The 72,089-nt window shown below is 44.0% G+C and overlaps 4 protein-coding genes across 4 annotated transcripts; all 4 read left to right on the forward strand.

Moving 5' to 3' along the window:
• The first annotated feature begins 23,718 nt into the window (after nucleotides 1-23,718).
• Nucleotides 23,719-24,420, forward strand: LOC148784447 (uncharacterized protein At4g02000-like). The gene has a single exon (XM_088876836.1). It carries the CDS (start codon nucleotides 23,719-23,721, stop codon nucleotides 24,418-24,420), a length of 702 nt encoding a protein of 233 aa, XP_088732962.1.
• Nucleotides 24,421-24,896: 476 nt separating this feature from the next.
• On the forward strand, nucleotides 24,897-30,956 carry LOC148784448 (uncharacterized). Its single transcript, XM_088876837.1, has 3 exons — nucleotides 24,897-25,867; nucleotides 26,035-26,815; nucleotides 30,423-30,956. Exons 1-3 carry the CDS (start codon nucleotides 24,897-24,899, stop codon nucleotides 30,954-30,956), a joined length of 2,286 nt encoding a protein of 761 aa, XP_088732963.1.
• Nucleotides 30,957-51,625: 20,669 nt separating this feature from the next.
• On the forward strand, nucleotides 51,626-52,327 carry LOC148784449 (uncharacterized protein At4g02000-like). The gene has a single exon (XM_088876838.1). It carries the CDS (start codon nucleotides 51,626-51,628, stop codon nucleotides 52,325-52,327), a length of 702 nt encoding a protein of 233 aa, XP_088732964.1.
• Nucleotides 52,328-52,803: 476 nt separating this feature from the next.
• Nucleotides 52,804-58,725, forward strand: LOC148784450 (uncharacterized). Its single transcript, XM_088876839.1, has 3 exons — nucleotides 52,804-53,774; nucleotides 53,942-54,722; nucleotides 58,192-58,725. Exons 1-3 carry the CDS (start codon nucleotides 52,804-52,806, stop codon nucleotides 58,723-58,725), a joined length of 2,286 nt encoding a protein of 761 aa, XP_088732965.1.
• The last annotated feature ends 13,364 nt before the right edge of the window (nucleotides 58,726-72,089 follow it).

Raw genomic sequence — 72,089 nt, forward strand, 5'->3', positions numbered from 1 at the left:
AATTCATGGAGGGGAGGACCGAATTATTTGGAGATTTGATCAGGGTAAACCTACAACCCAGGCTCTATATAGGCTTTTTGATACCCCAGGACCGAAAGTAGGCTGGGCTTCACTACTTTCGGGATCACTGAAGATTCCACGTCATTTGTTCATCCTGTGGCTTGCTATTCTAGGCAAATTGGCTACAACGGACAAATCATGGTTAGCGCACCTTGGCCCATGTATTCTATGTAATGAGGGAGCGACAGGGACACATGGCCACTTATTCTTTCAGTGCAGATTTAGTCGACAGTGTCTCACAGCTATCCGGAGAATGGTACGATATTCTTGGCCCAATAGAGACTGGAAAACGGATATTGAATGGGCTTCCCAAAAATGGAGAGGTAAACACATTGTTAACATATCTTATCGAGCACTATTAGCATCATGTGTTTACCACATTTGGAGGGAGAGAAACTTGAGAAGATTCGAGCACACCGAGAGGACACCTAGCACCATGGCTTTATTGATAGTTGAGGATATCAAGCAGCGGATCCTTAGTATCTCTCTACCTAGATCAGTCAGTACAAGAGCTTTATATAGACTGTGGCGTATCCCTTGGCCTGTCGAGGGACCAACTGATAACCACACTGTTGTACTGTACTACTATTTCATTTTACTTAATGATACTTACATTTACCAAAAAAAATTTTGGTACAAAATTAGCACCCATTCCTTTGTTTATTGGGAACATTCCGCTACACGCTAACTCTAATGTGATTAATAATGATAAAATTGCTGATGCGTTCAACAATTCGTCCCGTAAAATGCTATCTTTCATTGCCCCAACGACACAAAATGGGGAGGTTGTAGTTCGCCCTACAATTGATACGGTGCGTGAAGGATCCAAAAGATGGAAGGCTACGGCCGTGGGTTACTTTATGGGAAAACGGCCATATTATCACCATGTGAAGGAGTTTGCACATTCGGTTTGGCCGGCAATTCGAGAGGTCACAGCAACTACTAATGGTTTCTTTTTTTTCCAATTTAAAACGGAAATTGATATGGAGGACGTCATTGAAGGGGGTCCATGGCTATTTCAGGGACAACCAATTGTATTGCAAAAGTGGAAATCGGGCATGGCTATGAGAAAGTTAACGCATACACAAGTGCCTGTCTGGATAAAATTGCGACACCTTCCAATGGAATTCTGGACGACAGAAATATTGTTGCAAGCGGTGTGGGTAAGCCTCTATACCCTGATGCGATAACGAGGGCATGCACGAGACTGGATTTCGCTCGTGTATGCGTGATGATTGACGTTACTCATAAATTACAAAAGCATATTATTATAATGACACCAGATGAAGATGGCAAGGAAACCCCATGCAAGATTGATATCGAGTATGAATGGCTTCCCCCTAAATGCACAGGATGCATGACATTGGGTCACTCGGTGAAGGAGTGTACGTCGACTAAACCTTAGAAACAAACAAAGCCCCGGTAAAAGTGTATGTACCAGACTACAAGTAACCCAAAAATGGAGGCAAAAAATTCTCTCTCTAATTTTTCACTTTCAAATGCTTCATCTTCCTCACTTCCGGCCGGCGACGGGGAGACCGACGGCGAAGCTCCGGTGGATAGTGACGGTGACGGAACAGTGGCCGGCTGTCGAAAGAACAACCATGGACGAAGGTTTGGAAACCAAGCTGTGTGTGTAGAAGACGACTGGTCGAGTTTTCCGCCGCCGGCTGAAACAGCCGCTTTTCCGCCGGCTGAGGGAAGCCCAAGGGTTCCTCTGGGCGTAGATGGACTGACAACTCCCCGCGACCATGACTGTGCGAGCTCCTGACGGCGACTGGCGGAAATGGAGATCTTTCCGGCCAACCTTGGTGGTCGGAAAGTTGCAGGGAACGAGTCCGCAGCTGCGAGACCCCCAAGCGCGTTTTTCCGGCGATTTGGTGAGCGGACGGAACCTTCTCCGACGACCAGTGACGTGTGCTGGAAATCCGACGTGGAGGCCGAGGTGGACACGCCTGGAGCTGATGTGGCGGCGGAAGTGGGTGACAAGGATGGTGAGGTGGAACATGAGAGGGTGGCTGACATCAGCCCTACTAGGGCTGATGTCATCCATGATGCATCAAGGGCTGATGTCATCCATGATGCTAGGGCTGAGGTCATCCATGACTCTAGGGCTGATGTCATCCATGATGCTAGGGCTGATGTCATCCATCCTAGGGCTGACATCACCAATTCTATGGGGGAAAAAAACAGCAACCTGGGGAAAAAATCGACGCCAGTTCCCTTGTTTATTGGGAACATCCCGCTTCACACTGGTTCTAATGGGATTGCTAATGATAAAATTGCAGATGCATTCAACAATTCGTCCCGAAAAATGCTATCTTTCATCGCCCCAACGAAGCAAAATGGGGAGGTTGTAGTTCGTCCTTCACTTGATACTGTGCGTGACGAAGCCAAACGATGGAAATCTACGGCAGTGGGATATTTTATGGGTAAGCGGCCGTTCTATCACCATTTAAAGGAGTTTGCCCATTCGATTTGGCCGGCGCTACGAGAAGTCACAGCAACTACTAATGGATTCTTTTTCTTCCGATTCAAAACGGAAATCGATATGGAGGAGGTCATAGAAGGGGGGCCATGGCTATTTCAGGGACAACCAATTGTGTTGCAAAAGTGGGAACCGGGTATGGCTATGAGAAAGTTGAAGCATACACAAGTGCTGGTCTGGATAAAAATGCGACACCTTCCGTTGGAATTCTGGACGACGGAAGGATTGAGTACTGTGGCTAGCGGTGTGGGTAAGCCTCTATACCCTGATGCGATAACGAGGGCATGCACGAGACTGGACTTCGCTCGTGTATGCGTGATGATTGATGTTACTCAGAAATTGGAAAAACATATTATTATAATGACGCCAGATGAAGATGGTGGGGAAACCCCATGCAAAGTTGATATCGAGTATGAATGGCTTCCCCCTAAATGCACAGGATGCATGATGTTGGGTCACTCGGTGAAGGAGTGTTCGTTAACCAACCCTCAGAAACAGTCAAAGCCTCCGGTGAAATTGTATGTACCAAAAGCCAACGTCCCCCCCCACCAGTTACCGAGGAGAGAGTAAAGAAACATAAGACCGTGGTTGTGGTGGAGGATAAAGTGAAAGGAGATGAAGGTACAAAACAGAATAAATGCTACAACTCATCGCAGAAAGAGAAGGGTAAGGAAGTCGCTACCTTTAATCCTTTTGATGCTCTGACTTCACTGGACGACGCAGAAGAGAATACTAGGGGTCCTATCACATGCAGCCCCTCTAGTAGTGATCCATGTTGAACCTCGCGGTGTGGACTGTCTGGGGGCTGAATAAAAGAGACCATCAGCTCGCATTAAAGGACCTTATCTCGGAATACAGGTTAGATTTTATGGGCATCTTAGAAACTCGTGTGCGTATTAACAATGTCATGCATATTCAGTCTGTCTTGCTTCCGCATTGAAAATGGTTTGTTGATTATGCAACTGTGGGTAACCGTATTTGGATTGCGTGGGATGATAATGTTGTGGACGTTCATATTCTTGATTTGGGGAACCAATTTATGCACTGTCGTGTCACTCATAGGACAGATAGTGAATCCCTCATAATCACTATTGTCTATGGTGCCTCTGAGATGATTGATCGCAGAAGTTTATGGAATACCTTGGAATTATTAGCTCGAGAGCACTCGGATGAGCCTTGGCTGGTGGGGGGGGACTTCAACGCGGTCCGAGATATGAATGAGGTGTGTGGAGCTTCTGGGGATATAAGGATGACCATGGAAGAATTCAATGTTGGTGTTCAGGAGGCCGGGCTAATACCCTTGCCTATGCAGGGGGAATGGTATACTTGGCACAACTGCAGCACGAACTCGCGGAGTCTATGGAAGAGATTGGATCAAATCCTTATTAATGATAGATGACTTGCGAGGTTCCCTTCCTCATACTATCATTGCCTTCTACCGCGGCCTTCTGACCACTCGCCGCTTCTACTGCATGGGGACAGGCAAAATCAAACAGGAGGTATGTTTCGATTTGACAACTACCTAACACTCTCACCTGAATTTATCCCCAGTGTGCAGAATATCTGGCAGAATACAATGGTTGGGGTGCCTATGTTTGCGGTAACACGTAAACTCAAAGCATTGAAGCCGGTCTTCAGAGAGCAAAGGAGGAAGAAGGGGGATCTGACTCTTAACGTGCAATTAGCTAAAGGCTTTCTAGATGAGGCACAACAACTGGTGAGTTCAGATAGACAGAATGAGGCCTTTCTACTATTAGAACACTGTTGCCGCCTGGTTTATGCAAAAGCAGCAAAACTGGAACAAATCATGCTGCACCAACGAGCCAAGATGCAATGGATGAAGGGGGGTGACCAATGCTCCCGAATTTTCTTTCGTAAAATTGCCAAGAGAAGGGTGGCAAGGAGGATACTGCAGATTAATGATGACAACGGGACCATCCACACTGAACCAGAAGAGATTATCAATGAATTTGCCTGTTACTATCAAAATCTCTTGGGCGATAACAGACGTCAGATAACGCTAGATATTGGCTTTCTCAGACCGTGGGCAAGACATATTGTTTCTAATGAAGAGCTGGCCATCTTATATTGGCGTTTACACCAGATGATGTGAAGCAAGCAGTATTTGACATTGCAGATGACAAGGCCCCGGGACCTGATGGCTACTCATCAGGATTCTTTAAAAAGCAGCCTGGCTAGTGGTGGGGCAGGAAGTTACAAAAGCGGTACTGGAATTCTTTAGTACTGGTAAACTACTCAAGCAAGTCAACTCCACACTTTTGGCACTAATCCCAAAGGTACACACTCCTATGACTGTTGGTGATTTTAGGCCAATTTCATGCTGTAATGTGTTACTTGTCCAGCGGTTGAGTGTGGTTCTGGACAAGATTATTAGTCCCTGTCAGGGAGCATTTATCCCAGGGCGTAGCATTGGGGACAACATTTTGTTGGCACAGGAACTGCTCACGGGATACAACCAGGTGAGGCTTCCACCTCGTTGTACCCTAAAAGTCGATATCAGGAAGGCATATGATACTGTAGAGTGGGATTTCCTACTTGCGGTCTTGCAACTATTTGGATTCCCCCAAACGTTCACCAGGTGGATTGAGGAGTGTGTAACGAACGGCGGCATTTTCGATTGGTCTTAATGGAAACCCTCACGGTTTTGCAGGAGCACGTGGATTAAGATAGGGAGACCCTCTATCGCCCTATCTCTTTGTTCTCGTTATGAAAGTCTTGCATTTGGGATTATTGCAACTTATTGAGCAGGATTTGCAATTCTCTTATCACTGGAAATGTGAGCCGGCCAAAGTCTTCCAGTTGGGATTCCCAAACGATCTCCTGCTTTTCTGTAGAGCTGACTTGAATTCACTCGGGACCCTCAAGAGGGGGTTGGACCGATTTGCAGAATGGTCGGGACTTCGACTGAATGTACAAAAAAGTCATGTCATTATCTCTCGATCAGCACAAGCTTGGAAGGATCAGATTTTAACAATTATGGGTTTCCAAGAGGGCCAACTACCAATGAGGTACTTGGGTCTCCCTCTACTGTCTTCTAGATTGTCTATATCCGATTGTCAACCACTTCTATTGAAAATTGATGCTCGCATTAATGGCTGGGAAGGAATTTCATTATCATATGCTGGACGTATACAAATCATTAAATCTGTACTTTCAGTAATGAGCATCTATTGGGCGTCTGCATTCATCTTACCAAAGGCTATTATTAAACAAATTGAGAAACGGCTCAGAACTTTTCTTTGGAAAGGCACTTCTATGTCGGGATACGCCAAGGTAGCGTGGAAGGATGTGTGTAAACCAATTAATGAAGGAGGCCAAGGAATTAAGGATATTGGTATCCTTAACCGCTCATTAATGGCAAACAAGTTATGTGATGTTATTAGATGTGACCGAACATCTATATGGGTTGAATGGTTGAAGCAGACACGATTGCACAACACTTCAATTTGGACAATTAATGAGAAGGGAGGATCATGGGGATGGCGAAAACTACTCCGACTTCGCAGCTCTATACTACCTATGACAGAGTTTCTTATTGGAAAGGGGAGGTCATTCTACTTGTGGAAGGACCCGTGGCACCACTTGGGCCCACTTATTACTAGATTCCCAAGGGGACCGAGCCTCTTAGGACTTGATGAATCCGCCAAACTACAAGTAGTCATTAATGAGGGGCAATGGCAGTGGCCCTTCATTACCGATTTGGAATGTATGGAGATTATTTACATATTACCCCAGATTCATGGAGGGGATGACAGGATCAACTGGCGGTTCTCAGAGGGACGACCCACCACACAATCCCTATATAAACATTTTTGTCCACTTGGACCGAAAGTAGGTTGGTCTTCACTACTTTCGGGTTCTTTGAAGATTCCCCGCCATAACTTCATTTTTTGGTTAGCAATCCAGGAGAAGCTACCGACAACTGATAAACCATGGATGACACATCTAGGGGGATGTATTCTCTGTGACGAGGGTGAAGCGGAGACACACAATCACATGTACTTCAGATGTCGATATAGCAGAGGATGCCTTGCAGCTATACGACATCATATCCGATTTGCTTGGCCCAATCGTGAGTGGACAAGAGACGTGGAATGGGCATCGAGGAAGTGGAGGGGGAAGCATATTGTTAATGTTGCTTATCGAGCACTACTTGGTGCATGCATTTACCATATATGGCGAGAGAGGAATTTGAGACGATTTGAGCACACCCATCGGCCGGAAGCTGTGTTAGCTGCTTGCATCATTGAAGACGTTAGACAGAGGATAATTAGTATTAATCTTTCCAGTTCTATTAGCACATGTGCACTCTATAGACTTTGGTGAATCCCTTGGTCTGTTGGGGGTACCACCATTTGATTGTCGTACTCTGTACTTTGTACTCTGTACTCTTTACCTATTTTTTTAATGAAACTTATACTTACCCAAAAAAAAAGTGTATGTACCAAAAACCAACGTCCTCCACCCACCAGCCCCCAAGGAAAGACAAAAGAAACGCGAGACTATGGTTCAGGTGAATGATATCACTAGAGGAGGTGATGGTGCTGAACACGATGAACGTGAAACATCATATCACAAGGAGAAGGGTAAGGAAGTGATTATTTATAATCCATTTGATGCTTTGAATTTGATTGACGATGCAGAAGAGACTACTAGGGGTCCTAACACATGCAACCCCTCTAGTAGTAATCCATGTTGAACCTCGCGGCATGGAACATCTGGGGGCTGAATAAGAGAGACCATCAGCTCGCAGTAAAGGACCTTGTCTCGGAATACAGGTTACATTTTATGGGCATCTTAGAAACTCGTGTTCGTTTTAACAATGTTATGCATATTCAGTCGTTTTTGCTCCCTCATTGGAAATGGTTTGTTGATTATGCATCTGTGGGTAACCGTATTTGGGTAGCGTGGGATTAAAATGTTGTTGATGTTCATATTCTTGAATTGGGGAATCAGTTTTTGCATTGTCGCGTCACTAATAGGGCTGATAGTGAATCCCTCATTATCACCGTTGTTTATGGAGCCTCTGAGATGATTGATCGTAGGAGTTTATGGACTACTTTGGAAACATTGGCTCGGGAGCAAACCGGTGATCCCTGGCTGGTGGGGGGGGGATTTCAATGCAGTCCGAGAAATGAATGAGGTGTGTGGAGTATCTGGAGATATAAGGATGGCCATGGAAGAATTCAATGCTGCTATTCAGGAGGTCGGATTAATACCATTGCCCATGCAGGGTGAATGGTATACCTAGCATAATTGCAGTACAAGCTCCCGGAGTCTATGGAAGAGATTGGATCGGATCCTCATTAATGATAGATGGCTTGCGAGATTTCCTTCCTCGTATTATCATAGCCTATTGCCGCGGACTTCTAACCATTCGCCACTTATCCTACATGGGGACAGGCAACATCAACATCAAACAGGCGGAGGTATGTTTCGATTTGACAACTACCTAACACACTCACCGGAATTTATCCCCAGTGTGCAGAATATTTGGCAGCATACAATCATTGGGGTTCCTATGTTTGCGGTAACACGTAAACTTAAAGCAGTGAAGCCGGTCTTTAGGGCAAATGAGAAAGAAGGGGGATTTGACACTCAATGTTCAATTAGCCAAAGGATTTCCTGATGAGGCGCAACAGTTGGTGAGCACTGATAGACAGAATGAGGCACTTTTACAACTAGAACACTGCTGCCGACTAGTGTATGCAAAAGCGGTAAAACTGGAACAAATCATGCTACAATAGAGAGCCAAAATGCAGTGGATGAAGGGAGGTGACCAATGCTCCCGAATTTCTTTCGTAAAATTGCCCAGGGAAGAGTGGCGAGGAGGATATTGCAGATCAATGATGATTATGGGACAAGCCACACAGAACCAGGAGAGATTATCAATGAGTTTGTCGGTTACTACCAAAACCTCTTGGGTGATAACAGACGACAAATAATGATGGATATTGGTTTTCTTAGACTGTGGGCTAGACATATTCTTTCCAATGAGGAGGCTAGCCATCTTATTTCGGCTTTTACTCCGGATGATGTGAAGCAAGCAGTTTTTGACATTGCAGAGGACAAGGCTCCGGGACCTGATGGGTACTCATCTGGCTTCTTTAAAGCAGCCTGGCCAGTGGTGGGACAGGAAGTTACAAAGGCGGTACTAGACTTCTTTAGTACCGGTAAATTACTCAAGCACGTCAACTCCACACTTTTGGCTCTAATCCCAAAGGTACACACTCCTATAACTGTTGGAGATTTTAGACCAATTTCGTGCTGTAATGTGTTATACAAAATTATTGCAAAATTACTTGTCCAACGGTTAAGTGTGGTTCTGGACAAGATAATTAGTCCCTGTCAGGGAGCATTTATTCCAGGGTGAAGCATTGGGGACAATATTTTGTTGGCACAGGAATTATTCACGGGCTATAATCAGGTGAGGCTACCACCTCGTTGTGCTCTGAAAGTTGATATTAGGAAAGCCTACGCTACGGTGGAGTAGGACTTCCTACTTGCAGTCTTGGAATTGTTTGGTTTCCTACAAACATTCACAAGGTGGATCTAGGAGTGTGTAACGACGGCCTCATTCTCGATTGGGCTTAATGGAAACCCTCACGGTTTCTTTACAGGAGCACGTGGATTAAGACAGGGAGACCCTCTATCCCCCTATCTTTTTGTTCTCGTTATGGAAGTAATGCATTTGGAATTTTTGCAACTCATCGAGCAGGATATGCAATTCTCCTACCATTGGAAATGTGAGCCGGCCAAAGTATTCCAGCTGGGATTCGCAGATGACCTCCTGCTTTTCTGTAGAGCTGACCTAGTTTCTCTCAGGGTCCTCAAGATGGGATTGGATCGATTTGCAGAATGGTCTGGACTTCGGCTGAACGTACAAAAAAGCCATATCATATCTCCCGCGCAAGGACGGAAGGATCAGATCTTAACAGCTATGGGCTTCCAGGAGGGCCAACTACCAATGAGGTACGTGAGAATCCCTCTTCTATCTTCTAGATTGTCTATATTCGATTGTCAGCCACTTTTATTGAAAATTGATGCTAGTATTAAAGGTTGGGAGGGAATTTCATTATCATATGCGGGACGCATACAAATCATTAAATCCGTACTATCAACAATGAGCATATACTAGGCATCTGCATTAATATTACTGAAGGCTATTATTAAACAAATTGAGAAACGACTCAGAACTTTTCTGTGGAAAGGTACTTCTACATCGGGATACGCCAAGGTAGCGTGGAAGGATGTGTGTAAACCGATTATGGAAGGAGGCCAAGGAATTAAGGATATCGGTATCCTTAACCGTGCCTTAATTGCAAAGAAGCTTTGTGATGTTATCAGATGTGACCGAACATCTATATGGGTTGAGTGGTTGAAGCATGGACGACTGCGCGAAAATTCAATTTGGACAATTAACGAGAAGGGAGGATCATGGGGATGGCGAAAACTACTCCGACTTCGAAGTTCCATCCTTCCTGTGACGGAGTTTCTTATTGGAGATGGGAGGTCATTCTTCTTGTGGAAGGACCCGTGGCACCACTTGGGCCCTCTTATTGCTAGATTCCCACAAGGACCAAGTCTTTTGGGACTTGATGAATCCGCCAAACTTCAAGTAGTTATTGATGAGGGGCAATGGTAGTGGCCTTTTATTACTGATTTGGAATGTATGGAGATCATTTACACATTACCTCAGGTTCATGGAGGGGACGACAGGATCAACTGGAGATTCTCTGAGGGACAACCCACCACACAATCACTATACAGACTTTTTCTGCCCACCTGGACCAAAAGTAGGATGGTCTTCACTACTTTCAGGTTCATTGAAGATTCTCCGACATAATTTCATCCTTTGGTTAGCAATTCAGGAGAAGCTACCGACTACCGATAAAGCTTGGATGACCCACCTTGGTGGATGTATCCTTTGTGACGAGGGTACAGCAGAGACACACTCTCACATGTTCTTCCAATGTCGATATAGTAGAAGATGCCTTGCAGCTGTACGACAACATGTTCGATCTTCTTGGCCCAATCGCGAGTGGACAAGAGATGTGGAATGGGCATCGAGGAAGTGGAGGGGAAAACATATCGTTAATATCGCTTATCGAGCCTTACTTAGTTCATGCATATACCACATTTGGCGAGAGAGGAACCTGAGACGACTTGAACACACCCAACGGTCGGAACGTGTATTAGCTACTTGCATAGTAGATGACGTTAGACAGAGGATACGTAATATTAATCTACCATGTTCTATTAGCACATGTGCGCTCTATAGACTTTGGCGTATCCCTTGGTCTGTTGAGGGAGACACCAATTGATTGTTGTACTATACTCCTTTCTTTAATGAAACTTACCTTTACCCAAAAAAAAAAACAGTTAAATTTTGACCGTTCTCAGAATTCGACGAAACTTGACCCAAACGTTGGTCAAAGGGAAACGAACTTGCTTTGATAAAACTGTACAAAACAACTAAATTTTGAACGCTGTCATAATTCGACGAAACTTGACCAGAATGTTGGTCTAAACCCAAGAATTTGTATGGTAAATTTGCTAAGCATAATAATAACTACAAGATTGTATAAAAGGGAAATGAACTTGCTTTTATAAAACCGTGCAAAACAACTAAATTTTGAACGATCTAAGAATTCGACGAAACTTGACCCAAACGTTGGTCTAGACACAAGAATTTGCGTGGCAAATTTGGTGAGCGTAATAATAACTACAAGTTTGTATGAAAGGGAAACGAACTGGGTTTAATAAAACAGTGCAAAACAGCTAAATTTGGAACGTTCTCAAAATTCGACGAAACTTGACCAGACGTTGGTCTAAACCCAAGAATTTGTGTGGTAAATTTGCTAAGCTAATAATAACTACAAGTTTGTATAAAATGGAAACGAACTTGCTTTAATAAAATAGTGCCAAACAGCGAAATTTTTAACGTTCTTAGAATCTGACGAAACTTGACCCAAATGTTGGTCTAGGCCCAAGAATTTGTGTGCCAAATTTGCTAAGTGTAATAATAACTACAAGTTTGTATAAAAGGGAATCAAACTTGCTTTAATAAAACCGTGCAAAAAAGCTAAATTTTGAACGTTTTCAGAATTCGACGAAACTTGACCCAAACGTTGGTCTAGACCCAAGAATTTGTGTGGTAGAATTTGGTAAATGTAAAAATAACTACAAGTTTGTATAAAAGAGAAACAATCTTTGCTTTAATACAACCGTGCAAAACAGCTAAATTTTGAATATGTTTAGAATTCGACGAAACTTGACCTAAATGTTGATCTAAACTCAAGAATTTGTGTGATAAATTTGATAAGCGTAATAATAACTCCAAGTTTGTATAAAAGGGAAACAAACTTTGCTTTAATAAAACCGTGCAAATCAACTAAATTTTGAACGTTCTCAGAATCCGACGAAACTTGATCCAAACGTTGGTCTAGGCCCAAGAATTTCTGTGCCAAATTTTCTAAGGGTAATAATAACTACAAGTTTGTGTAAAATGCAATCAAACTTGATTTAACAAAACCGTAGAAAACATCTAAATTTTAAACGTTCACAGAATTCGACGAAACTTGATCCAAACGTTAGTCTAGACCCAAGAATTTGTGTGGTAGAATTTGCTAAATGTAAAAATAACTACAAGTTTGTATAAAAGAGAAACAAACATTGCTTTAATAAAACTGTGCAAAACAGCTAAATTTTGAATGTTCTCAGAATTCAACGAAACTTGATCCAAACTTTGGTCTAGACCCAAGAATTTGTGTGGTAAATTTGATAAGTGTAATAATAACTCCAGGTTTGTATAAAAGAGAAACAAACTTTGCTCTAATAAAATCGTGCAAAACAGCTAAATTTGAAATGTTCTCAAAATTCGACAAAACCTGAACAAAACGTTGGTCTAGACCCAAGAATTTTTGTCCCAAATTTGCCAAGCATAATAATAACTACAAGTTTATATAAAAGAAAAACAAACATGCTTTAACAAAACCGTGCAAAACAGTTAAATTTTGAACGTTCTAAGAATTCGACGAAACTTAACCCAAACGTTGGTCAAAGGGAAAGCGAACTTACTTTGCGAAAACAGTGCAAAACAGCTAAATTTTGAACGTTGTCAGAATTCGGCAAAACTTGACCAAAATGTTGGTCTAGACCCAAGAATTTGTGTGGTAAATTTGCTAAGCGTAATAATAACAACAAGTTTGTATAAAAGGGAAACGAACTTGCTTTAATAAAATAATGCCAGACAGCGAAATTTTTAACGTTGTTAAAATCCGACGAAACTTGACCCAAACGTTGGTCTACGCCCAAGAATTTGTGTCCCAAATTTGCAAAGTTTAATAATAACTACAAGTTTGTATAAAAGGGATTCAAACTTGCTTTAACAAAACCGTGCAAAATAGCTAAATTTGAACGTTCTCAGAATTCGACGGAACTTGACCCAAACGTTGGTCTAGACCCCAGAATTTGTGTGGTAGAATTTGCTAAATGTGAAAATAACTACAAGTTTGTATAAAAGAGAAACAAACTTTGCTTTAATAAAATCGTGCAAAATAGCTAAATTTTGTATGTTTTCAGAATTCGACGAAACATGACCCAAATGTTGGTCTAGACCCAAGAATTTATGTGGTAAATTTGAAAAGCGTAATAATAAATTCAAGTTTGTATAAAAGGGAAACAAACTTTGCTTTAATAAAATTGTGCAAAACAGCTAAATTTCGAATGTTTTCAGAATTCGACGAAACTTGACCCAAATATTGGTCTAGACCCAAGAATTTGTGTGGTAAATTCGAAAAGCGTAATAATAACTCCAAGTTTGTATAAAAGGAAAACAAACTTTGCTTTAATAAAACCATGCGAATCAGCTAAATTTTGAATGTTCTCAGAATTCGACGAAACTTGACCCAAACGTTGGTCTAGACCCAAGAATTTGTGCGGTAGAATTTGCTAAACGTAAAAATAACTACAAGTTTGTATAAAAGAGAAACAAACTTTGCTTTGATAAAACTGTGCAAAATAGCAAAATTTGGAACATTCTCAAAATTCGACAAAACCTGACCCAAACGTTGGTCTAGACCCACGAATTTTTGTGCTAAATTTGCCAAGCATAATAATAACTACAAGTTTTTATAAAAGAAAAACAAAGATGCTTTAACAAACGTTGGTCTAGACCCAAGAATTTGTGTGGTAAATTTGAAAAGCGTAATAATAACTCCAAGTTTGTATAAAAGGGAAACAAACTTTGCTTTAATAAATCCGTGCAAATCAGCTAAATTTTGAACGTTCTAAGAATCCAATGAAACTTGACCCAAACGTTGGTCTAGGCCCAAGAATTTGTGTGCCAAATTTTCTAAGTGTAATAATAACTACAAGTTTGTATAAAATGGAATCAAACTTGATTTAACAAAACCGTGCAAAACAGCTAAATTTTGAACGTTCTCAGAATTCGACGAAACTTGACCCAAACGTTGGTCTAGACCCCAGAATTTGTGTGGTAGAATTTGCTAAATGTGAAAATAACTACAAGTTTGTATAAAAGAGAAACAAACTTTGCTTTAATAAAATCGTGCAAAATAGCTAAATTTTGTATGTTTTCAGATTTCGACGAAACATGACCCAAATGTTGGTCTAGACCCAAGAATTTATGTGGTAAATTTGAAAAGCGTAATAATAACTCCAAGTTTGTATAAAAGGGAAACAAACTTTGCTTTAATAAATCCGTGCAAATTAGCTAAATTTTGAACGTTCTAAGAATCCAATGAAACTTGACCCAAACGTTGGTCTAGGCCCAAGAATTTGTGTGCCAAATTTTCTAAGTGTAATAATAACTACAAGTTTGTGTAAAATGCAATCAAACTTGATTTAACAAAACCGTGCAAAACAGCTAAATTTTGAACGTTCTCAGAATTCGACGAAACTTGACCCAAACGTTGGTCTAGACCCCAGAATTTGTGTTGTAGAATTTGCTAAATTTAAAAATAACTACAAGTTTGTATAAAAGGAAAGCAAACTTTGCTTTAATAAAGCCGTGCAAAACAGCTAAATTTTGAATGTTTTCAGAATTCGACGAAACTTGACCCAAATTTTGGTCTAGACCCAAGAATTTGTGTGGTAAATTCGAAAAGCGTAATAATAACTCCAAGTTTGTATAAAAGGGAAACAAACTTTACTTTAATAAAACCGTGCGAATCAGCTAAATTTTGAACGTTCTCAGAATCCGACGAAACTTGACCCAAACGTACCGTTCTTCGAATTTCCGTGAGACATCTTCGACTAAATCTGCATTGGAAGAATAAATGTGCATGTGTCTCTGTCAGTCCTTCATTACACAGGACACATGGTCCAAGGTGAGCAAGCCATGGTTTGTCTGTCGTAGCCAACTTGTCTTGGATGGCAAGCCAAAGAATAAATATGTGAGGTGGGATTTTAAGTGATCCCGAAAGTAGTGAAGCCCAACCTACTTTCGGTCCTGGTGGGTCACATAACTCATAAATAGCCTGTGTTGTTGGTCGCCCATTCTCAAATCTCCAAATTATACGGTCTTCCCCTCCAAAAATAGTGGGTAGTACATGTGTGATCTCCAAGCACTCGATATCCGTGATAAGGGGCCACTGCCATACTCCTTTATGAATCACCGTGCTTAGTTTGCATGACTTATCTAGTCCAAGAAGCCTCGGTCCTCTTGGGAAGGTGTCACATAGAGGGCCAAGGTGGTGCCACGGATCCTGCCACAAGAAGAAATTCCTCCCATCTCCAATCCGGTAGTCTACCATGGTTCGGAGTAACATCCGTAATCGAAGGATTTTCCTCCATCCCCATGAGCCGCCATGGTCCGTAATCGTCCATATAGAGGTGTGTTGTAGGCGTCCCTTGTACAGCCATTCAACCCAAATCGATGTTCTGTCGCATCTAATGACATCACACAGTTTTTTGGTCATCAATGCACGGTTCAAGGTGCTGATATCCTTGAATCCAAGTCCTCCCTCCTCCTTAGGTCGGCATATATCCTTCCACGCAACCTTGGCATAGCCACTATTCGTCGTTCCCTTCCACAAGAAAGCTCGCAACCTTTTCTCAATTTCATTAATAACTTTCTTCGGTAATATAAATGCCGATGCCCAATAAAGACTCAGTGATATAAGTACAGATTTAATAATTTGTACTCTACCAGCATAAGATATAGTGGTACCTTCCCATCCAGCGATCCGTTTGTCAATCTTTTGTAATAGTGGGTGGCAATCTGCAATAGTTAGTCGAGACGATATAAGTGGTAATCCCAGATACCTCATTGGAAGCACCCCTTCCTGAAATCCGAGTAGTGCCAACATCTCCTCACGTAATGTTTGCGCTGAGCGTGATATAATCAAGTGGCTTTTCTGTACGTTCAGTCTGAGACCCGACCATTCTGCAAAACGATCCAGACCTGCTTTAAAGATTCTTAGAGATTCCATATCAGCACGGCTAAATAATATCACATCATCAGCAAACCCCAACTGAAAGATCCTGGCTGCCTCGCATTTCCAGTGATAGGAAAATAACTCCTCCTGATCAATCAACTGTAGGAAGCCCATGTGTAGGACTTCCATCACAAGCACAAATAGGTAGGGTGATAAAGGGTCACCCTGCCTAAGTCCTCTGGCGCCTCGAAAGAATCCATGGGGCTTCCCATTTAGCCCAACAGAGAATGAAGGTGTTGTCACACACTCCTCAATCCACTTCACAAACGTGCTAGGGAACCCAAACATCTCCAAAACTTCTATCAAGAAATCCCATTCCACTGTGTCATATGCCTTCCGAATGTCTACTTTCAGAGCACATCTAGGAGGTAGACGAGTCTGGTTGTATCCCGTAAAGAGTTCCTGTGCTAGCATTATGTTATCTCCAATGCTGCGTCCCGGCACAAATGCCGCTTGGCATGGGCTGATCAGTTTGTCCATTATCACACTCAACCTTTGGACAATGAGCTTTGTAATGATCTTATAAAGCACATTACAGCATGCAATGGGCCGAAAATCACTAACCGTCATAGGTGAATGTACTTTTGGTATGAGCGCCAAAAGTGTAGTATTTATCTGCTTCAGAAGTCGGCCTGTTTTAAAGAAGTCCAGTACTGCCAAACTCACCTCCTGTCCAACTATAGGCCATGCTGCTTTGAAGAAGCCCGATGAGTATCCGTCCGGGCCTGGGGCCTTGTCCTCAACAATGTCAAAAACCGCCTGTTTGACATCTGTTGGTGTGAACGGTAATAGTAAAGCGGTTGACTCCTCATTACTCAGGATGTGCCTAGCCCACGGTCTGAGAAACCGAATGTCAATACGTGCTCTTCGTCTATCTCCTCCTAGCAGGTTTTGATAGTATGTGATAAACTCATTAATAACTTCTTCTGGATCAGTGTGAGTAGATCCCTGTTCATCGTTGATCTGGAAGATCCTCCTTGATGATCTTCGTTGGGCAATCTTCCGAAAGAACACTCGGGAGCACTGATCGCCTCCCTTCATCCACTGCATCTTCGCTCGTTGATTTAACATAATCTGCTCCAATTTTGTTGCTTTGGCCAGTACGAGTCGACAACAGTGTTCAAGTTGTATGTATAGCTCATCTCGCCTACTTGAGCTAACAAGTAGTTGTGCTGCTTCAAGAAACCCTTTCGCCATTTGGACATTGTGTGATAGATCCCCCTTATTCCTCCTTTGCTCTCGGAAGATTGGTTTCAATGCTTTGAGTTTGCATGTCACAGCATACATAGGCGTACCAATAATGTTGTGTTGCCATATATTCTGCACACTGGGAATAAACTCAGATGAGCGAGCGAGGTAATTATCAAATCGGAACATACCTCCATATTGCTGCTGTTGGTCCCCATTTAGTACCATCGGTGAGTGGTCTGAAGTGCGTGGTGTAAGGACCGAGTAGCATGTGTTAGGGAACCGTGCCATCCATCTATCATTTATCAACATGCGGTCCAGTCTTTTCCAGAGGTTCCGTGGTGTCGCACTGTGGTTGTGCCATGTGTACCACTCTCCCTGCATGGGTAGTGGTAGTAATCCTGTATTTTGAATGGCAGCATTAAAATCTTCAATAGCTATTCGAATGTCCCCTGATGTGCCACATACTTCGCTGAGGTCGCGAACTGCATTAAAATCCCCTCCAATCAACCATGGGATATCAGTACACTGTATAGCTAAACTTTCCAGGCATTCCATAACTCTCTCCTGTCAATCACCTCAGTAGCTCCATAAGCGACAGTAACAACGACTGACTCATGAATTGCTCGAATATTAACAAGACAATGGATATATTGCATTCCACATTGAACCACATTAACATCAATAAAATTATCATCCCACGCTATCCACACCCGGTTACCAGAAGATTCATAATCCATATACCATTTCCAATGGGGTAATAGGAACGATTGAATTTGAGCTGCATTATTAAATCGAACACGAGTTTCAAGGAGGCCGAGAAATTGTAACCTATACTCAGCAACGATGTCTCTGACTGCCAACTGATGATCTCTTTTGTTCAGGCCACGTACATTCCATATTGCTGCATTTAACATGGATCACTAGGTATGGGGCTGCTGTTTTTAGGACCCCGAATCGACTCATCTGTATCATCCAGTATGTGTAGTGCATCAAATGTATTATATATAACAACCGCCTTACCCCTCTCCTCTCGACTTGGGCCGGTTGCATCTCTAGGGGATTCACGGCCCTCTCTGTTCTTTTCTATCACTGGGGTTTGTGGTGTTCTGTTTATCTTCCGATCAGGCAAACGTGGTGGCCGAGATGGTATATAAGTTCTATCGCCATCCTCCCTAGGATGGTTCCTACTCCGTTCAGACATTGCTGTTTCATGCGGTGTCCCCACTTTGGGTATGTATACAGCAATCGGTGGTTTAACTGGTTTTGGTTTGTTAATAACACACTCTTTGGCAGAGTGCCCCAATGTCATACAGCTTTTGCACTTTGGGGGTATCCATTCGTACTCAACATCTACTTTACATGGGGATTCTCCTCCTTCTTCATCCGGTGTCATAATTATGATGTGTTTCGGTAAATTTGAGGTCACATCCAACATTACGCATACACGAGCGAAGTCCAGTCTCGTGCATGCTCTCGTAATTGCATCCGGGTAAAGCGGTTTACCCACTCCACTGGCCACCGTACTAAGACCTTCCTCTGTCCACAACTCGACTGGAAGGTGTCGTATTTTGATCCACACAGGAACTTCTGTATGCTGAAGTTTCCTCAATACCATCCCTGGTTTCCATTTTTGAAGAATAATAGGCTGCCCCTGATATAGCCATGGTCCTCCTTCAATGACATCTTCCATAGCAACTACTGATTTGAATTGGAAGAAAAAGAACCCATTATTTGTACCAGTGACCTCTTTTAAGTCCGGCCATATCGACTTTGCAAATTCCTTTAGATGGTGAAAGTACGGTCTTTTTCCAAGAAAATATCCCACCGCGGTAGCCATCCATCTTTTAGACCCATTCCGTATAATATCCAGTGTTGGTCGCACAATCACTTCTCCTTTTTGTACCGTTGGGGCCACATAGGATAGGGTCTTTCGAGTTGAATTGTAGAATGCATGAGCTATTTTATCATCGTTAATCGTGTCCGAGCATGCATGCAACGGAATGTTTCCAACGAACAATCCCGTAGGAGCGCGATAATCAAAAGTAGAAATCTGTTTTTTTGTCTTTTTGTGCAGGATGATGTCATCCATGATGTCAGCAGTGATGTCATTTGGAGTGATCTCAGCAGTGATGTCAGCAGTGATGTCATCTGCAGTGATGTTACCTGCAGTGATGTCAGCAGTGATGTCATCTTCAGTGATGTCAGCAGTGATATCAGTAGAGGTCATGCTAGCATCACCAGTGACATCACCATCCTTGTCAACCGCCACCGTACCTTCCACCTCACCGTCCACTTCACCCAAAGAATCCACGTCAGCAGATGTTGGAGTACCAACCGTCGCCGAACTGGTGAGTCGCCGGTCACCCTTCACCGGAGCTGCCATATCAGTCGACGGCGGCAGCAAATCAGGTTCATTTCCGGCGGAAAGTCGCGAAATCTCAGGCACCGGCGACTGTAGATCTGAGTTTGTCGAGTTCCCATCAGTTTCCGACCCTTCACTGCTTGTTCCCGTCGGCAATAAGCATCTCATAGCCGGACGTAAACCACCCACGCGTGGCGGCGCATCTCGTTTCTCAACCAACGAACGCAGCGACGCGACGCTTCGAAATCGCTCCTTCCATCTAGTTTTCAAATCTCTGAGTGCTGTAATGGTTTGCTCGTCTCCTTTGTCGATGACAGCGTTGGCCAATTTCAGGAACTCATCAAGATTAAACGGCTCAAATCTCCTTCCGCCATTGATGAAAGGTGAAGCTTCACCAAACCCTAGTTGCAGCGCTCGGAACAAAGACGAGTCATAGGCCAAGTTCTCACCTTTCTCTGTTATATTCATTTCCTCTTCCTCCACAGAGTCCGCCGTACCTTCATCAGTCTGAAAAGTACCAGTTTCCGACGGGTTTTGGCTGCGCGACCCTTCGTCTCCCAAAAACCCTAACAGCGGCGTCTGCAATTTTCCCTTTGTTTCAGCCCTCAAAAATCGATCACTCGACGTTAGTCGTCCATTCCCATCCTCTGAAATCACTGCGTCATCGTTCCCAAATGTCAGATCTTCCATTGTTGCCGGCAAACTTCCAAAAATCGGAGATGTACGTTCCAATCGCAAATGTCCTGTTTCTGCTCGCGGGTCGCCGGAAAACTGACCATAGCAGTCCGTCTCTCTCCGTCCTTCATCACCTTCAGCCTCCCCCTCGCCGGCCGGTGCTCCTTCCTCGTCGCCGGCAGCGGTTTGAGTAGTTAGGGCTTGTGTGTGTGTGTTTTGCGGTGTAGTAGTGTGTGAGAGAGAATAGTGAGGGTCCATTTTTTCTTTTTTTTTTTTGAGAGAGAATTTTTAGTGAGAGAATTTTTGCATTTTTGTCTTGAAGTTATTATTCAGAAAGCAGAGTTGGAGGTTTTGAGTCTTAATCTTTCTAGTTCGATTAGTACATGTACTCTATATAGACGATGGCGTATCCCTTTGCCTGTCGACGGAATACCCAATTAATTGTTATACTGTACCATATTTTTCATTTATGAAATTTACCATTACCGAAAAAAAAAAACTTTGCTTTAATAAAACTGTGCAAAACAGCTAAATTTTGAATGTTCTCAAAATTCGACGAAACTTGATCCAAACGTTGGTCTAGACCCAAGAATTTGTGTGGTAAATTTATAAGCGTAATAATAACTCCAAATTTGTATAAAAGGGAAACAAACTTTGCTCTAATAAAACCTTGCAAAACAGCTAAATTTGGAACATTCTCAAAATTCGACAAAGCCTGACCCAAACGTTGGTCTAGACCCAAGAATTTTTGTGCTAAATTTGCCAAGCATAATAATAACTACAAGTTTGTATAAAAGAAAAACAAACATGCTATAAAAAAATCGTGCAAAACAGTTAAATTTTGAATGTTCTCAGATTTCGACGAAATTTGACCAAAACGTTGGTCAAAGGGAAAGCGAACTTGCTTTGCTAAAACCGTGCAAAACAGCTAAATTTTGAAAGTTGTCACAATTTGGCGAAACTTGACCAAAATGTTGGTCTCGACCCAAGAATTTGTGTGGTAAATTTGCTAACCGTAATAATAACTACAAGTTTGTATAAACGGAAAACGTACTTGCTTTAATAAAACAGTGCCGAACAGCGAAATTTTTAACATTCTTAGAATCCGACGAAACTTGACCCAAACGTTCGTCTAGGCCAAAAAATTTGTGTGCCAAATTTGCTAGGGTAATAATAACTACAAGTTTGTATAAGAGGGAATCAAACTTGCTTTAATAAAATCGTGCAAAACAGCTAAATTTGAACCTTCTCAGAATTCGACGAAACTTGACCCAAACGTTGGTCTAGACCCCAGAATTTGTGTGGTAGAATTTGCTAAATGTAAAAATAACTACAAGTTTGTATAAAAGAGAAACAAACTTTGCTTTAATAAAACCGTGCAAAATAGCTAAATTTTGTATGCTTTCAGAATTCGAAGAAACTAGACCCAAATGTTGGTCTAGACCTAAGAATTTATATGGTAAATTTGAAAAGCGTAATAATAACTCCAAGTTTGTATAAAAGGCAAACAAACTTTGCTTTAATAAAACCGTGCAAAACAGCTAAATTTTGAATGTTTTCAGAATTCGACGAAACTTGACCCCAATGTTGGTCTAGACCCAAGAATTTGTGTGGTAAATTTGAAAAGCGTAGTAAAAACTCCAAGTTTGTGTAAAAAAGAAACAAACTTTGCTTTAATAAAACCGTGCAAATCAGCTAAATTTTGAACGTTCTAAGAATCCGATGAAACTTGACCCAAACGTTGGTCTAGGCCCAAAAATTTGTTTGCCAAATTTGCTAAGTGTAATAATAACTACAAGTAGAATTCGACGAAACTTGACCCAAACGTTGGTCAAAGGGAAAGCAAACTTGCTTTGCTAAAAACGTGCAAAACAGCTAAATTTTGAATGTTATCAGAATTCGGCAAAACTTGACCAAAATGTTGGTCTAGACCCAAGAATTTGTGTGGTAAATTTGCTAAGCGTAATAATAACTACAAGTTTGTATAAAAGGGAAACGAACTTGCTTTAATAAAACAGTGCCAAACAGCGAAATTTTTAACGTTCTTAGAATTCGACGAAACTTGACCCAAACGTTGGTCTAGGCCAAAAAAATTGTGTGCCAAATTTGCTAAGGGTAATAATAACTACAAAAGTTAGTATAAAAGGGAAAAAGATGGACAAAAAAAATTCTCTCTCTACGTTTTCTCTCTCACACACTAGCACACCCAATTCACACACATGCAACCCTAATTCCACATCTTCATCAACACCGGCCGGTGAAGACGCCGGCGACGAGGAAACGGACGTCGGAGAGTTGGTGGACGTCGACGGGCAGAACGTGGAGACTGCCCTGGTGGGTTTCGAAGGTGAACAGCCGCCTACGGCCGCGGAATACGAAGGGTCCCGCGAACTCCAGCCAGCAACGGACGAAGCTTTTTTCGAATCTAATGGCAATCAGACCTTCATGGAGATGAATGGAGCCCAAACATATGAAAAAGATGGAAACTTGCAGCCTGAATCGTCTGGTTTAAAATTAGGGTTTGGCACCGCCATTGGAGACGCCATTGATGAGAACTCAAAATTTTCAGCGAAGGAACGATTTAATATCGACGAGTTTCTTCACTTAGCGAACAAGGTGATCGACAAAGGAGACGCTCAGTCCATGGAAGCGCTAGTGGAACTCAAACGGAGATGGGTGGCGCGATTTGGATGCGAACGGTCGTGGTTGGAAGTTGAACAGACTAGGCTGCCGGCGACTGATACTTCTGTCGATTCGAATCCTCTTGCCCGCGACTTCAGACAGACCTTCCGACAACGTCTTAGGACGAAGCAACAGTCGATGGAAATCCGAAGCTTGAAATCGGCGGCTGATCACCCGAGGGCTGTTCGCTGCGTTCGTGCTGTTGAGAAGGCGCCGGAATTTATTCGGCCGGCCACTGTACACGATCAACCGACGATGGACACACCTGCAGATGAAGAACAGGCTGTGGGAGAGACTATAGATTTTTTCCGGCTGCTACAGTTCCTGCTACAGTGCCGGCTACAATAACAGCTACAACTACTGCTACAGTTCCGGCTGCTACAGTAATGGATTCCTACACTTCCAACAATTTTCGAAACGGTAAGGTTGCTAATTCACATACGGGCATTTTTGTTGGGAATATTCCGCTTCAAACAACTTTGGATGATTGTTTTGGCGATGATAAAATTGCACGTGCGTTCAATAACTCATCCCGGAAAACACTTTCATATGTCGAACCGATGAGGCAAAATGGAGAGGTTGTGGTTCGGCCATCTTTGGACATCGTTCGTGATGGTTCAAAATGATGGAAATCAACGGCAGTTGGATATTTTCTTGGGAAGCGACCATACTACCACCACTTAAAAGAATATGCTCATTCGGTGTGGCCGGCACTTCGTGAGGTCAGTGCTACAGCTAATGGATTCTTTTTCTTTCAATTCAAATCAGTAATTGACATGGAGGAGGTGATCAACGGGGGACCGTGGCTATTTCAAGGACAACCAATAGTTCTCTATAAATGGGAACCAGGGATGGCCATGAGGAAACTGAAACATACACAAGCGCCCGTTTGGATCAAGCTGAGGCACCTTCCGATGGAATTTTGGACAACAGATGGATTGAGTACTGTTGCGAGTGGAGTGGGAAAGCCACTTTATCCGGATGCGATAACCAGAGCATGCACGAGACTGGACTTCGCTCGAGTATGCGTGATGGTGGATGTCTCACAAAATTTACCAAATCATGTCATCATCATGACTCCAGATGAAGATGGCGGGGAGACACCATGCAAAGTGGATGTCGAATACGAATGGCTCCCACCAAAATGCTTGGATTGTATGACATTTGGGCACTCGACTAAGGAATGTCCACTTACTAAACCCAAGAAAACAACAAAACCACCGGTGGCTGTGTATGTACCAAAACCTTTCGCCGCCCGGGTCACGACCGAACACGTTAGGGTACAGAAACCGCGTCAGGACTGTGCGGTGTTTGATGGAATGAAGGATGGTGATAACCCTGCTACCACCAGACAGGATAATCGGGGTAAGGAAGTGGTCATTTATAATGCGTTTGAAGCTCTACATCTTATTGACGATACAGATGAGCAATCTGGGGGTCCTAATACACGCAGCCCCATAGGATATGACCCATGCTGAATATTGCCGTCTGGAATGTACGTGGGCTGAATAAACGAGACCATCAGCTCGCATTAAAGGATCTCGTCTCGGAATACAGGTTACACTTCTTGGGCATTCTTGAAACTCGCGTTCGTATTAATAATGTGATGCATATTCAATCTTTTCTGTTACCTCAATGGAAATGGTTTGTTGACTATGCAAATGTGGGAAACCGTATATGGCTTGCATGGGAGGATAATGCTATTGATGTTCATATTCTTGATTTGGGTGAACAATACATACATTGTTGTGTCACGAATAGGGCTGACAGTGAAATTGTTATCATTACTGTTGTTTATGGTGCTTCTGAAGTGATTGGTCGACGGGCCCTATGGAATTCTCTACAAACCCTTGCCCCACAGTGCAGGGACGTTCCATGGCTGGTGGGAGGGGATTTCAATGCAGTCCGCGATATTAATGAGGTGTGTGGTATCTCGGGAGATATAAGGATTGCTATGGAAGATTTCAACAATTGTATTCAGGAAGCTGGATTGTTGCCAATGCCTATGCAAGGTGAATGGTATACTTGGCACAATTGCAGCATGTCTACGAGGAGCCTAAGCAAACGATTGGATAGGATACTCAACAATGATCGCTGGCTCGCACGGTTTCCTACTTCATCATATCATAGCCTTACACCCCGTACTTCGGACCACTCGCCGTTGGTCTTATTTGGGGATTCACAGCATCATAATAATAGAGGTATGTTTCGGTTCGATAATTACCTAACCCTATCGCCTGAGTTTATCCCCAGTGTCCAGAATATTTGGCAACAAGAGGTGATTGGCGTGCCTATGTATGCGGTGACACGTAAACTTAAAGCCCTAAAACCGGTCTTCAGACAACAGAGGAGGAATAAAGGGGATTTGTCCCATAACGTCCAATTGGCGAAGGGATTTCTCGAAGAGGCGCAAAACTTGGTGAGCTCGGACAGACAAAATGAATTATTCCTCTACCTTGAACACTGCTGTCGTTTTGTGTATGCTAAAGCAGTCAAGACAGAGCAAATTATGCTACAGCAAAGAGCTAAGATGCAGTGGATGAAGGGGGGTGACCAATGTTCCAGGGTTTTCTTCCGCAAGATCGCTCAAAGAAGGGCGGGGAGGAGGATCTTGCAGATCAATGATGAAAATGGAAGCACTCACATAGAACTGGAGGAGGTTATACATGAGTTTGTATCCTATTATCAAAACCTCTTAGGAGGTAACAGACGTCAAATATTGGTGGATATTAACTATCTCAGACCTTGGGCGAGGCATATAATTACCAATGAGGAGGCAAGCCATTTATGTTTACCTTTTACACCGGAAGATGTGAAGAATGCCGTGTTCGACATTTCTGAGGACAAGGCTCCGGGCCCTGACTCCACTCATCTGGATTCTTTAAAGCAGCCTGGCCAGTGGTGGGGACTGAGGTTACAGGGGCGGTACTGAATTTCTTCACCACGGGGAAACTTCTTAAGCAAGTTAACTCTACATTATTGGCTTTAATCCCAAAGGTACATAATCCTATGACTGTTGGTGATTTTAGACCTATATCATGCTGCAATGTTTTATATAAGATCATTGCTAAATTACTTGTCCAATGATTGAGTGTGGTGCTGGACAAGTTAATCAATCCGAGTCAGGCAGCATTTATCCCGGGACGCAGTATTGGAGACAACATTCTGCTTGCTCAGGAACTGTTCACGGGATATAATCAGACGCGACTTCCCCCTAGATGCGCTCTTAAAGTGGACATTAGGAAGGCCTATGACACGGTTGAATGGGATTTCCTTGTGGCGACTTTGCAACTATTTGGGTTTCCACCAACCTTCATAAGGTGGATTGAGGAATGCATCTCGACGACCTCTTTTTTGGTTGGTCTTAATGGAAATCCACATGGGTTCTTTGATGGAGCGAGAGGTCTACGTCAGGGAGATCCTTTATCCCCATTCCTGTTTGTGCTTGTTATGGAAGTTCTGCATATTGGTTTTCTGCAATTAATTGAGCAGGATATGCAATTCACATATCACTGGAAGTGTGAGCTAGCAAGAGTATTCCAATTGGGATTCGCGAATGATCTCCTGCTATTCTGTAGAGCTGATTTGGACTCGGTTAGAGTCCTTAAGGTGGGACTGGACCAATTTGCTGAATGGTCGGGCCTTCGGTTGAATATTCAAAAGAGTCACATTATTATATCCCGGTCTGCACATGAAAGGAAAGATCAGTTGCTATCGCTCTTGGGATTTCAGGAGGGACATCTCCCGATGAGGTACTTAGGCCTTCCTTTAATCTCATCTAGATTGACTATATCAGACTGTCAGCCACTTCTGTCCAAAATTGATGCACGTATTGCGGGATGGGAGGGTATGTCGTTATCATATGCTGGGCAGGTACAAATCATTAAATCTGTACTTTCAGCATTGAGCATTTATTGGGCTTCTGCATTCATTCTACCGAAGGTGATCAGATCATTAAGGAAGTAGAGAAACGCTTTCGAAGATTCCTATGGAAAGGCACCTCAATGATGGGTTATGCCAAAGTTGCGTGGAAGGATGTTTGCAAACCGATTGGAGAAGGAGGCCTAGGAATAAAAGATATTGATGCACTTAACCGAGCACTGATGACTAAGAAGTTGTGTGATGTCATTAGATGTGACCGAACGTCTATTTGGGTTGAGTGGCTACAGCTCGGACGACTACAAAATAATTCCATTTGGACTGTTGACGAGAAGGGTGGATCGTGGGGTTGGAGAAAGCTGCTTCGTCTACGCAGCCTTATCCAACCAATGGTGGAGTGTCGTATTGGAGATGGGACGACCTTCTATCTTTGGAAGGATCCATGGCATCAGCTTGGCCCCCTGATTTCTCGATTTCCATGAGGACCGAGTTTACTTGGGCTTGATGAATCTACCAAGCTCAATACGGTTATTGATGAGGGCCAATGGCACTGGCCCCTCATAACGGATTTGGAATGCCTTCAGATTATTTATACACTACCCCAGATCCATGGTGGAGATGATAGAATCATTTGGCGTTTCCCGGATGGCCGACCCACAGCCCAAGCCCTATACAGACTTATCTGCCCGCCCGGACCGAAAGTAGGTTGGACTTCACAACTTTCGGGTTCGCTAAAGATCCCACGACATTGTTTTATCCTATGGATGGCTATTCAGGAAAAACTACCAACGACAGACAAACCCTGGCTCACACACATTGGAGGGTGTGTTCTATGTGATGAAGAAACAACTGAGACACATAATCACTTATTCTTCCGATGCCGATTTAGCAGAAGATGCCTTATAGCCATACGGAAAATAATTCGATTCGATTGGCCCAATCGCACATGGGCAATGGATGTGGAATGGGCAGTAAAAAAATGGAGAGGGAAGCATATCATCAATGCAGCATACCGAGCGTTACTTGGGTCATTGGTTTACCATTTGTGGCGAAAAAGAAACTCCAGACGGTTCCAGCAAAGTGAACACCCGCCTAATGTATTGGCTTCTCATATTATTGACGATGTTAGGCAGAGGATTTTGAGCCTTAATCTTTTCAGTTCGATTAGTACATGTGCTCTTTATAGACTATGGCGTATCCCTTGGCCTGTCGAGGGACTACCCAATTAATTGTTGTACTGTACCATAACTTTCATTAATGAAATTTACCATTACCGAAAAAAAAAAATAACTACAAGTTTGTATAAGAGGGAATCAAACTTGCTTTAACAAAACCGTGCAAAACAGCTAAATTCGAACCTTCTCAGAATTCGACGAAACTTGACCCAAACGTTGGTCTAGACCCCAGAATTTGTGTGGTAAATTTAAAAAGCGTAATAATAACTTCAAGTTTGTATAAAAGGGAAACAAACTTTGCTTTAATAAAATCGTGCGAGTCAGCCAAATTTTGAACGTTCTCAGAATTCATCGAAACTTGACCCAAACGTTGGTCTAGACCAAAGAATTTGTTTGCCAAATTTGCTAAGTGTCATAATAACTACAAGTTTGTATAAAAGGGAATCAAACTTGCTTTAATAAAACCGTACAAAACAACTAAATTTTGAACGTTCTCAGAATTCGATGAAACTTGACCCAAACGTTGGTCTAGACCCAAGAATTTGTGTGGTAGAATTTGCTAAACGTAAAAATAACTACAAGTTTGTATAAAAGAGAAACAAACTTTGCTTTAATAAAACTGTGCAAAACAGCTAAATTTTTAATTTTCTCAAAATTCGACGAAACTTGATCGAAACGTTGGTCTAGACCCAAGAATTTGTGTGGTAAATTTGATAAGCGTAATAATAATTCCAAGTTTGTATGAAAGGGACACAAACTTTGCTCCAATAAAACCGTGCAAAATAGCTAAATTTGGAAAGTTCTCAAAATTCGACAAAACCTGACCCAAACGTTGGTCTAGACCCAAGAATTTTTGTGCCAAATTTGCCAAGCATAATAATAACTACAAGTTTGTATAAAAGAAAAACAAACATGCTTTAACAAAACCGTGCAAAACAGTTAAATTTTGAACGTTCTCAGAATTCGACGAAACTTGACCCAAACGTTGGCCAAAGGGAAAGCCAACTTGGTTTGCCAAAACCGTGCAAAACAGCTAAATTTTGAACGTTGTCAGAATTCGGCGAAACTTGACCAAAATGTTGGTCTAGACCCAAGAATTTGTGTGGTAAATATGCTAAGCTTAATAATAACTACAAGTTTTTATAAAAGGGAAACGAACTTGCTTTAGTAAAATAGTGCCAAACTGAAAAATTTTTAATGTTCTTAGAATCCGACGAAACTTGACCCAAACTCTTGGTCTAGGCCAAAAAATTTGTGTGCCAAATTTGCTAAGGGTAATAATAACTACAAGTTTGTATAAGAGGGAATCAAACTTGCTTTAATAAAACCGTGTAAAATAGCTAAATTTTGTATGTTTTCAGAATTCGACGATACTTGACCTAAATGTTAGTCTAGATCCAAGAATTTATATGGTAAATTTGAAAAGCTAATAATAACTTCAAGTTTGTATAAAAGGGAAACAAACTTTAGTTTAATAAAACCGTGCAAAACAGCTAAATTTTGAATGTTTTCAGAATTCGACGAAACTTGACCCAAATGTTGGTCTAGACCCAAGAATTTGTGTGGTAAATTTGAAAAACGTAATAATAACTCCAAGTTTGTATAAAAGGGAAACAAACTTTGCTTTAATAAAACCGTGCAAATCAGCTAAATTTTGAACGTTCTAAGAATCCGATGAAACTTGACCCAAACGTTGGTCTAGGCCCAAGAATTTGTGCGCCAAATTTTCTAAGTGTAATAATAACTACAAATTTGTGTAAAATGGAATCAAACTTGATTTAACAAAACCGTGCAAAACATCTAAATTTTGAACGTTCACAGAATTCGACGAAACTTGAGCCAAACGTTAGTCAAAGGGAAAGCAAACTTGCTCTGCTAAAAAGGTGCAAAACAGCTAAATTTTGAACGTTGTCAGAATTCGGCAAAAGTTGACCAAAATGTTGGTCTAGACCCAAGAATTTGTGTGGTAAATTTGCTAAGCGTAGTAATAATTACAAGTTTGTATAAAAGGGAAACGAACTTGCTTTAATAAAACAGTGCCAAACAGCGAAATTTTTAACGTTCTTAGAATCCGATGAAACTTGACCCAAACGTTGGTCTAGGCCAAAAAATTTGTGTGCCAAATTTGCTAATTATAGTAAGATTTGTGTGCCAAATTTGTGTGCCCTAAAAATTCTCTCTCGAAAAATTCTCTCTCTAAGCTCACACGCACTAATGCACCGCGAAAAACACACACACATGCCATTGGAACCATACACTTGGCTGGAGATGGTGAGTAAACGCCGGTCGGCGAAGAGGACGTCGAGGAGGAGAGTGAACAGCGAGATGAGGATGGCTGCCGTAGAAAAACTGGGAAAAACTCGCGGTGTTTAGAGGTTGACGACGATAGGGAAATTTAATCCGCGCCTTTCACCGGGGACTTTCAGGCGAACGAATGGGAACTGACGGTTGGGGAGACATCAACATTAATTGCGCATGGGAAAAGAGAAGGCTTCGACATGGAAAAGGCGGCTGTTTCGGCGCCGCAATTGCTAGGGTTTGCTGCGCCCTTGGACATGGAGAAGTCGGCTGGTACGGCGCCGCAATTGCTAGGGTTTGCTGCGCCCTTGGACTTGGAAAAGGCGGCTGTTTCGGCGCCGCAATTGCTAGGGCTTGCTGCGCCCTTGGAACCACCAGAGATTGATGAAATCGAGCAGCCGCGGGGACGAGAGGTGCGGTTTTACGCAGAAACCGAAAAGTCGCCGGACGTACTTGTAAAGTCGCCGGAATTTCTGGAGACTGATGAACGTTCTACCGGCTTTGCAAAGGTTGGAGATGAAGGATTGTTGAGAAAAGAATCAATCTTGATCGATTCAGATGGAGATCTTGAGCGCGGTCCTCCATTAGGGTTTAGCGGCGCAAACCCTAGCGCCAGTTGTGGGGTGTGCGGATTCCACCGTTTAATCTACAAGAATCGATAAACAATGACGAATCACTGGTGATTAGTTATAATTTGGGGTCGAAAACTACGTCGGGAATCTGAATCGCCATTTTTAGGGTTTCGAGAAGACGAAGGGCTGCGCAGAGAAAACATGAAGGAAAATCGCGCTTTTCCGGCCAACAATGGAAACGAAGGGTCTGTGAAGATGACAGGTATGTCAAGGAATGTGAAAGATGGGATCTTGTCCGTAGAATCGATGTCACTCGAAGCGCCGCAAAAACTAGGGTTTCATGGACCTTCACCTAACAATGGCGGATGCGAGGATGAACCATTCAAGCTCGAGGAATTCCTAGGGTTGGCTCACACTGTAATCGATAAAGGCGATGAGAAGGCTGTGAAGGCGTTATTAGATCTGAAAACCAAGTGGATGAGGCGTTTTCGAGTGAAACCGACGCAGTCGTGGATTCATTCCAAGATGGGTGGTGCGCCGCCACGAGCAACTGCCGTTCACCAACCTTGGAGGTGCCTTTTGCCGTCGAGAAACACCTCTGTTTCATTGGAAAACCTGGGGAACAACCCTGCATTGCAAAGCAGGTTTTCGAGTCGCCGGATACTGGTTTTCACGCCGGAACAGACGCTCCACTGCTCCCGCCGGTGTCTGGTGTTTCCAATGGAGATGCTCCGGCGACTTACACGGGATGGTGAAGTGTCTAAACCAATCCAGGTCGGGGCTGAGTTGGCAAACCGCGTGGTAGATGATGTGGAATACCATGACGTCAGCGCTGACGTCACTCCTGCAGCAGCTGTTGACCTGTTGACTGCTGATGTCACTGCTGACTCTGCTAACGTCAGCCTGCGAAATGGCTTGAAAAAAATGATTCCTTCGCTTGCGAATCGTGCTCCGACGGGGTTGTTTATTGGCAACATTCCATTACATGAATATGGGAACTCAGTAATTGATGACAAAATAGCCCAAGCTTTCAATAATGCATCCCCAATGTATGAAGATAAAAAAAATGGACCCAAGAAAAAATTCTCTCTCTAATTTTTCACATACTAATGCTTCATCTTCCTCACTTCCGGCCGGCGACGGGGACGGCAAGGCTCTGGTCGACGGCGAGACTGACGGAACAGTGAATGGTCGGTGGAAGAAGGACGGCCATGGACGAGATTCGAGAAATCGAGCTGCACGCGATGGAGAAGAAGAAGAGATGGGTCTCTCGGTTCCGGCTGAAAATGTCGTCTTGCCGCCCGCTGAGGGTAGTCCAAGGGTCTCCATGGGCGAAGATGGGCTGTCGACGACGAAAGGAGGGGAAATGGGAGCTGAAACCGCAACTGCAGATCTGGAGGTTGGAGGCGGCGCGAGCTCGAAGTTCGACCATGGCGGACCGTCTTCCTCCTCCTTCAATCTGGACGAATTCTTGAAGCTTGCCAACCGGGTTATTGACCAGGGCGATGATGCTTCCATGGCTGCCTTGCGCGACCTTCAAATCCGATGGAATTCACGCTTTGGAGACGGCGGAAATCGGTCTGCAACGCCAATGGTGGCGCGCGGGCAAGAGCGACCAGTGATCGGGAAACTTCTCAAGGCCAGGCGTTGCCTTCTCCCTCACATTGCTGGGCAAACGGCGGTCGGAAATGGAGGTGAGACGGCTGCAAAGGTTCAACTCCCGACAGCGGCAGCTGTTTGCGATTCTTCGTCGGAGACGGGCGGAAACGGAGGTATTTCTGGAGGACCGATGAGTGCCGGCGGTCGGAAGGTTGCTGCGAACTTTTCTGTAGCGGCTGGATCTCCTTGCGTGTTTTCCCAGCGTGTTGGTGAACGGCCGGTGACTTTCTCGGCGATCGGTGTAGTGGCCGGAGCTGATGTGGCGGCGGAAGTGGGTGGCAAGGTAGGTGAGGTGGATGAGAGGGCGGCTGACATAAGCCCTATTAGGGCTGATGTCATGCATGATGCTAGGGCTGAGGTCATCCACGATGCTAGGGCTGATGTCATTCCTGATGCTAGGGCTGAGGTCATCCATGATGCTAGGGCTGATGTCATCCATGATGCTAGGGCTGACATCACTAATTTTATGGGGAAAAAAAACAGCAACCTGGGGAAAGAATTGACGCCAGTTCCCTTGTTTATTGGGAACATTCCGCTTCACACTAGTTCTAATGGGATTGTTAATGATAAAATTGCTGATGCATTCAACAATTCGTCCCGAAAAACGCTATCTTTCATTGCCCCAACGAAGCAAAATGGGGAGGTTGTAGTTCGTCCTTCACTTGATACTGTGCGTGACGGAGCCAAACGATGGAAATCTACGGCAGTGGGATATTTTATGGGTAAGCAGCCGTACTATCACCATTTAAAGGAGTTTGCCCATTCGATTTGGCCGGCGCTACGTGAGGTCACAGCAACTGCTAATGGCTTCTTTTTCTTCCAATTTAAAACGGAAATCGATATGGAGGAGGTCATAGAAGGGGGGCCATGGCTGTTTCAGGGACAACCAATTGTGTTGCAAAAGTGGGAACCGGGTATGGCTATGAGAAAGATGAAGCATACACAAGTGCCGGTCTGGATAAAACTGCGACACCTTCCATTGGAATTCTGGACGACGGAAGGATTGAGTACTGTGGCTAGCGGTGTGGGTAAGCCACTATACCCTGATGCGATAATGAGGGCATGCACGAGACTGGACTTTGCTCGTGTATGCATGATGATTGATGTTACTCAGAAATTGGAAAAACATATTATTATAATGACGCCAGATGAAGATGGTGGAGAAACCCCATGCAAGGTTGATATCGAGTATGAATGGCTTCCCCCTAAATGCACAGGATGCATGATGTTGGGTCAGTCGGTGAAGGAGTGTTCGTTGACCAATCCTCAGAAACAGACAAAGCCTCCGGTGAAAGTGTATGTACCAAAAGCCAACGTCCCCCCCCCCCCCCCCCACCAGCTACCGAGGAGAGAGTAAAGAAACATAAGACCGTGGTTGTGGTGGAGGATAAAGTGAAAGGAGATGAAGGTACAAAACAGAATAAACGCTACACCTCATGGCAGAAAGAGAAGGGTAAGGAAGTGGTTACTTTTAATCCTTTTGATGCTCTGAATTCACTAGACGACGCAGAAGAGAACACTAGGAGTCCTAACACATGCAGCCCCTCTAGTAGTGATCCATGTTGAATCTCGCGGTGTGGAATGTCCGGGGGCTGAATAAGAGAGACCATCAGCTCGCATTAAAGGACCTTATCTCGGAATACAGGATAGATTTTATGGGCATATTAGAAACTCGTGTGCGTATTAACAACGTCATGCATATTCAGTCTTTTTTGCTTCCTCATTGGAAATGGTTTGTTGATTATGCAACTGTGGGTAACCGTATTTGGGTAGCATGGGATGATAATGTTGTGGACGTCCATATTCTTGATTTGGGGAACCAATTTATGCACTGTCGTGTCACTCATAGGGCAGATAGTGAATCCCTTATAATCACTATTGTTTATGGTGCCTCTAAGATGATTGATCGCAGAAGTTTATGGAATACGTTGGAAATATTAGCTGGAGAGCACTCGGATGAGCCCTGGCTGGTGGGGGGGGACTTCAACGCGGTCCGAGAAATGAATGAGGTGTGTGGAGCTTCTGGGGATATAAGGATGGCCATGGAAGAATTCAATGTTGGTATTCAGGAGGCCGGGTTAATACCCTTGCCTATGCAGGGGGAATGGTATACTTGGCACAACTGCAGCACGAACTCGCGGAGTCTATGGAAGAGATTAGATCGAATCCTTATTAATGATAGATGGCTTGCGAGGTTCCCTTCCTCATGTTATCATTGCCTTTTACCGCGGACTTCTGACCACTCGGCGCTTCTACTGCATGAGGACAGGCAAAATCAAACAGGAGGTATGTTTCGATTTGACAACTACCTAACACACTCACCTGAATTTATCCCCAGTGTGCAGAATATCTGGCAAAATACAATCGTTGGGGTGCCTATGTTTGCGTTAACACGTAAACTTAAAGCATTGAAGCCGGTCTTCAGAGAGCAAAGGAGGAAGAAGGGGGATTTGACTCTAAACGTTCATTTAGCTAAAGGCTTTCTAGATGAGGCACAACAGTTGGTGAGTTCAGATAGACAGAATGAGGCCTTCCTACTATTAGAACACTGTTGCCGCCTGGTTTATGCAAAAGCGGCCAAACTGGAACAAATCATGCTGCAACAACGAGCCAAGATGCAGTGGATGAAGGGGGGTGACCAATGCTCCCGAATTTTCTTTCGTAAAATTGCCAAGAGAAGGGTGGCAAGGAGGATACTACAAATTAATGATGACAACGGGACCATCCACACTGAACCAGAAGAGATTATCAATGAATTTGTCTGTTACTATCAAAATCTCTTGGGCGGTAACAGACGTCAGATAACGCTAGATATTGGCTTTCTCAGACCGTGGGCAAGACATATTCTTTCTAATGAAGAGGCTGGCCATCTTATATTGGCGTTTACACCGGATGATGTGAAGCAAGCAGTATTTGACATTGCAGATGACAAGGCCCCGAGACCTGATGGATACTCATCAGGATTCTTTAAAGCAGCCTGGCCAGTGGTGGGACAGGAAGTTACAAAGGCGGTACTGGAATTCTTTAGTACCGGTAAACTACTCAAACAAGTCAACTCCACACTTTTGGCTCTAATCCCAAAGGTACACACTCCTATGACTGTTGGTGATTTTAGGCCAATCTCATGCTGTAATATGTTATACAAAATTATTGCGAAATTACTTGTCCAGCGGTTGAGTGTGGTTCTGGACAAGATTATTAGTCCCTGTCAGGGAGCGTTTATCCCAGGGCGTAGCATTGGGGACAACATTTTGTTGGCACAGGAACTACTCACGGGATACAACCAGGTGAGGCTTCCACCTCGTTGTACCCTAAAAGTCGATATCAGGTAGGCATATGATACTGTAGAGTGGGATTTCCTACTTGCGGTCTTGCAATTATTTGGATTCCCCCAAACGTTCACAAGGTGGATTGAGGAGTGTGTAACGACGGCGGCATTTTCGATTGGTCTTAATGGAAACCCTCACGGTTTCTTTGCAGGAGCACGTGGATTAAGACAGGGAGACCCTCTATCGCCCTATCTCTTTGTTCTCGTTATGGAAGTCTTGCATTTGGGATTATTGCAACTTATTGAGCAGGATTTGCAATTCTCTTATCACTGGAAATGTGACCTGGCCAAACTCTTCCAGTTGGGATTCGCAGACGATCTCCTGCTTTTCTGTAGAGCTGACTTGAATTCACTCAGGACCGTCAAGAGGGGGTTGGACCGATTTGCAGAATGGTCGGGACTTCGGCTGAATGTACAAAAAAGTCATGTCATTATCTCTCGATCGGCACAAGGTTGGAAGGATCAGATTTTAACAATTATGGGCTTCCAAGACGGCCAACTACCAATGAGGTACTTGCGTCTCCCTCTACTATCTTCTAGATTGTCTATATCCGATTGTCAACCACTTCTATTGAAAATTGATGCTCGCATTAATGGATGGGAAGGAATTTCTTTTTTTTTGGGTAATGTAAGTTTCATTAATAACATTGTAGTACAATACAACATGGAAGTCATCAGTTGGTGTCTCCCTCGACAGGCCAAGGGATACGCCAAAGTCTAAATAAAGATCGTGTACTGACTGAACTAGGTAATGTAATGCTATGTATTCGCTGCTTGATATCCTCGATAATAACTACTGCCATGGTGCTGGGAGTCCTTTCAGTTTGCTCAAATCGTCTCAAATTTCTCTCCTTCCAAATGTGGTAAACACATGATGCTAATAGTGCTCGGTAAGACATGTTAATAATGTGCTGACCTCTCCATCTCCGGGACGCCCATAAAATATCCGTCATCCAGTCTCTATTGGGCCACGAGAATCGTACTATTTTCCGAATTTCTTTTATACACTGACGACTAAATCTACACTGGAAAAATAAGTGGTCGTGTGTCTCCGTCGCTCCCTCGTTACATAAATTGCACGGGCCGAGGTGGGCTAGCCATGGTTTATCCGTCGTAGCCAACTTTCCAAGAATAGCAAGCCAGAGGATGAATAAGTGACGTGGAATCTTGAGTGATCCCGAAGCGAGTACCAATCTACTTTCGGTCCAGGCGGATCAAAAAGCCTATAAAGAGTTTGAGTAGTAGGAATCCCATGGTCGAACCTCCAAGTAATGTGGTCCTCTCCTCCATAGATTGTGGGTAGTGTATGTGTGATTTCCAAACACTCAAAATCTGTGATAGGGGGCCACTGCCACTCTCCTCCACTAATCACCGTACAGAGTTTTGTTGACTCCTCCAATCTAAGTAACCTCGGTCCACGTGGGAATGTATCACGAAGAGGTCCTAAATGATGCCATGGGTCCTGCCATAGGTAGAATCTTCTCCCATCTCCTATTTTATAATCCACCATAGATCGGAGGAAGATCCGTAAACGGAGGAGTTTCCGCCATCCCCATGATCCTCCTTGCTCTCTAATCGTCCAGATGGAAGTATCTCGTAATCGACCCTGGTAGAGCCATGTAACCCATATCGAGGTTCTATCGCACCTGATGATATCACATAGTTTCTTAGCTATTAATGCACGATTCAAGAGAGTGATGTCCTTGAATTCTAGGCCTCCTTCCTCCTTCGGCCGGCACAGGTCTTTCCAGGCAACCTTGGCATATCCACTGGTTGATGTCCCTTTCCACAAGAAAGTTCTCAGCCTCTTCTCAATTTCATTGGTAACTTTCTTTGGCAGTATGAACGCTGAAGTCCAGTATAAATTCAACGCCATGAGTACAGATTTAATAATTTGTACTCTACCAGCATATGACAATGCAATACCCTCCCAACCAGCAATACGTTTATCAATTTTCATCAATAATGGGCGACAATTAGCAATTGTTAAGCGAGAGGATAAGAGCGGTAGTCCCAAGTACCTCATCGGGAGGACACCCTCCTGAAACCCGAGTGCTGTCAGCATCTCATCGCGAAGTCCTTGGGCTGAACGTGAGATAATAAGATGGCTTTTCTACACGTTTAGCCTGAGCCCCGACCATACAGCAAATCGATCCAATCCTGTTTTAAAGACTCCAATAGAGTCCATATCAGCATGACAGAATAACAACAAATCATCAGCAAAACCCAACTGCAAAACTCTGGATGAATCACATTTCCAGTGGAAGGAAAATAATTCATCCTGATCAATCAACTGTAGGAAACTCAAGTGTAGTACTTCCATTACAAGCACGAACAAGTATGGCGAAAGAGGATCTCCCTGTCGAAGCCCTCTGGCCCCCTTAAAGAAACCATGAGGTTTCCCATTCAGCCCAACAGAAAATGAAGTTGTAGTGACACACATCTCAATCCACTTCACGAAATTAGGGGGGAACCCAAATAACTCCATTACCGCGATCATAAAATCCCACTCCACCGTGTCATAAGCCTTTCGAATGTCCACTTTCAAAGCACACCGGGGTGGTAGACGAGCCTGGTTGTAGCCTGTAAATAGCTCCTGTGCCAACATAATATTGTCTCCAATGCTTCGTCCGGGCACAAATGCCGCTTGGCATAGACTAATTAGTTTGTCTAATATCACACTCAGCCGTTGAACAAGGAGTTTGGCAATGATTTTATATAACACATTACAGCAAGATATAGGACGAAAATCACCAACTGTCATAGGTGTATGTACCTTGGGAATAAGCGCCAGAAGTGTAGTATTTATCTGCTTCAGAAGTCGTCCCGTATTAAAGAAATCCAGAACTGCCGAAGTCACTTCCTGCCCCACTATAGGCCATGCAGCTTTCAAAAAGCCCGATGAATATCCGTCCGGCCCCGGTGCCTTATCCTCAGCAATGTCAAAGACTGCTTGTTTAACATCCGTTGGTGTGAATGGCAAGAGTAAAGAGTTAACATCCTCTTCACTCAATAGGTGTCTGACCCACGGTCGAAGGAATCGTAGATCAATCACGTCTCTCCTTTGTTCCCCACCAAGCAAGTTTTGATAGTACATGACAAATTCATTGACTACCTCTTGTGGTTCTGTGTGAGTGGCTCCATGATCATCATTAATTTGTAAGATTCTTCGCGCCGACCTCCGTTGAGCGATCTTACGAAAGAATACCTGGGAGCACTGGTCACCCCCCTTCATCCACTGCATTTTTGCTCGTTGTTGGAGCCTACTTTGTTCAAGTTTGGCTGCTTTAGCCAGTATGAATCGGCAACAATGTTCCAACTGTAATAATAATTCATCCTGCCTGTTCGAACTGACAAGTAATTGCGCCATCTCAAGAAACCCTTTTGCCAGTTGGACATTATGTGATAAGTCTCCTTTATTCCTCCTGTGCTCTCTAAACACCGGTTTGAGTGCTTTGAGTTTCCTCGTTACCGCATACATAGGCGCCCCAATAATGTTATGTTGCCAAATCTGCTGCACACTGGGAATAAACTCTGGTGATAGGGTGAGATAATTGTCGAATCGAAACATACCTCCATATTGTTGTTGGTTGTCCCCGTATAGCACCAGCGGTGAGTGATCTGAAGTACGTGGAGTGAAGGCTAGTGTAAAAAGATGTTGGGAATCGAGCCATCCATCTATCAATAATCATCATTCGATCCAACCTTTTCCAAAGATTCCGTGGACTTGCACTGCAGTTATGCCACGTGTACCATTCCCCCTGCATGGGTAGTGGTAGTAGACCTGCATTCTGAATGCAGTCATTAAACTCTTCCATTGCCATCCGAACATCTCCTGATGCTCCACATATTTCACTAATGTCTCGTACCGCATTGAAATCCCCTCCAATAAGCCAAGGGATATCACCAGTCTGCATGGCAATAGTCTCTAGGGAACCCCATAACTCCCTCCTATCTGCCACCTCCGTAGCTCCATAAATCATAGTGATGGCAATTGACTCACGTATTGACCGAATATAAACAAGGCAGTGGATGAATTGTGTACCACATTCAACGACATCAACATCAATAAAATTATCATCCCACGCAATCCAAATCCGATTACCAACCATTCCATAATCCACAAACCATTTTCAATTAGGTAATAAGAACGATTGAATAGTTGCTACATTATTAATATGAACACGGGTTTCAAGAAGACCAAGAAGTTGTAACCTGAACTCAGCAACGATGTCCTGCACTGCTAGCTGATGGTCTCTTTTATTCAGGCCACGAACATTCCATATAGCTGTGTTCAACATGGATCACCAAGTATGGGGCTGCTTTGGTTAGGACCCCGTGCTATATCATCTGCATCGTCAATTAAGTGTAGAGCATCAAATGTATTATATACTACAATCTCCTTACCATTCTCTGCTCGATTTGTCCTCATTCCCCCTCGACGAGGAGATTCACGACCATCTCTCTGCTTTTCCACCCCTCGAGGTGGTGGTGTTATCTCCTGATCATGCACCATAGTCGGCTCTGCAGGTCCCTTTTTTGGAACGTAAACGGCTACCGGTGGTTTAAATTAGCCGAGTGGCCTAATGTCATACAACTGGTACATTTGGAAGGTAACCATTCATATTCCACGTCAATTTTGCACGGTGTCTCTCCTCCTTTCTCGTCAGGAGTCATAATGATAATATGTTTAGGTAAGTTGGAGCTCACATCCAACATGACGCATACACGAGCGAAGTCCAGTCTCGTGCATGCCCTCGTAATAGCATCCGGATATAGGGGTTTGCCTATGCCGCTGGCCACCGTGCTGAGGCCCTCTTCAGTCCACAATTCAACCGGTAAGTGTCTCATTTTTATCCAAACTGGGACCTGTGTATGTTTTAATTTCCTCATCGCCATCCCTGGTTCCCATTTCTGCAGTACAATTGGTTGACCTTGAACAACCACGGTCCGCCTTCAATTGCTTCTTCCATGTATGCAACTGTCTTAAACTGGAAAAAGAAAAAACCGTTTGACGTGGCCTTAACCTCCTGCAATCCAGGCCAAACTGAGAAGGCAAAGTCTTTAACGTGATAAAAGTACGGTCGTTTTCCAAGTAAATAACCGATCGCGGTGGTCTTCCACTTAGTTGATCCATTGCGAATAGTTTCCATTGTAGGTCTCACAACCACTTCTCCATTTTGTATTGTAGGGGGTATGTATGAAAGAGTCCTCCGAGATGAATTATTAAAAGCGTCGGCAATTTTATCATCCACGTTCACATTCAAATTTGCATTTAGCGGAATATTACCCACAAACAAACCCGTAGGAAATGAACGCACTTGTGTAGGGAGAGGACTAATTTTTTCCATTGTATTGCTAATGTCATGTAATACATCAGCAGCTGCATCAGCGCCTGTGTCATCACCTACATCATCATATAGGTCAGCGCCTGCATCAGCTTCCACATCATCTGTTGCGTCATCACACATGTCAGCGCTTACATCATCGCATATGTCATCACCTCCTTCATGTTGCTGCTGTTTTTTCGCCGGAAAAGCTGTAGCAGCCATCCCTGCTGTTCGTCGCCGATCAGTCGCCGTCGCCTGAATCTGGGCAGCATCCAAAGTCGCCGGAGTTTGCTGCATAACCGGAGTAGCAACAAGACATGTTGTCTTCTTCCCCAAAACCGTTTCAGATTTCTTGTACGGCACCGGTGGCGCTATTCCGTGCGCCAACGCCCTTTCAACCATATTACCCCGTCGAGCCCGAAGAGGAAGACGTCCAAACGTCAGTGTGTTTCCAGTCCCCGTTTGTTGTCTCAGATTTTCGCCATGGCCGAATTTGGCCTCCCAACGAGCTTTAAGTTTCGCCAAAGCTTCTATTGAATCTGTATCACCAACATCCACAATTCTGTTCGCAAGATTCAAGAATTCAGTAATATTAAAATCGTGGGGAGAAGGAATAGCAGTCCGTCCGCCATTGATGGATGGAGCCGAAGCTTCACCAAACCCTAGTTTTTGCGGCGCATTGAAACTCATATTATCCGTAGCCGATTTCTCATTTTGATCGTTCGAAATCCTTCCTCTCATCGTCATGGTGTCCAATCCACTCCTATTTACCAGAAAAGTATCAGTATCTATCGTCTCCAATGAACCCGACATTTCGTCTTCCATGGCAGAAAACCCTAGATCTGGCGGCGCTTGGTTGATCGATTTCCCAGCCAAGATCCCGCCTTTCAGAGTCTGGAGTGTAGATCTTCCCCCCATTGATGTCTGTTCATCCTCCGTTTCCAGATTGGCGCTGTTTGCCGGCAATTTCTCGAAACCCGACTCTTCACATTCTCGTCGGATTTGTATTTTTCCGGCTTCCAAGCGGTCGCCGGAAGTCAGACCACCCCCAGTTGGTTCCCCATCGTCGGCCGTCCCCCCTGCTCCGGCCGGTGAGGCAGCTCCGCCATCTCCACCTCCATCCATGCTAGTGTGTGTTTTTGAGTGTGTGCGAGTGTGTGAGAGAGAAGAGAGGGTAGTTGGGAGAGGAATTTCGTTACATATGCTGGACGTATACAAATCATTAAATCTGTACTTTCAGCAATGAGCATTTATTGGGCGTCTGCATTCATCTTACCGAAGGCTATTATTAAACAAATTGAGAAACGGCCCAGAACTTTTCTTTGGAAAGGCACTTCTACGTCGTGATACGCCAAGGTAGCGTGGAAGGATGTGTGTAAACCAATTAAAGAAGGTGGCCAAGGAATTAAGGATATCGGTATCCTTAACCACTCATTAATAGCAAATAAGTTATGTGATGTTATTAGATGTGACCGAACATCTGTATGGGTTGAATGGTTGAAACTTGACCCAAACGTACCGTTCTCAGAATCCGACGAAACTTGACCCAAACGTACCGTTCTTCGAATTTCCGTGAGACATCTTCGACTAAATCTGCATTGGAAGAATAAATGTGCATGTGTCTCTGTCAGTCCTTCATTACACAGGACACATGGTCCAAGGTGAGCAAGCCATGGTTTGTCTGTCGTAGCCAACTTGTCTTGGATGGCAAGCCAAAGAATAAATATGTGACGTGGGATTTTAAGTGATTCCGAAAGTAGTGAAGCCCAACCTACTTTCGGTCCTGGTGGGTCACATAACTCATAAATAGCCTGTGTTGTTGGTCGCCCATTCTCAAATCTCCAAATTATACGGTCTTCCCCTCCAAAAATAGTGGGTAGTACATGTGTGATCTCCAAGCACTCGATATCCGTGATAAGGGGCCACTGCCATACTCCTTCATGAATCACCGTGCTTAGTTTGCATGACTTATCTAGTCCAAGAAGCCTCGGTCCTCTTGGGAAGGTGTCACATAGAGGGCCAAGGTGGTGCCACGGATCCTGCCACAAGAAGAAATTCCTCCCATCTCCAATCCGGTAGTCTACCATGGTTCGGAGTAACATCCGTAATCGAAGGATTTTCCTCCATCCCCATGAGCCGCCATGGTCCGTAATCGTCCATATAGAGGTGTGTTGTAGGCGTCCCTTGTACAGCCATTCAACCCAAATCGATGTTCTGTCGCATCTAATGACATCACACAGTTTTTTGGTCATCAATGCACGGTTCAAGGTGCTGATATCCTTGAATCCAAGTCCTCCCTCCTCCTTAGGTCGGCATATATCCTTCCACGCAACCTTGGCATAGCCACTATTCGTCGTTCCCTTCCACAAGAAAGCTCGCAACCTTTTCTCAATTTCATTAATAACTTTCTTCGGTAATATAAATGCCGATGCCCAATAAAGACTCAGTGATATAAGTACAGATTTAATAATTTGTACTCTACCAGCATAAGATATAGTGGTACCTTCCCATCCAGCGATCCGTTTGTCAATCTTTTGTAATAGTGGGTGGCAATCTGCAATAGTTAGTCGAGACGATATAAGTGGTAACCCCAGATACCTCATTGGAAGCACCCCTTCCTGAAATCCGAGTAGTGCCAACATCTCCTCACGTAATGTTTGCGCTGAGCGTGATATAATCAAGTGGCTTTTCTGTACGTTCAGTCTGAGACCCGACCATTCTGCAAAACGATCCAGACCTGCTTTAAAGATTCTTAGAGATTCCATATCAGCACGGCTAAATAATATCACATCATCAGCAAACCCCAACTGAAAGATCCTGGCTGCCTCGCATTTCCAGTGATAGGAAAATAACTCCTCCTGATCAATCAACTGTAGGAAGCCCATGTGTAGGACTTCCATCACAAGCACAAATAGGTAGGGTGATAAAGGGTCACCCTGCCTAAGTCCTCTGGCGCCTCGAAAGAATCCATGGGGCTTCCCATTTAGCCCAACAGAGAATGAAGGTGTTGTCACACACTCCTCAATCCACTTCACAAACGTGCTAGGGAACCCAAACATCTCCAAAACTTCTATCAAGAAATCCCATTCCACTGTGTCATATGCCTTACGAATGTCTACTTTCAGAGCACATCTAGGAGGTAGACGAGTCTGGTTGTATCCCGTAAAGAGTTCCTGTGCTAGCATTATGTTATCTCCAATGCTGCGTCCCGGCACAAATGCCGCTTGGCATGGGCTGATCAGTTTGTCCATTATCACACTCAACCTTTGGACAATGAGCTTTGTAATGATCTTATAAAGCACATTACAGCATGCAATGGGCCGAAAATCACTAACCGTCACAGGTGAATGTACTTTTGGTATGAGCGCCAAAAGTGTAGTATTTATCTGCTTCAGAAGTCGGCCTGTTTTAAAGAAGTCCAGTACTGCCAAACTCACCTCCTGTCCAACTATAGGCCATGCTGCTTTGAAGAAGCCCGATGAGTATCCGTCCGGGCCTGGGGCCTTGTCCTCAACAATGTCAAAAACCGCCTGTTTGACATCTGTTGGTGTGAACGGTAATAGTAAAGCGGTTGACTCCTCATTACTCAGGATGTGCCTAGCCCACGGTCTGAGAAACCGAATGTCAATACATGCTCTTCGTCTATCTCCTCCTAGCAGGTTTTGATAGTATGTGATAAACTCATTAATAACTTCTTCTGGATCAGTGTGAGTAGATCCCTGTTCATCGTTGATCTGGAAGATCCTCCTTGATGATCTTCGTTGGGCAATCTTCCGAAAGAACACTCGGGAGCACTGATCGCCTCCCTTCATCCACTACATCTTCGCTCGTTGATTTAACATAATCTGCTCCAATTTTGTTGCTTTGGCCAGTACGAGTCGACAACAGTGTTCAAGTTGTATGTATAGCTCATCTCGCCTACTTGAGCTAACAAGTAGTTGTGCTGCTTCAAGAAACCCTTTCACCATTTGGACATTGTGTGATAGATCCCCCTTATTCCTCCTTTGCTCTCGGAAGATTGGTTTCAATGCTTTGAGTTTGCATGTCACAGCATACATAGGCGTACCAATAATGTTGTGTTGCCATATATTCTGCACACTGGGAATAAACTCAGATGAGCGAGCGAGGTAATTATCAAATCGGAACATACCTCCATATTGCTGCTGTTGGTCCCCATTTAGTACCATCGGTGAGTGGTCTGAAGTGCGTGGTGTAAGGACCGAGTAGCATGTGTTAGGGAACCGTGCCATCCATCTATCATTTATCAACATGCGGTCCAGTCTTTTCTAGAGGTTCCGTGGTGTCGCACTGTGGTTGTGCCATGTGTACCACTCTCCCTGCATGGGTAGTGGTAGTAATCCTGTATTTTGAATGGCAGCATTAAAATCTTCAATAGCTATTCGAATGTCCCCTGATGTGCCACATACTTCGCTGAGGTCGCGAACTGCATTAAAATCCCCTCCAATCAACCATGGGATATCAGTACACTGTATAGCTAAACTTTCCAGGCATTCCATAACTCTCTCCTGTCAATCACCTCAGTAGCTCCATAAGCGACAGTAACAACGACTGACTCATGAATTGCTCGAATATTAACAAGACAATGGATATATTGCATTCCACATTGAACCACATTAACATCAATAAAATTATCATCCCACGCTATCCACACCCGGTTACCAGAAGATTCATAATCCATATACCATTTCCAATGGGGTAATAGGAACGATTGAATTTGAGCTGCATTATTAAATCGAACACGAGTTTCAAGGAGGCCGAGAAATTGTAACCTATACTCAGCAACGATGTCTCTGACTGCCAACTGATGATCTCTTTTGTTCAGGCCACGTACATTCCATATTGCTGCATTTAACATGGATCACTAGGTATGGGGCTGCTGTTTTTAGGACCCCGAATCGACTCATCTGTATCATCCAGTATGTGTAGTGCATCAAATGTATTATATATAACAACCGCCTTACCCCTCTCCTCTCGACTTGGGCCGGTTGCATCTCTAGGGGATTCACGGCCCTCTCTGTTCTTTTCTATCACTGGGGTTTGTGGTGTTCTGTTTATCTTCCGATCAGGCAAACGTGGTGGCCGAGATGGTATATAAGTTCTATCGCCATCCTCCCTAGGATGGTTCCTACTCCGTTCAGACATTGCTGTTTCATGCGGTGTCCCCACTTTGGGTATGTATACAGCAATCGGTGGTTTAACTGGTTTTGGTTTGTTAATAACACACTCTTTGGCAGAGTGCCCCAATGTCATACAGCTTTTGCACTTTGGGGGTATCCATTCGTACTCAACATCTACTTTACATGGGGATTCTCCTCCTTCTTCATCCGGTGTCATAATTATGATGTGTTTCGGTAAATTTGAGGTCACATCCAACATTACGCATACACGAGCGAAGTCCAGTCTCGTGCCTGCTCTCGTAATTGCATCCGGGTAAAGCGGTTTACCCACTCCACTGGCCACCGTACTAAGACCTTCCTCTGTCCACAACTCGACTGGAAGGTGTCGTATTTTGATCCACACAGGAACTTCTGTATGCTGAAGTTTCCTCAATACCATCCCTGGTTTCCATTTTTGAAGAATAATAGGCTGCCCCTGATATAGCCATGGTCCTCCTTCAATGACATCTTCCATAGCAACTACTGATTTGAATTGGAAGAAAAAGAACCCATTATTTGTACCAGTGACCTCTTTTAAGTCCGGCCATATCGACTTTGCAAATTCCTTTAGATGGTGAAAGTACGGTCTTTTTCCAAGAAAATATCCCACCGCGGTAGCCATCCATCTTTTAGACCCATTCCGTATAATATCCAGTGTTGGTCGCACAATCACTTCTCCTTTTTGTACCGTTGGGGCCACATAGGATAGGGTCTTTCGAGTTGAATTGTGGAATGCATGAGCTATTTTATCATCGTTAATCGTGTCCGAGCATGCATGCAACGGAATGTTTCCAACGAACAATCCCGTAGGAGCGCGATAATCAAAAGTAGAAATCTGTTTTTTTGTCTTTTTGTGCAGGATGATGTCATCCATGATGTCAGCAGTGATGTCATTTGGAGTGATGTCAGCAGTGATGTCATCTGTAGTGATGTTACCTGCAGTGATGTCAGCAGTGATGTCATCTTCAGTGATGTCAGCAGTGATGTCAGTAGAGGTCATGCTAGCATCACCAGTGACATCACCATCCTTGTCAACCGCCACCGTACCTTCCACCTCACCGTCCACTTCACCCAAAGAATCCACGTCAGCAGATGTTGGAGTACCAACCGTCGCCGAACTGGTGAGTCGCCGGTCACCCTTCACCGGAGCTGCCATATCAGTCGACGGCGGCAGCAAATCAGGTTCATTTCCGGCGGAAAGTCGCGAAATCTCAGGCACCGGCGACTGTAGATCTGAGTTTGTCAAGTTCCCATCAGTTTCCGACCCTTCACTGCTTGTTCCCGTCGGCAATAAGCATCTCATAGCCGGACGTAAACCACCCACGCGTGGCGGCGCATCTCGTTTCTCAACCAACGAACGCAGCGACGGGACGCTTCGAAATCGCTCCTTCCATCTAGTTTTCAAATCTCTGAGTGCTGTAATGGTTTGCTCGTCTCCTTTGTCGATGACAACGTTGGCCAATTTCAGGAACTCATCAAGATTAAACGGCTCAATCTCCTTCCGCCATTGATGAAAGGTGAAGCTTCACCAAACCCTAGTTGCGGCGCTCGGAACGAAGACGAGTCATAGGCCAAGTTCTCACCTTTCTCTGTTATATTCGTTTCCTCTTCCTCCACGAGTCCGGCGTACCTTCATCAGTCTGAAAAGTACCAGTTTCCGACGGGTTTTGGCTGCGCGACCCTTCGTCTCCCAAAAACCCTAACAGCGGCGTCTACAATTTTCCCTTTGTTTCAGCCCTCAAAAATCGATCACTCGACGTTAGTCGTCCATTCCCATCCTCTGAAATCACTGCGTCATCGTTCCCAAATGTCAGATCTGCCATTGTTGCCGGCAAACTTCCAAAAATCGGAGATGTACGTTCCAATCGCAAATGTCCTGTTTCTGCTCGCGGGTCGCCGGAAAACTGACCATAGCAGTCCGTCTCTCTCCGTCCTTCATCACCTTCAGCCTCCCCCTCGCCGGCCGGTGCTCCTTCCTCGTCGCCGGCAGCGGTTTGAGTAGTTAGGGCTTGTGTGTGTGTGTTTTGCGGTGTAGTAGTGTGTGAGAGAGAATAGTGAGGGTCCATTTTTTCTTTTTTTTTTTTGAGAGAGAATTTTTAGTGAGAGAATTTTTGCATTTTTGTCTTGAAGTTATTATTCAGAAAGCAGAGTTGGAGGTTTTGAGTCTTAATCTTTCTAGTTCGATTAGTACATGTACTCTATATAGACGATGGCGTATCCCTTTGCCTGTCGACGGAATACCCAATTAATTGTTATACTGTACCATATTTTTAATTTATGAAATTTACCATTACCGAAAAAAAAAACTTTGCTTTAATAAAACTGTGCAAAACAGCTAAATTTTGAATGTTCTCAAAATTCGACGAAACTTGATCCAAACGTTGGTCTAGACCCAAGAATTTGTGTGGTAAATTTATAAGCGTAATAATAACTCCAAATTTGTATAAAAGGGAAACAAACTTTGCTCTAATAAAACCTTGCAAAACAGCTAAATTTGGAACATTCTCAAAATTCGACAAAGCCTGACCCAAACGTTGGTCTAGACCCAAGAATTTTTGTGCTAAATTTGCCAAGCATAATAATAACTACAAGTTTGTATAAAAGAAAAACAAACATGCTATAAAAAAATCGTGCAAAACAGTTAAATTTTGAATGTTCTCAGATTTCGACGAAATTTGACCAAAACCTTGGTCAAAGGGAAAGCGAACTTGCTTTGCTAAAACCGTGCAAAACAGCTAAATTTTGAAAGTTGTCACAATTTGGCGAAACTTGACCAAAATGTTGGTCTCGACCCAAGAATTTGTGTGGTAAATTTGCTAACCGTAATAATAACTACAAGTTTGTATAAATGGGAAACGTACTTGCTTTAATAAAACAGTGCCAAACAGCGAAATTTTTAACATTCTTAGAATCCGACGAAACTTGACCCAAACGTTCGTCTAGGCCAAAAAATTTGTGTGCCAAATTTGCTAGGGTAATAATAACTACAAGTTTGTATAAGAGGGAATCAAACTTGCTTTAATAAAATCGTGCAAAACAGCTAAATTTGAACCTTCTCAGAATTCGACGAAACTTGACCCAAACGTTGGTCTAGACCCCAGAATTTGTGTGGTAGAATTTGCTAAATGTAAAAATAACTACAAGTTTGTATAAAAGAGAAACAAACTTTGCTTTAATAAAACCGTGCAAAATAGCTAAATTTTGTATGCTTTCAGAATTCGAAGAAACTAGACCCAAATGTTGGTCTAGACCTAAGAATTTATATGGTAAATTTGAAAAGCGTAATAATAACTTCAAGTTTGTATAAAAGGCAAACAAACTTTGCTTTAATAAAACCGTGCAAAACAGCTAAATTTTGAATGTTTTCAGAATTCGACGAAACTTGACCCCAATGTTGGTCTAGACCCAAGAATTTGTGTGGTAAATTTGAAAAGCGTAGTAAAAACTCCAAGTTTGTGTAAAAAAGAAACAAACTTTGCTTTAATAAAACCGTGCAAATCAGCTAAATTTTGAACGTTCTAAGAATCCGATGAAACTTGACCCAAACGTTGGTCTAGGCCCAAAAATTTGTTTGCCAAATTTGCTAAGTGTAATAATAACTACAAGTAGAATTCGACGAAACTTGACCCAAACGTTGGTCAAAGGGAAAGCAAACTTGCTTTGCTAAAAACGTGCAAAACAGCTAAATTTTGAATGTTATCAGAATTCGGCAAAACTTGACCAAAATGTTGGTCTAGACCCAAGAATTTGTGTGGTAAATTTGCTAAGCGTAATAATAACTACAAGTTTGTATAAAAGGGAAACGAACTTGCTTTAATAAAACAGTGCCAAACAGCGAAATTTTTAACGTTCTTAGAATTCGACGAAACTTGACCCAAACGTTGGTCTAGGCCAAAAAAATTGTGTGCCAAATTTTCTAAGGGTAATAATAACTACAAAAGTTAGTATAAAAGGGAAAAAGATGGACAAAAAAAATTCTCTCTCTACGTTTTCTCTCTCACACACTAGCACACCCAATTCACACACATGCAACCCTAATTCCACATCTTCATCAACACCGGCCGGTGAAGACGCCGGCGACGAGGAAACGGACGTCGGAGAGTTGGTGGACGTCGACGGGCAGAACGTGGAGACTGCCCTGGTGGGTTTCGAAGGTGAACAGCCGCCTACGGCCGCGGAATACGAAGGGTCCCGCGAACTCCAGCCAGCAACGGACGAAGCTTTTTTCGAATCTAATGGCAATCAGACCTTCATGGAGATGAATGGAGCCCAAACATATGAAAAAGATGGAAACTTGCAGCCTGAATCGTCTGGTTTAAAATTAGGGTTTGGCACCGCCATTGGAGACGCCATTGATGAGAACTCAAAATTTTCAGCGAAGGAACGATTTAATATCGACGAGTTTCTTCACTTAGCGAACAAGGTGATCGACAAAGGAGACGCTCAGTCCATGGAAGCGCTAGTGGAACTCAAACGGAGATGGGTGGCGCGATTTGGATGCGAACGGTCGTGGTTGGAAGTTGAACAGACTAGGCTGCCGGCGACTGATACTTCTGTCGATTCGAATCCTCTTGCCCGCGACTTCAGACAGACCTTCCGACAACGTCTTAGGACGAAGCAACAGTCGATGGAAATCCGAAGCTTGAAATCGGCGGCTGATCACCCGAGGGCTGTTCGCTGCGTTCGTGCTGTTGAGAAGGCGCCGGAATTTATTCGGCCGGCCACTGTACACGATCAACCGACGATGGACACACCTGCAGATGAAGAACAGGCTGTGGGAGAGACTATAGATTTTTTCTGGCTGCTACAGTTCCTGCTACAGTGCCGGCTACAATAACAGCTACAACTACTGCTACAGTTCCGGCTGCTACAGTAATGGATTCCTACACTTCCAACAATTTTCGAAACGGTAAGGTTGCTAATTCACATACGGGCATTTTTGTTGGGAATATTCCGCTTCAAACAACTTTGGATGATTGTTTTGGCGATGATAAAATTGCACGTGCGTTCAATAACTCATCCCGGAAAACACTTTCATATGTCGAACCGATGAGGCAAAATGGAGAGGTTGTGGTTCGGCCATCTTTGGACATCGTTCGTGATGGTTCAAAATGATGGAAATCAACGGCAGTTGGATATTTTCTTGGGAAGCGACCATACTACCACCACTTAAAAGAATATGCTCATTCGGTGTGGCCGGCACTTCGTGAGGTCAGTGCTACAGCTAATGGATTCTTTTTCTTTCAATTCAAATCAGTAATTGACATGGAGGAGGTGATCAACGGGGGACCGTGGCTATTTCAAGGACAACCAATAGTTCTCTATAAATGGGAACCAGGGATGGCCATGAGGAAACTGAAACATACACAAGCGCCCGTTTGGATCAAGCTGAGGCACCTTCCGATGGAATTTTGGACAACAGATGGATTGAGTACTGTTGCGAGTGGAGTGGGAAAGCCACTTTATCCGGATGCGATAACCAGAGCATGCACGAGACTGGACTTCGCTCGAGTATGCGTGATGGTGGATGTCTCACAAAATTTACCAAATCATGTCATCATCATGACTCCAGATGAAGATGGCGGGGAGACACCATGCAAAGTGGATGTCGAATACGAATGGCTCCCACCAAAATGCTTGGATTGTATGACATTTGGGCACTCGACTAAGGAATGTCCACTTACTAAACCCAAGAAAACAACAAAACCACCGGTGGCTGTGTATGTACCAAAACCTTTCGCCGCCCGGGTCACGACCGAACACGTTAGGGTACAGAAACCGCGTCAGGACTGTGCGGTGTTTGATGGAATGAAGGATGGTGATAACCCTGCTACCACCAGACAGGATAATCGGGGTAAGGAAGTGGTCATTTATAATGCGTTTGAAGCTCTACATCTTATTGACGATACAGATGAGCAATCTGGGGGTCCTAATACACGCAGCCCCATAGGATATGACCCATGCTGAATATTGCCGTCTGGAATGTACGTGGGCTGAATAAACGAGACCATCAGCTCGCATTAAAGGATCTCGTCTCGGAATACAGGTTACACTTCTTGGGCATTCTTGAAACTCGCATTCGTATTAATAATGTGATGCATATTCAATCTTTTCTGTTACCTCAATGGAAATGGTTTGTTGACTATGCAAATGTGGGAAACCGTATATGGCTTGCATGGGAGGATAATGCTATTGATGTTCATATTCTTGATTTGGGTGAACAATACATACATTGTTGTGTCACGAATAGGGCTGACAGTGAAATTGTTATCATTACTGTTGTTTATGGTGCTTCTGAAGTGATTGGTCGACGGGCCCTATGGAATTCTCTACAAACCCTTGCCCCACAGTGCAGGGACGTTCCATGGCTGGTGGGAGGGGATTTCAATGCAGTCCGCGATATTAATGAGGTGTGTGGTATCTCGGGAGATATAAGGATTGCTATGGAAGATTTCAACAATTGTATTCAGGAAGCTGGATTGTTGCCAATGCCTATGCAAGGTGAATGGTATACTTGGCACAATTGCAGCATGTCTACGAGGAGCCTAAGCAAACGATTGGATAGGATACTCAACAATGATCGCTGGCTCGCACGGTTTCCTACTTCATCATATCATAGCCTTACACCCCGTACTTCGGACCACTCGCCGTTGGTCTTATTTGGGGATTCACAGCATCATAATAATAGAGGTATGTTTCGATTCGATAATTACCTAACCCTATCGCCTGAGTTTATCCCCAGTGTCCAGAATATTTGGCAACAAGAGGTGATTGGCGTGCCTATGTATGCGGTGACACGTAAACTTAAAGCCCTAAAACCGGTCTTCAGACAACAGAGGAGGAATAAAGGGGATTTGTCCCATAACGTCCAATTGGCGAAGGGATTTCTCGATGAGGCGCAAAACTTGGTGAGCTCGGACAGACAAAATGAATTATTCCTCTACCTTGAACACTGCTGTCGTTTTGTGTATGCTAAAGCAGTCAAGACAGAGCAAATTATGCTACAGCAAAGAGCTAAGATGCAGTGGATGAAGGGGGGTGACCAATGTTCCAGGGTTTTCTTCCGCAAGATCGCTCAAAGAAGGGCGGGGAGGAGGATCTTGCAGATCAATGATGAAAATGGAAGCACTCACATAGAACTGGAGGAGGTTATACATGAGTTTGTATCCTATTATCAAAACCTCTTAGGAGGTAACAGACGTCAAATATTGGTGGATATTAACTATCTCAGACCTTGGGCGAGGCATATAATTACCAATGAGGAGGCAAGCCATTTATGTTTACCTTTTACACCGGAAGATGTGAAGAATGCCGTGTTCGACATTTCTGAGGACAAGGCTCCGGGCCCTGACTCCACTCATCTGGATTCTTTAAAGCAGCCTGGCCAGTGGTGGGGACTGAGGTTACAGGGGCGGTACTGAATTTCTTCACCACGGGAAAACTTCTTAAGCAAGTTAACTCTACATTATTGGCTTTAATCCCAAAGGTACATAATCCTATGACTGTTGGTGATTTTAGACCTATATCATGCTGCAATGTTTTATATAAGATCATTGCTAAATTACTTGTCCAACGATTGAGTGTGGTGCTGGACAAGTTAATCAATCCGAGTCAGGCAGCATTTATCCCGGGACGCAGTATTGGAGACAACATTCTGCTTGCTCAGGAACTGTTCACGGGATATAATCAGACGCGACTTCCCCCTAGATGCGCTCTTAAAGTGGACATTAGGAAGGCCTATGACACGGTTGAATGGGATTTCCTTGTGGCGACTTTGCAACTATTTGGGTTTCCACCAACCTTCATAAGGTGGATTGAGGAATGCATCTCGACGACCTCTTTTTTGGTTGGTCTTAATGGAAATCCACATGGGTTCTTTGATGGAGCGAGAGGTCTACGTCAGGGAGATCCTTTATCCCCATTCCTGTTTGTGCTTGTTATGGAAGTTCTGCATATTGGTTTTCTGCAATTAATTGAGCAGGATATGCAATTCACATATCACTGGAAGTGTGAGCTAGCAAGAGTATTCCAATTGGGATTCGCGAATGATCTCCTGCTATTCTGTAGAGCTGATTTGGACTCGGTTAGAGTCCTTAAGGTGGGACTGGACCAATTTGCTGAATGGTCGGGCCTTCGGTTGAATATTCAAAAGAGTCACATTATTATATCCCGGTCTGCACATGAAAGGAAAGATCAGTTGCTATCGCTCTTGGGATTTCAGGAGGGACATCTCCCGATGAGGTACTTAGGCCTTCCTTTAATCTCATCTAGATTGACTATATCAGACTGTCAGCCACTTCTGTCCAAAATTGATGCACGTATTGCGGGATGGGAGGGTATGTCGTTATCATATGCTGGGCAGGTACAAATCATTAAATCTGTACTTTCAGCATTGAGCATTTATTGGGCTTCTGCATTCATTCTACCGAAGGTGATCAGATCATTAAGGAAGTAGAGAAACGCTTTCGAAGATTCCTATGGAAAGGCACCTCAATGATGGGTTATGCCAAAGTTGCGTGGAAGGATGTTTGCAAACCGATTGGAGAAGGAGGCCTAGGAATAAAAGATATTGATGCACTTAACCGAGCACTGATGACTAAGAAGTTGTGTGATGTCATTAGATGTGACCGAACGTCTATTTGGGTTGAGTGGCTACAGCTCGGACGACTACAAAATAATTCCATTTGGACTGTTGACGAGAAGGGTGGATCGTGGGGTTGGAGAAAGCTGCTTCGTCTACGCAGCCTTATCCAACCAATGGTGGAGTGTCGTATTGGAGATGGGACGACCTTCTATCTTTGGAAGGATCCATGGCATCAGCTTGGCCCCCTGATTTCTCGATTTCCATGAGGACCGAGTTTACTTGGGCTTGATGAATCTACCAAGCTCAATACGGTTATTGATGAGGGCCAATGGCACTGGCCCCTCATAACGGATTTGGAATGCCTTCAGATTATTTATACACTACCCCAGATCCATGGTGGAGATGATAGAATCATTTGGCGTTTCCCGGATGGCCGACCCACAGCCCAAGCCCTATACAGACTTATCTGCCCGCCCGGACCGAAAGTAGGTTGGACTTCACAACTTTCGGGTTCGCTAAAGATCCCACGACATTGTTTTATCCTATGGATGGCTATTCAGGAAAAACTACCAACGACAGACAAACCCTGGCTCACACACATTGGAGGGTGTGTTCTATGTGATGAAGAAACAACTGAGACACATAATCACTTATTCTTCCGATGCCGATTTAGCAGAAGATGCCTTATAGCCATACGGAAAATAATTCGATTCGATTGGCCCAATCGCACATGGGCAATGGATGTGGAATGGGCAGTAAAAAAATGGAGAGGGAAGCATATCATCAATGCAGCATACCGAGCGTTACTTGGGTCATTGGTTTACCATTTGTGGCGAGAAAGAAACTCCAGACGGTTCCAGCAAAGTGAACACCCGCCTAATGTATTGGCTTCTCATATTATTGACGATGTTAGGCAGAGGATTTTGAGCCTTAATCTTTTCAGTTCGATTAGTACATGTGCTCTTTATAGACTATGGCGTATCCCTTGGCCTGTCGAGGGACTACCCAATTAATTGTTGTACTGTACCATAACTTTCATTAATGAAATTTACCATTACCGAAAAAAAAAAATAACTACAAGTTTGTATAAGAGGGAATCAAACTTGCTTTAACAAAACCGTGCAAAACAGCTAAATTCGAACCTTCTCAGAATTCGACGAAACTTGACCCAAACGTTGGTCTAGACCCCAGAATTTGTGTGGTAAATTTAAAAAGCGTAATAATAACTTCAAGTTTGTATAAAAGGGAAACAAACTTTGCTTTAATAAAATCGTGCGAATCAGCCAAATTTTGAACGTTCTCAGAATTCATCGAAACTTGACCCAAACGTTGGTCTAGACCCAAGAATTTGTGTGGTAGAATTTGCTAAACGTAAAAATAACTACAAGTTTGTATAAAAGAGAAACAAACTTTGCTTTAATAAAACCGTACAAAACAACTAAATTTTTAATTTTCTCAAAATTCGACGAAACTTGATCGAAACGTTGGTCTAGACCCAAGAATTTGTGTGGTAAATTTGATAAGCGTAATAATAATTCCAAGTTTGTATGAAAGGGACACAAATTTTGCTCCAATAAAACCGTGCAAAATAGCTAAATTTGGAAAGTTCTCAAAATTCGACAAAACCTGACCCAAACGTTGGTCTAGACCCAAGAATTTTTGTGCCAAATTTGCCAAGCATAATAATAACTACAAGTTTGTATAAAAGAAAAACAAACATGCTTTAACAAGACCGTGCAAAACAGTTAAATTTTGAACGTTCTCAGAATTCGACGAAACTTGACCCAAACGTTGGCCAAAGGGAAAGCCAACTTGGTTTGCCAAAACCGTGCAAAACAGCTAAATTTTGAACGTTGTCAGAATTCGGCGAAACTTGACCAAAATGTTGGTCTAGACCCAAGAATTTGTGTGGTAAATATGCTAAGCTTAATAATAACTACAAGTTTTTATAAAAGGGAAACGAACTTGCTTTAGTAAAATAGTGCCAAACAGAAAAATTTTTAATGTTCTTAGAATCCGACGAAACTTGACCCAAACTCTTGGTCTAGGCCAAAAAATTTGTGTGCCAAATATGCTAAGGGTAATAATAACTACAAGTTTGTATAAGAGGGAATCAAACTTGCTTTAATAAAACCGTATAAAATAGCTAAATTTTGTATGTTTTCAGAATTCGACGATACTTGACCTAAATGTTGGTCTAGATCTAAGAATTTATATGGTAAATTTGAAAAGCTAATAATAACTTCAAGTTTGTATAAAAGGGAAACAAACTTTAGTTTAATAAAACCGTGCAAAACAGCTAAATTTTGAATGTTTTCAGAATTCGACGAAACTTGACCCAAATGTTGGTCTAGACCCAAGAATTTGTGTGGTAAATTTGAAAAACGTAATAATAACTCCAAGTTTGTATAAAAGGGAAACAAACTTTGCTTTAATAAAACCGTGCAAATCAGCTAAATTTTGAACGTTCTAAGAATCCGATGAAACTTGACCCAAACGTTGGTCTAGGCCCAAGAATTTGTGCGCCAAATTTTCTAAGTGTAATAAAAACTACAAATTTGTGTAAAATGGAATCAAACTTGATTTAACAAAACCGTGCAAAACATCTAAATTTTGAACGTTCACAGAATTCGACGAAACTTGAGCCAAACGTTGGTCAAAGGGAAAGCAAACTTGCTCTGCTAAAAAGGTGCAAAACAGCTAAATTTTGAACGTTGTCAGAATTCGGCAAAAGTTGACCAAAATGTTGGTCTAGACCCAAGAATTTGTGTGGTAAATTTGCTAAGCGTAGTAATAATTACAAGTTTGTATAAAAGGGAAACGAACTTGCTTTAATAAAACAGTGCCAAACAGCGAAATTTTTAACGTTCTTAGAATCCGATGAAACTTGACCCAAACGTTGGTCTAGGCCAAAAAATTTGTGTGCCAAATTTGCTAATTATAGTAAGATTTGTGTGCCAAATTTGTGTGCCCTAAAAATTCTCTCTCGAAAAATTCTCTCTCGAAAAATTCTCTCTCTAAGCTCACACGCACTAATGCACCGCGAAAAACACACACACATGCCATTGGAACCATACACTTGGCCGGAGATGGTGAGTAAACGCCGGTCGGCGAAGAGGACGTCGAGGAGGAGAGTGAACAGCGAGATGAGGATGGCTGCCGTAGAAAAACTGGGAAAAACTCGCGGTGTTTAGAGGTTGACGACGATAGGGAAATTTAATCCGCGCCTTTCACCGGGGACTTTCAGGCGAACGAATGGGAACTGACGGTTGGGGAGACATCAACATTAATTGCGCATGGGAAAAGAGAAGGCTTCGACATGGAAAAGGCGGCTGTTTCGGCGCCGCAATTGCTAGGGTTTGCTGCGCCCTTGGACATGGAGAAGTCGGCTGGTACGGCGCCGCAATTGCTAGGGTTTGCTGCGCCCTTGGACTTGGAAAAGGCGGCTGTTTCGGCGCCGCAATTGCTAGGGCTTGCTGCGCCCTTGGAACCACCAGAGATTGATGAAATCGAGCAGCCGCGGGGACGAGAGGTGCGGTTTTACGCAGAAACCGAAAAGTCGCCGGACGTACTTGTAAAGTCGCCGGAATTTCTAGAGACTGATGAACGTTCTACCGGCTTTGCAAAGGTTGGAGATGAAGGATTGTTGAGAAAAGAATCAATCTTGATCGATTCAGATGGAGATCTTGAGCGCGGTCCTCCATTAGGGTTTAGCGGCGCAAACCCTAGCGCCAGTTGTGGGGTGTGCGGATTCCACCGTTTAATCTACAAGAATCGATAAACAATGACGAATCACTGGTGATTAGTTATAATTTGGGGTCGAAAACTACGTCGGGAATCTGAATCGCCATTTTTAGGGTTTCGAGAAGACGAAGGGCTGCGCAGAGAAAACATGAAGGAAAATCGCGCTTTTCCGGCCAACAATGGAAACGAAGGGTCTGTGAAGATGACAGGTATGTCAAGGAATGTGAAAGATGGGATCTTGTCCGTAGAATCGATGTCACTCGAAGCGCCGCAAAAACTAGGGTTTCATGGACCTTCACCTAACAATGGCGGATGCGAGGATGAACCATTCAAGCTCGAGGAATTCCTAGGGTTGGCTCACACTGTAATCGATAAAGGCGATGAGAAGGCTGTGAAGGCGTTATTAGATCTGAAAACCAAGTGGATGAGGCGTTTTCGAGTGAAACCGACGCAGTCGTGGATTCATTCCAAGATGGGTGGTGCGCCGCCACGAGCAACTGCCGTTCACCAACCTTGGAGGTGCCTTTTGCCGTCGAGAAACACCTCTGTTTCATTGGAAAACCTGGGGAACAACCCTGCATTGCAAAAGCAGGTTTTCGAGTCGCCGGATACTGGTTTTCACACCGAAACAGACGCTCCACTGCTCCCGCCGGTGTCTGGTGTTTCCAATGGAGATGCTCCGGCGACTTACACGGGATGGTGAAGTGTCTAAACCAATCCAGGTCGGGGCTGAGTTGGCAAACCGCGTGGTAGATGATGTGGAATACCATGACGTCAGCGCTGACGTCACTCCTGCAGCAGCTGTTGACCTGTTGACTGCTGATGTCACTGCTGACTCTGCTAACGTCAGCCTGCGAAATGGCTTGAAAAAAATGATTCCTTCGCTTGCGAATCGTGCTCCGACGGGGTTGTTTATTGGCAACATTCCATTACATGAATATGGGAACTCAGTAATTGATGACAAAATAGCCCAAGCTTTCAATAATTCATCCCCAATGTATGAAGATAAAAAAAATGGACCCAAGAAAAAATTCTCTCTCTAATTTTTCACATACTAATGCTTCATCTTCCTCACTTCCGGCCGGCGACGGCGACGGCAAGGCTCTGGTCGACGGCGAGACTGACGGAACAGTGAATGGTCGGTGGAAGAAGGACGGCCATGGACGAGATTCGAGAAACCGAGCTGCACGCGATGGAGAAGAAGAAGAGATGGGTCTCTCGGTTCCGGCTGAAAATGCCGTCTTGCCGCCCGCTGAGGGTAGTCCAAGGGTCTCCATGGGCGAAGATGGGCTGTCGACGACGAAAGGAGGGGAAATGGGAGCTGAAACCGCGACTGCAGATCTGGAGGTTGGAGGCGGCGCGAGCTCGAAGTTCGACCATGGCGGACCGTCTTCCTCCTCCTTCAATCTGGACGAATTCTTGAAGCTTGCCAACCGGGTTATTGACCAGGGCGATGATGCTTCCATGGCTGCCTTGCGCGACCTTCAAATCCGATGGAATTCACGCTTTGGAGACGGCGGAAATCGGTCTGCAACGCCAATGGTGGCGCGCGGGCAAGAGCGACCAGTGATCGGGAAACTTCTCAAGGCCAGGCGTTGCCTTCTCCCTCACATTGCTGGGCAAACGGCGGTCGGAAATGGAGGTGAGACGGCTGCAAAGGTTCAACTCCCGACAGCGGCAGCTGTTTGCGATTCTTCGTCGGAAACGGGCGGAAACGGAGGTATTTCTGGAGGACCGATGAGTGCCGGCGGTCGGAAGGTTGCTGCGAACTTTTCTGTAGCGGCTGGATCTCCTTGCGTGTTTTCCCAGCGTGTTGGTGAACGGCCGGTGACTTTCTCGGCGATCGGTGTAGTGGCCGGAGCTGATGTGGCGGCGGAAGTGGGTGGCAAGGTAGGTGAGGTGGATGAGAGGGCGGCTGACATAAGCCCTATTAGGGCTGATGTCATGCATGATGCTAGGGCTGAGGTCATCCACGATGCTAGGGCTGATGTCATTCCTGATGCTAGGACTGAGGTCATCCATGATGCTAGGGCTGATGTCATCCATGATGCTAGGGCTGACATCACTAATTTTATGGGGAAAAAAAACAGCAACCTGGGGAAAGAATTGACGCCAGTTCCCTTGTTTATTGGGAACATTCCGCTTCACACTAGTTCTAATGGGATTGTTAATGATAAAATTGCTGATGCATTCAACAATTCGTCCCGAAAAACGCTATCTTTCATTGCCCCAACGAAGCAAAATGGGGAGGTTGTAGTTCGTCCTTCACTTGATACTGTGCGTGACGGAGCCAAACGATGGAAATCTACGGCAGTGGGATATTTTATGGGTAAGCAGCCGTACTATCACCATTTAAAGGAGTTTGCCCATTCGATTTGGCCGGCGCTACGTGAGGTCACAGCAACTGCTAATGGCTTCTTTTTCTTCCAATTTAAAACGGAAATCGATATGGAGGAGGTCATAGAAGGGGGGCCATGGCTGTTTCAGGGACAACCAATTGTGTTGCAAAAGTGGGAACCGGGTATGGCTATGAGAAAGATGAAGCATACACAAGTGCCGGTCTGGATAAAACTGTGACACCTTCCATTGGAATTCTGGATGACGGAAGGATTGAGTACTGTGGCTAGCGGTGTGGGTAAGCCACTATACCCTGATGCGATAATGAGGGCATGCACGAGACTGGACTTTGCTCGTGTATGCATGATGATTGATGTTACTCAGAAATTGGAAAAACATATTATTATAATGACGCCAGATGAAGATGGTGGAGAAACCCCATGCAAGGTTGATATCGAGTATGAATGGCTTCCCCCTAAATGCACAGGATGCATGATGTTGGGTCAGTCGGTGAAGGAGTGTTCGTTGACCAATCCTTAGAAACAGACAAAGCCTCCGGTGAAAGTGTATGTACCAAAAGCCAACGTCCCCCCCCCCCACCAGCTACCGAGGAGAGAGTAAAGAAACATAAGACCGTGGTTGTGGTGGAGGATAAAGTGAAAGGAGATGAAGGTACAAAACAGAATAAACGCTACACCTCATGGCAGAAAGAGAAGGGTAAGGAAGTGGTTACTTTTAATCCTTTTGATGCTTTGAATTCACTAGACGACGCAGAAGAGAACACTAGGAGTCCTAACACATGCAGCCCCTCTAGTAGTGATCCATGTTGAATCTCGCGGTGTGGAATGTCCGGGGGCTGAATAAGAGAGACCATCAGCTCGCATTAAAGGACCTTATCTCGGAATACAGGATAGATTTTATGGGCATATTAGAAACTCGTGTGCGTATTAACAACGTCATGCATATTCAGTCTTTTTTGCTTCCTCATTGGAAATGGTTTGTTGATTATGCAACTGTGGGTAACCGTATTTGGGTAGCGTGGGATGATAATGTTGTGGACGTCCATATTCTTGATTTGGGGAACCAATTTATGCACTGTCGTGTCACTCATAGGGCAGATAGTGAATCCCTTATAATCACTATTGTTTATGGTGCCTCTAAGATGATTGATCGCAGAAGCTTATGGAATACGTTGGAAATATTAGATGGAGAGCACTCGGATGAGCCCTGGCTGGTGGGGGGGGACTTCAACGCGGTCCGAGAAATGAATGAGGTGTGTGGAGCTTCTGGGGATATAAGGATGGCCATGGAAGAATTCAATGTTGGTATTCAGGAGGTCGGGTTAATACCCTTGCCTATGCAGGGGGAATGGTATACTTGGCACAACTGCAGCACGAACTCGCGGAGTCTATGGAAGAGATTAGATCGAATCCTTATTAATGATAGATGGCTTGCGAGGTTCCCTTCCTCATGTTATCATTGCCTTTTACCGCGGACTCCTGACCACTCGGCGCTTCTACTGCATGAGGACAGGCAAAATCAAACAGGAGGTATGTTTCGATTTGACAACTACCTAACACACTCACCTGAATTTATCCCCAGTGTGCAGAATATCTGGCAAAATACAATCGTTGGGGTGCCTATGTTTGCGTTAACACGTAAACTTAAAGCATTGAAGCCGGTCTTCAGAGAGCAAAGGAGGAAGAAGGGGGATTTGACTCTAAACGTTCATTTAGCTAAAGGCTTTCTAGATGAGGCACAACAGTTAGTGAGTTCAGATAGACAGAATGAGGCCTTCCTACTATTAGAACACTGTTGCCGCCTGGTTTATGCAAAAGCGGCCAAACTGGAACAAATCATGCTGCAACAACGAGCCAAGATGCAGTGGATGAAGGGGGGTGACCAATGCTCCCGAATTTTCTTTCGTAAAATTGCCAAGAGAAGGGTGGCAAGGAGGATACTACAAATTAATGATGACAACGGGACCATCCACACTGAACCAGAAGAGATTATCAATGAATTTGTCTGTTACTATCAAAATCTCTTGGGCGGTAACAGACGTCAGATAACGCTAGATATTGGCTTTCTCAGACCGTGGGCAAGACATATTCTTTCTAATGAAGAGGCTGGCCATCTTATATTGGCGTTTACACCGGATGATGTGAAGCAAGCAGTATTTGACATTGCAGATGACAAGGCCCCGAGACCTGATGGATACTCATCAGGATTCTTTAAAGCAGCCTGGCCAGTGGTGGGACAGGAAGTTACAAAGGCGGTACTGGAATTCTTTAGTACCGGTAAACTACTCAAACAAGTCAACTCCACACTTTTGGCTCTAATCCCAAAGGTACACACTCCTATGACTGTTGGTGATTTTAGGCCAATCTCATGCTGTAATATGTTATACAAAATTATTGCGAAATTACTTGTCCAGCGGTTGAGTGTGGTTCTGGACAAGATTATTAGTCCCTGTCAGGGAGCGTTTATCCCAGGGCGTAGCATTGGGGACAACATTTTGTTGGCACAGGAACTACTCACGGGATACAACCAGGTGAGGCTTCCACCTCGTTGTACCCTAAAAGTCGATATCAGGTAGGCATATGATACTGTAGAGTGGGATTTCCTACTTGCGGTCTTGCAATTATTTGGATTCCCCCAAACGTTCACAAGGTGGATTGAGGAGTGTGTAACGACGGCGGCATTTTCGATTGGTCTTAATGGAAACCCTCACGGTTTCTTTGCAGGAGCACGTGGATTAAGACAGGGAGACCCTCTATCGCCCTATCTCTTTGTTCTCGTTATGGAAGTCTTGCATTTGGGATTATTGCAACTTATTGAGCAGGATTTGCAATTCTCTTATCACTGGAAATGTGACCTGGCCAAACTCTTCCAGTTGGGATTCGCAGACGATCTCCTGCTTTTCTGTAGAGCTGACTTGAATTCACTCAGGACCCTCAAGAGGGGGTTGGACCGATTTGCAGAATGGTCGGGACTTCGGCTGAATGTACAAAAAAGTCATGTCATTATCTCTCGATCGGCACAAGGTTGGAAGGATCAGATTTTAACAATTATGGGCTTCCAAGAGGGCCAACTACCAATGAGGTACTTGGGTCTCCCTCTACTATCTTCTAGATTGTCTATATCCGATTGTCAACCACTTCTATTGAAAATTGATGCTCGCATTAATGGATGGGAAGGAATTTCTTTTTTTTTGGGTAAATGTAAGTTTCATTAATAACATTGTAGTACAATACAACATGGAAGTCATCAGTTGGTGTCTCCCTCGACAGGCCAAGGGATACGCCAAAGTCTAAATAAAGATCATGTACTGACTGAACTAGGTAATGTAATGCTATGTATTCGCTGCTTGATATCCTCGATAATAACTACTGCCATGGTGCTGGGAGTCCTTTCAGTTTGCTCAAATCGTCTCAAATTTCTCTCCTTCCAAATGTGGTAAACACATGATGCTAATAGTGCTCGGTAAGACATGTTAATAATGTGCTGACCTCTCCATCTCCGGGACGCCCATAAAATATCCGTCATCCAGTCTCTATTGGGCCACGAGAATCGTACTATTTTCCGAATTTCTGTTATACACTGACGACTAAATCTACACTGGAAAAATAAGTGGTCGTGTGTCTCCGTCGCTCCCTCGTTGCATAAATTGCACGGGCCGAGGTGGGCTAGCCATGGTTTATCCGTCGTAGCCAACTTTCCAAGAATAGCAAGCCAGAGGATGAATAAGTGACGTGGAATCTTGAGTGATCCCGAAGCGAGTACCAGTCTACTTTCGGTCCAGGCGGATCAAAAAGCCTATAAAGAGTTTGAGTAGTAGGAATCCCATGGTCGAACCTCCAAGTAATGTGGTCCTCTCCTCCATAGATTGTGGGTAGTGTATGTGTGATTTCCAAACACTCAAAATCTGTGATAGGGGGCCACTGCCACTCTCCTCCACTAATCACCGTACAGAGTTTTGTTGACTCCTCCAATCTAAGTAACCTCGGTCCACGTGGGAATGTATCACGAAGAGGTCCTAGATGATGCCATGGGTCCTGCCATAGGTAGAATCTTCTCCCATCTCCTATTTTATAATCCACCATAGATCGGAGGAAGATCCGTAAACGGAGGAGTTTCCGCCATCCCCATGATCCTCCTTGCTCTCTAATCGTCCAGATGGAAGTATCTCGTAATCGACCCTGGTAGAGCCATGTAACCCATATCGAGGTTCTATCGCACCTGATGATATCACATAGTTTCTTAGCTATTAATGCACGATTCAAGAGAGTGATGTCCTTGAATTCTAGGCCTCCTTCCTCCTTCGGCCGGCACAGGTCTTTCCAGGCAACCTTGGCATATCCACTGGTTGATGTCCCTTTCCACAAGAAAGTTCTCAGCCTCTTCTCAATTTCATTGGTAACTTTCTTTGGCAGTATGAACGCTGAAGTCCAGTATAAATTCAACGCCATGAGTACAGATTTAATAATTTGTACTCTACCAGCATATGACAATGCAATACCCTCCCAACCAGCAATACGTTTATCAATTTTCATCAATAATGGGCGACAATCAGCAATTGTTAAGCGAGAGGATAAGAGCGGTAGTCCCAAGTACCTCATCGGGAGGACACCCTCCTGAAACCCGAGTGCTGTCAGCATCTCATCGCGAAGTCCTTGGGCTGAACGTGAGATAATAAGATGGCTTTTCTACACGTTTAGCCTGAGCCCCGACCATACAGCAAATCGATCCAATCCTGTTTTAAAGACTCCAATAGAGTCCATATCAGCATGACAGAATAACAACAAATCATCAGCAAAACCCAACTGCAAAACTCTGGATGAATCACATTTCCAGTGGAAGGAAAATAATTCATCCTGATCAATCAACTGTAGGAAACTCAAGTGTAGTACTTCCATTACAAGCACGAACAAGTATGGCGAAAGAGGATCTCCCTGTCGAAGCCCTCTGGCCCCCTTAAAGAAACCATGAGGTTTCCCATTCAGCCCAACAGAAAATGAAGTTGTAGTGACACACATCTCAATCCACTTCACGAAATTAGGGGGGAACCCAAATAACTCCATTACCGCGATCATAAAATCCCACTCTACCGTGTCATAAGCCTTTCGAATGTCCACTTTCAAAGCACACCGGGGTGGTAGACGGGCCTGGTTGTAGCCTGTAAATAGCTCCTGTGCCAACATAATATTGTCTCCAATGCTTCGTCCGGGCACAAATGCCGCTTGGCATGAACTAATTAGTTTGTCTAATATCACACTCAGCCGTTGAACAAGGAGTTTGGCAATAATTTTATATAACACATTACAGCAAGATATAGGACGAAAATCACCAACTGTCATAGGTGTATGTACCTTGGGAATAAGCGCCAGAAGTGTAGTATTTATCTGCTTCAGAAGTCGTCCCGTATTAAAGAAATCCAGAACTGCCGAAGTCACTTCCTGCCCCACTATAGGCCATGCAGCTTTCAAAAAGCCCGATGAATATCCGTCCGGCCCCGGTGCCTTATCCTCAACAATGTCAAAGACTGCTTGTTTAACATCCGTTGGTGTGAATGGCAAGAGTAAAGAGTTAACATCCTCTTCACTCAATAGGTGTCTGACCCACGGTCGAAGGAATCGTAGATCAATCACGTCTCTCCTTTGTTCCCCACCAAGCAAGTTTTGATAGTACATGACAAATTCATTGACTACCTCTTGTGGTTCTGTGTGAGTGGCTCCATGATCATCATTAATTTGTAAGATTCTTCGCGCCGACCTCCGTTGAGCGATCTTACGAAAGAATACCCGAGAGCACTGGTCACCCCCCTTCATCCACTGCATTTTTGCTCGTTGTTGGAGCATACTTTGTTCAAGTTTGGCTGCTTTAGCCAGTATGAATCGGCAACAATGTTCCAACTGTAATAATAATTCATCCTGCCTGTTCGAACTGACAAGTAATTGCGCCATCTCAAGAAACCCTTTTGCCAGTTGGACATTATGTGATAAGTCTCCTTTATTCCTCCTGTGCTCTCTAAACACCGGTTTGAGTGCTTTGAGTTTCCTCGTTACCGCATACATAGGCGCCCCAATAATGTTATGTTGCCAAATCTGCTGCACACTGGGAATAAACTCTGGTGATAGGGTGAGATAATTGTCGAATCGAAACATACCTCCATATTGTTGTTGGTTGTCCCCGTATAGCACCAGCGGTGAGTGATCTGAAGTACGTGGAGTGAAGGCTAGTGTAAAAAGATATTGGGAATCGAGCCATCCATCTATCAATAATCATCATTCGATCCAACCTTTTCCAAAGATTCCGTGGACTTGCACTGCAGTTATGCCACGTGTACCATTCCCCCTGCATGGGTAGTGGTAGTAGACCTGCATTCTGAATGCAGTCATTAAACTCTTCCATTGCCATCCGAACATCTCCTGATGCTCCACATATTTCACTAATGTCTCGTACCGCATTGAAATCCCCTCCAATAAGCCAAGGGATATTACCAGTCTGCATGGCAATAGTCTCTAGGGAACCCCATAACTCCCTCCTATCTGCCACCTCCGTAGCTCCATAAATCATAGTGATGGCAATTGACTCACGTATTGACCGAATATAAACAAGGCAGTGGATGAATTGTGTACCACATTCAACGACATCAACATCAATAAAATTATCATCCCACGCAATCCAAATCCGATTACCAACCATTCCATAATCCACAAACCATTTCCAATTAGGTAATAAGAACGATTGAATAGTTGCTACATTATTAATATGAACACGGGTTTCAAGAAGACCAAGAAGTTGTAACCTGAACTCAGCAACGATGTCCTGCACTGCTAGCTGATGGTCTCTTTTATTCAGGCCACGAACATTCCATATAGCTGTGTTCAACATGGATCACCAAGTATGGGGCTGCTTTGGTTAGGACCCCGTGCTATATCATCTGCATCGTCAATTAAGTGTAGAGCATCAAATGTATTATATACTACAATCTCCTTACCATTCTCTGCTCGATTTGTCCTCATTCCCCCTCGACGAGGAGATTCACGACCATCTCTCTGCTTTTCCACCCCTCGAGGTGGTGGTGTTATCTCCTGATCATGCACCATAGTCGGCTCTGCAGGTCCCTTTTTTGGAACGTAAACGGCTACCGGTGGTTTAATTGGTTTGGATGGTTTATTGAGCACACAATCCTTAGCCGAGTGGCCTAATGTCATACAACTGGTACATTTGGAAGGTAACCATTCATATTCCACGTCAATTTTGCACGGTGTCTCTCCTCCTTTCTCGTCAGGAGTCATAATGATAATATGTTTAGGTAAGTTGGAGCTCACATCCAACATGACGCATACACGAGCGAAGTCCAGTCTCGTGCATGCCCTCGTAATAGCATCCGGATATAGGGGTTTGCCTATGCCGCTGGCCACCGTGTTGAGGCCCTCTTCAGTCCACAATTCAACCGGTAAGTGTCTCATTTTTATCCAAACTGGGACCTGTGTATGTTTTAATTTCCTCATCGCCATCCCTGGTTCCCATTTCTGCAGTACAATTGGTTGACCTTGGAACAACCACGGTCCGCCTTCAATTGCTTCTTCCATGTATGCAACTGTCTTAAACTGGAAAAAGAAAAAACCGTTTGACGTGGCCTTAACCTCCTGCAATCCAGGCCAAACTGAGAAGGCAAAGTCTTTAACGTGATAAAAGTACGGTCGTTTTCCAAGTAAATAACCGATCGCGGTGGTCTTCCACTTAGTTGATCCATTGCGAATAGTTTCCATTGTAGGTCTCACAACCACTTCTCCATTTTGTATTGTAGGGGGTATGTATGAAAGAGTCCTCCGAGATGAATTATTAAAAGCGTCGGCAATTTTATCATCCACGTTCACATTCAAATGCATTTAGTGGAATATTACCCACAAACAAACCCGTAGGAAATGAACGCACTTGTGTAGGGAGAGGACTAATTTTTTCCATTGTATTGCTAATGTCATGTAATACATCAGCAGCTGCATCAGCGCCTGTGTCATCACCTACATCATCATATAGGTCAGCGCCTGCATCAGCTTCCACATCATCTGTTGCGTCATCACACATGTCAGCGCATACATCATCGCATATGTCATCACCTCCTTCATGTTGCTGCTGTTTTTTCGCCGGAAAAGCTGTAGCAGCCATCCCTGCTGTTCGTCGCCGATCAGTCGCCGTCGCCTGAATCTGGGCAGCATCCAAAGTCGCCGGAGTTTGCTGCATAACCGGAGTAGCAACAAGACATGTTGTCTTCTTCCCCAAAACCGTTTCAGATTTCTTGTACGGCACCGGTGGCGCTATTCCGTGCGCCAACGCCCTTTCAACCATATTACCCCGTCGAGCCCGAAGAGGAAGACGTCCAAACGTCAGTGTGTTTCCAGTCCCCGTTTGTTGTCTCAGATTTTCGCCATGGCCGAATTTGGCCTCCCAATGAGCTTTAAGTTTCGCCAAAGCTTCTATTGAATCTGTATCACCAACATCCACAATTCTGTTCGCAAGATTCAAGAATTCAGTAATATTAAAATCGCGGGGAGAAGGAATAGCAGTCCGTCCGCCATTGATGGATGGAGCCGAAGCTTCACCAAACCCTAGTTTTTGCGGCGCATTGAAACTCATATTATCCGTAGCCGATTTCTCATTTTGATCGTTCGAAATCCTTCCTCTCATCGTCATGGTTTCCAATCCACTCCTATTTACCAGAAAAGTATCAGTATCTATCGTCTCCAATGAACCCGACGTTTCGTCTTCCATGGCAGAAAACCCTAGATCTGGCGGCGCTTGGTTGATCGATTTCCCAGCCAAGATCCCGCCTTTCAGAGTCTGGAGTGTAGATCTTCCCCCCATTGATGTCTGTTCATCCTCCGTTTCCAGATTGGCGCTGTTTGCCGGCAATTTCTCGAAACCCGACTCTTCACATTCTCGTCGGATTTGTATTTTTCCGGCTTCCAAGCGGTCGCCGGAAGTCAGACCACCCCCAGTTGGTTCCCCATCGTCGGCCGTCCCCCCTGCTCCGGCCGGTGAGGCAGCTCCGCCATCTCCACCTCCATCCATGCTAGTGTGTGTTTTTGAGTGTGTGCGAGTGTGTGAGAGAGAAGAGAGGGTAGTTGGGAGAGGAATTTCATTACATATGCTGGACGTATACAAATCATTAAATCTGTACTTTCAGCAATGAGCATTTATTGGGCGTCTGCATTCATCTTACCGAAGGCTATTATTAAACAAATTGAGAAACGGCCCAGAACTTTTCTTTGGAAAGGCACTTCTACGTCGTGATACGCCAAGGTAGCGTGGAAGGATGTGTGTAAACCAATTAAAGAAGGTGGCCAAGGAATTAAGGATATCGGTATCCTTAACCACTCATTAATAGCAAATAAGTTATGTGATGTTATTAGATGTGACCGAACATCTGTATGGGTTGAATGGTTGAAGCAGACACGATTGCACAACACTTCAATTTGGACAATTAATGAGAAGGGAGGATCATGGGGATGGCGAAAACTGCTCCGACTTCGCAGCTCTATACTACCTATGACAGAGTTTCTTATTGGAGAGGGGAGGTCATTCTACTTGTGGAAAGACCCGTGGCACCACTTGGGCCCACTTATTGCTAGATTCCCAAGGGGACCGAGCCTCTTAGGACTTGATGAATCCGCCAAACTACAAGTAGTCATTAATGAAGGGCAATGGCAGTGGCCCTTCATTACCGATTTGGAATGTATGGAGATTATCTACATGTTACCCCAGATTCATGGAGGGGATGATAGGATCAACTGGAGGTTTTCAGAGGGACGACCCACTACACAATCCCTATATAGACTTTTCTGTCCATCTGGACCGAAAGTAGGATGTCTTCACTACTTTCGGGTTCTTTGAAGATTCCCCGTCATAACTTCATTCTTTGGTTAGCAATTCAGGAGAAGTTACCGACAACTGATAAACCATGGATGACGCATCTAGGGGGATGTATCCTCTGTGACGAGGGTGCAGAGGAGACACATACTCACATGTTCTTCCGATGTCGATATAGCAGAGGATGCCTTGCAGCTATACGACATCATATCCGATTTGCTTGGCCCAATCGTGAGTGGACAAGAGACGTGGAATGGGCATCGAGGAAGTGGAGGGGGAAGCATATTGTTAATGTTGCTTATCGAGCATTACTTGGTGCATGCATATACCATATATGGCGAGAGAGGAATTTGAGACGATTTTAGCACACCCATCGGCCGGAAGCTGTATTAGCTACTTGCATCATAGAAGACGTTAGACAGAGGATAATTAGTATTAATCTTTCCAGTTCTATTAGTACATGTGCACTCTATAGACTTTGGCGTATCCCTTGGTCTGTTGGGGATACCACCACCATTTGATTGTTGTACTTTGTACTCTTTATCCAATTTTTTTAATGAATCTTACATTTACCAAAAAAAGAAATAATAATTCATCCCGAAAAACGCTTTCATATATAGCCCCATTGGTACAAAATGGTGAGGTTGTGGTTCGACCATCTTTGGATACTGTGCGTGATGGAGCTAAGCGTTGGAAAACTACTGCAGTTGGATACTTTTTGGGAAAGCGGCCATATTACCATCATCTGAAGGAATATGCTCATTCGTTCTGGCCCGAACTACGAGAGGTAACCGCGACAGCTAATGATTTTTTCTTCTTTCAATTTAAAAATGTCATTGCCATGGAGGAGGTGATAGAAGGAGGACCATGGCTGTTCCAAGGGCAGCCAATAGTACTCAAAAAATGGGAACCGGGTATGGCTATGAGGAAACAGAAGCATACACAAATACCTGTATGGATTAAACTTCGGCACTTGCCTATGGAATACTGGACAATGGAAGGATTGAGTACTGTTGCAAGCGGAGTGGGTAAGCCCCTATATCCAGATGCGATAACGAGGGCATGCACGAGACTGGATTTCGCTCGTGTATGCGTGATACTAGACGTTACACAGACGTTGATCAAACATGTTATAATCATGACACCAAATGAGGAAGGAGGGGAAACACCGTGCAAGATAGATGTCGA

Source organism: Sesamum indicum, linkage group LG13 (assembly GCF_026168435.1).
Source record: "Sesamum indicum cultivar Baizhima isolate 11 linkage group LG13, ASM2616843v1, whole genome shotgun sequence".
NCBI lineage: Eukaryota > Viridiplantae > Streptophyta > Magnoliopsida > Lamiales > Pedaliaceae > Sesamum > Sesamum indicum.

Bases quoted from the DNA above. Each gene is read 5' to 3' on its own strand.
- LOC148784450 (XM_088876839.1), top strand. From the start codon at position 52,804: ATGGAAGATTTCAACAATTGTATTCAGGAAGCTGGATTGTTGCCAATG. The intron at 53,775-53,941 runs GTACTGAATTTC...CCAACGATTGAG, and splicing joins GGACTGAGGTTACAGGGGCG to TGTGGTGCTGGACAAGTTAA. The intron at 54,723-58,191 runs GTACAAATCATT...GGGGACTTTCAG, and splicing joins CGTTATCATATGCTGGGCAG to GCGAACGAATGGGAACTGAC.
- LOC148784448 (XM_088876837.1), top strand. From the start codon at position 24,897: ATGGAAGATTTCAACAATTGTATTCAGGAAGCTGGATTGTTGCCAATG. The intron at 25,868-26,034 runs GTACTGAATTTC...CCAATGATTGAG, and splicing joins GGACTGAGGTTACAGGGGCG to TGTGGTGCTGGACAAGTTAA. The intron at 26,816-30,422 runs GTACAAATCATT...GGGGACTTTCAG, and splicing joins CGTTATCATATGCTGGGCAG to GCGAACGAATGGGAACTGAC.
- LOC148784447 (XM_088876836.1), top strand. From the start codon at position 23,719: ATGGAGGAGGTGATCAACGGGGGACCGTGGCTATTTCAAGGACAACCA.
- LOC148784449 (XM_088876838.1), top strand. From the start codon at position 51,626: ATGGAGGAGGTGATCAACGGGGGACCGTGGCTATTTCAAGGACAACCA.